The sequence below is a fragment of the Silurus aristotelis genome, assembly GCF_946808225.1.
Source record: "Silurus aristotelis genome assembly, chromosome: 1".
In the NCBI taxonomy this organism is placed as follows: Eukaryota; Metazoa; Chordata; class Actinopteri; order Siluriformes; family Siluridae; genus Silurus; species Silurus aristotelis.
The window spans coordinates 39,713,992-39,786,080 of NC_139574.1; the positions used below are offsets into that span (position 1 = coordinate 39,713,992).

Sequence of the window (72,089 nt, forward strand, 5' to 3'; positions counted from 1 at the left end):
GGCCTTTTATCTCAGTCTCTAATAGAAATGAGGCCAAGAATAGCGTCAGCATTTTTCCGTCCTTTGATTGGTTGGTCAAAAAGAAACTGTTACAGCCAAGTTAAACTAACAAAACATGTGTGTAGCTCTGTGTTTACATGAATACATCTGAGTTAGACTTTTTTATGGCTATGGAGAAAGAAAAATTTATTTAGTTTCGGACATTCTTAAAAATACATTTCAAAGAAAAGCTAGACATCGTGAGGAGGTCGGCTAACCCCAAAGCTAGCTAGCTTATCTTAGCCCATGAAAGGGTTTGTTGACCACTTCCAGACCAGTGAATACAAGCGGTACCACTGGATTACAGGCTCTGAGGAGCACATTATGAGTCTGCATCTCTGCTGAGTAGGTTGTATTTTATTAAAATTTTTATGTTTTGGTCATGTTATTACACAAATATTGGTTCTGAACTGCTCCAGATGATGTAGGTGCACAGTTGCAGTTGTAGTGTAGATTTTTGAAGTCTGGGTTTCTGGCTTTAGTAAAATGGTTTTCACCTTCATATGTGAAATGCCGCTGTCTCTGTAATACCACACGTTGTTATATTGCATTTTTTTTATGGTATTGATGGTTTCTATAATTGCGACGTGATAGTGGTAGTATTAAGAGGTGGATTAAGTTGGGTAAGTACCCACTGAAGGCCCAGGTACCAAATGCACGGCCCTCCACTGATATAATCAATAATGTAAAGGGTGTATGTGGTCATCCACAATGCTGGTGGCTTTGTGAGACCAGATGAGGTTTTCCACAGCTGAACACAAAGATTGTTGAGTCAGCACCAGTCCATTATCCACTGCATTTCCTGTCTGAAAGCGTCTGGTCGTTTTTGCTGATGAGACTCATGATGGTCATGTGACTGCTAAACTTGATGATTGGAGCTGTGCATTGCAGCACAGTCATGTTTCACAGTGTGAACAGCTGGTGACTGAGGATACAGACCTGGGGGATGCAGTGCTCACTATAATAATCACTACAGTATTTTCTTAGAGTTTTGTGACTTGGTCTGATGACAAAGGAAACTGATTTGCGTAATGCATTTGATGACGGCTGGGGGAACGCGCTGTGTGCTGTTTTTCCTCCATGATTCCAAAGTCTTCAGAGCTGCTTCAGGGTTGCTGGGTGCCAGATCATGAATGGCATAAATGACTGAGAGCTGCACTTCCCATGGCATACCTGCACACAACATCCAATACAAAATTAGGATCTGCTGAAGCACAAAACTAAACATCAGAGAATAAAGATAAAGATCAATAAAAACATCTTTATTTGATTCTTTAGAAATTCCTTTTGAGAAGTTTTGCATTCCAAACTGATTTATGCTTTTTGCCAGGTTTTCGAGTGACGTTAGCATGTTCACCTTAAGTCCTAGTTGACCAAGTCGCCCTTTTGAGAAGGACAAAAAACACGAGTGACAAACTGAAGAATCCAGAAATAATCTGAGATGATGCTCTGAAACAGGATTTACAGTAAACTTACCAAGTAGCCTGAAAACTGCTGCTACACAGACATCTCGGAACGGTGTTTGCTCTGTTCTTGCTTGCCTCAGCCAAGTGTCAAGGATCAGCCAAAGATCCTTTCTAGTAAATAAAAAAGAGGAGAAATGGATATGTTGAGGGTCTTTGTGGTGGTTATGGAGCAGCCATTGTGGTTTTATTATCACTTGTGATTTTATGCAACATAAATGTGAACGTCGCAATATTTCAAACGACCTCTAGATTATTGACCGTTAATGAAAAAAATCATCAATAAGAACTAGGTCACAGGTTAAAGGTACTTTTTACTTGTCAAATGTACCTTAAAGCACAGAAAAATTCTTTCTTCACATACCCCAGTGATGATAGAAAGCCGGGGGCAGAGCACTGGGTCAGCCATGACTACAGCACCCCTGGAGCACAGAGAGTTAAGGGTCTTGCTCAAGGGCCTAAAAAGTGGAACTTGGTGATTCTGGGGCTTGAACCCCCGACCTTCCGATCAGTAATCCAGAGCCTTCACCACTGCTGAGCTACCACTTCCTGAAAAAAGACCCTCTCATTGTGAAATACTTACAGCTAAAATTACAGAATTCTCTCTGACTGTCTGAACACTGATCCTGGAAACTTCATTTATAAATGCACAATAAACATTTCCTCACAGAAACATCACTATATCAACAATAACCCAATATTTCCCTGTGAGATCTTATTGTATTAAAGATAAGATATAAAAAAGCTGCCTAAATATTAACTTTGCAGCTGAAATCCTCTCAGCCCTGATGTTATAGAAAAATAATGATCAATTTTTTATCATTCAGATTTGAATATTAAAAAGCTGAGAATTAAATATGTTGAAGATGTTTTGCATTCAGTACCGTATAATATTGGTAATGGTCCAAGTCCAGCCCAGTTGTGCACACAGAAGATCCAGGCTGAAGATGTAGTTCCAGATAGCAGGGCAAAGATCATAACCATACCAGCTGTTCTCCAGGAACCTCAGACTGCTGTCTTCCAGAAAAGACTTCAGGGTGCTGGTGATAGCATTGTGGATGTTTCCTGGAGGCTCCTGGCAAAAAATACATCATTATTTAATACCCAATGCAATAAAACACTGTTTGACTGACAGCATAGTTCAACATAAATGTTTAAAAAATTTGTCCCACTAGATTACACTGATACTTGGAAATTAAAGGGAGATTAAGGAGGCAGTAAAATACTTGATAAAGTCCAGTTTAAAAAATTGACACTGAGAGGAACACTGAGGATCAGCTTCTTACCTCATCCCAGTGCAGATACTTGGTAAGCAAGTGAAATATCTTTCCCTTTGCTTTCAGGTTGCTCACTATGTGAATTGCTCGGCATAAAGAACTTTCATGGGACAAAAAACTTGGCCATGCTGTCACCATGACCATAATCACTTTGGGGGCTTCAAGAAAGTCTGCAAAGCAACAAGACAACAGAAAATAAATACACTGTAAAAAAAAAAAAAAGACATTGGATATAAAAAGTTGACACACCTTATAAAATTGCATCTTATCAAATTGCAGAGAGAAATAACAATAAAGCTAATATGAATATGCAAACACATTTAAATGATGACAAAAGATTAATTCATTCAACTACAACCATGTAGGAAAATGTGTTGGTCCAACAAGACAAAAGATTAAACGTATTTCCCATAAATCTAAAAGGTATGTTTGGTGCAAAGCCAATACAGAGCATCCTCCAAGTAAATAATACAAGAAACAAAACCCCCAAAAGTCCAAAGAAAACACATCTATTTAGTCCGAGCATGCAGCAAAGCAATCCAGGCATAAACACAGAACAAAAATAGCCAAAAAACCGAACAAAACATAGAAAAAAAGCCACAAAAAAAAAGCCGTAAAAACAGGCAGGCAAACCGGTGGAAAAAGGGCAGGAAAACCTCAGCAAGAATCGGGGAAGAAAGCGATATCCCGGCAGAGAGGGAAAGTTTTTAGGGTTCTTAAATACCGGGCAGCGCGGGAAAACCTCAAAATTGCTGCCGACCCGGAAGTGCACGTTGCAGAACCGGACTTGCGTGCCGCGAAACGGAAGGCACAAGCCGAGACGGGTTTGAGACGGGAAACGTGAAAGGATGGGTGGATTCGGAGGACTCTGGGGAGTTTGAGGCAGACCGCAACAGTGTTGATCATTTTAGAAATGGGACAGGGGCAGCCTTGAGAGAGAGGTCTCGGGTGGACAGCCAGACCTTCTGGCCTACCCGGTACCGGGCGCGGGACATCGTTTGCCATGAAACCATGAATGGCACCTTGGCCCCCTCAAGCCAATGACACCACTCCTCTAAGGCCAGCTTGATAGCCAGGAGCTCCCGTTCACCATGAGTGGTAGGAGATAGCGATTCTTAAAAGTAATGGCGTTAAGTCCCTGATAGTCTTTACATGGGCGAAGGGTTTGTCCTTCTTCTCCACAAAGAAGAACCCAGCCCCAGCGGGGGAGGAGGATGGGTGAATACTCCCGGCAGAGAGAGACTCCTGATTATACTGGTGCATGGCCTTCTGCAGTCCAGACAGATTGTACAAACGTCCATGGGGAGAAGAGGTTCCAGGCAACAGGTTGATGGCACAGTCATGTGGCCGGTGTGGTGGAAGGGAGGATGCTTTGACCTTGCTGAGGTTGCCCTAGGTCATGGTAGACTGCCGGGATAGAGCTGAGATCATGTTGAGGCTCCTGACGTGACAGGACAGGTACAGGGCCGATTGAGGCGAGACAGCGGGTCTGGCAGGGCACCCCCCATTCCAAGACTCGTCCACTGTTCTAATCTAGATAGGGGTTGTGTTTCCGGAGCCAGGAAAAATAAAGCATGACACGAGCATAAGACGAGGGGATGATCAGGAACGAGAGCCACTCCTGGGGAAGAAAGAGATCCAGCAGAGAGGGAGAGAACCCAGAAGACTGTGACATTGTCCTCTGTAAAAAAAGCTGTAAATAAAGAGGAGTTTCACATTTCAACATGACAATGACCAAAAGCACATATCCAAATTAGCAAAGGCACGGCTTCAGAAAAGGATCATCACAGTACTGGAATGGTCCAGCCAAAGCCCAGACCTCAACCCAACTGAAAACCTATGGAATGACCTACAAAGAGCTGTACACAGGAGATCACCTCGCAATTGAAAGAAACATTTCTGCAAAGTAGAATAGATAAAAGTGTAGATGTGGGAAGTTAATAGAGATTATTCACAAAGACTTGATGCCATAATAAAGGCAAATTGTGCTTCCACAAAGTATTAGTTATGGGGGATTTTCAGACTTATGCAATCAAGATGTGATAGTTTTTTATTTAAAAAGTTACCAATTATTAAATATTTTTCTCTGGATCTTTGTTTTTTGGAAAATCACATTAAACATGTAACAAGTTTGACGTTTACACTGTTGTTATTTTTATCTTTATATTTAAAAAACCTGCCATTTCATAAGTGTGTAAACTTTTTACATCCACTGTACATCACCAACAACAAGACACAATTGTCCTCTCTGTATCAGTGTCCAGATCATTTTTAGTAGATAAGTAATGAAATATAATCTCACCTTCTTTAAGGAGTCTGTAGGCGAGAGCATGTGCTTTGTGAGTGTCTCCTCTCTGTTGACACACGCCTACATAAACCCTACAGAGAGACTGCAGGAGATCATGTCCCATAAACCCGTTTTCCACCTTGAGCTTCTCCAAAATCACAGACAGAAACGTCTCTGCTAAGGACTAAATAAGACGGAAGAAAACTTTTAGCATCCAACTGAATAAACATGTATTTAAATCATGTTTTTAAAACAAATATTATGAAGTTAAGACTTGACTGTAGACTGGGTTTAGGAAAACTATTAGATATTGTATAAAATGTACAAAATTTGACATAATAAATCATATCTACTGTTCAATTTAAGAACATCAGGACCAGTGAATTATGAATCAACTTTAAAAAAATTTAAACTCAAATCCACAGCTAAAGAATAAAGTATTTAAATCGCATGCACATTAAATAAAACAGAAGATAAGAACTGACCTCGTTTACACAAAACTCAGAAATGACGTGTTTCTCTTCATCTCTCAGAACAGGAAGTTCACTTGTTCCTGTGAGAAGTGCATGAATCCTGTCTGTTGGTAAAACATCAGAACAGGACTTTTGTAGTGTTTCTAATGCACTGGAGATGAGAGATTGTGTTGTGTGTGTTGTGTTTACAGGATCAGCTAAAGCAGCATCAAGTCGAGGCTTTTGAGCTTTCCTGGGTGGTGACATGTCTGATCCAGTTCTCTTTGCTGTGGGCTTTGGGCCTGTATGAATATAAAATAAATTTATATCATTTGTCACACGCCCTTATCCCGAGAGACCTACAATATTTCTTCCTAGATCTTAAAAAATGACTGTTACACATTTAGGTTCATTAAGATGGTGAAGAATTTGCCTTGTCAATACTTTTTCCATTATTGTTCCAATACTTTTGGTGATAATGTACATACTAGGTTTAGCACATGCTAAGATTAAACTGTATATCCACTAAAATTAGATTACAACATGTCACATTTAAATACGTTTATCAGCTTCCTGCTTGCTTAATTTTTTTATTAATTATAATTTTTTATTGTATTATTAATTATTTGTGTTCATTTATTCCATAGTCAATGCAAATACAGAACACATCAAAATGTACAGAAACTTAGTATTAGAGATTTTACTGTTACCTTTGTTCAACTCGTTCTCCACTTTGTAAAGTTTTTCCTGTTGAGGATCAAAAAAAAAAAAAAAACAGATTAAGTTTTATTTAGTCACATTTCTCACTAAAAGTTCAATGATGTTTGCATTTAAAAATGGAAAGAAAGTACCTCCATTAAGCGAAAGCTTTTCTCCATGCTGCTGATTTTGCATTTCAGGCCTCGGATTTCCAGATTTTGTCTGGTGTTCACTTCTGTAAAATAATTTACAAAATGAAATGAAAAGGTGCTCAGATCACATTATCACATTATATGTTTATTTTAATAGAACTGAATCATGCAGTAATAATCAACTTGTACTTTCTTACACACCTTTAAGTGCCAGAAGCTGGTTTTCAACACTGACATTTCTGTGGAAGGGAAAAGAAACATATAGATAAAACATTATATAATATATTATTATATTACATATTATATTGTATCACTGCAATGATTGGAATAAAGTATAAAGAGCAAAAAACATACTTGTGAGTGTTGCTGAGTAGCATAAGGCTCTTAATGGCCTGAAGCTCCTGCTGGCTTATGCTTGTCTTTTCCATTTCTGTAGGCCTTTTCAACATTTTCTTCTAGAGAGTTTATTGAATCTAAAAAAAGTAAGAACTGCTTTAATCACAAATCATTCCATAATGGTCTTTGTTAATTTTTTTATAATGAGTATCTCTGTAGTCTGATCGTTCTTCCTCAGCTGATGGGATGCGTTTACTCAGTGGAGCCTCCTTCTGCTTACAGCCTTTAAATGTACTCGTGAGCGTTAAGTAGTAATGTCATGTTTAGATGATGTTAGGATTTAGGGACTTTATTGAAGCTTAATGTTTTTCATGCTAGCTAGAGCGTACTTCCCGGAAGTTCTGGGTAAGCACGTGACTAACGCGTGACTAGCGATGAACCTGCAAAATTAATGAAACTAAAGACTTGTAAAGTAACTTACCGCTAATGTGTTTCTTCTGAAGTGGATTGAGAATTTTGATGCGCGACGTGTTGAGTTTGTTGGCTGCTTCCAAAATCAGACAAGATCAAGCGTTCTCAGAGTGGTATGGCCGTAAGCTCAGTGTTCTGGCTTTTATGCATGTGGTCGAAAGTGGCGCACTGTGACATCACAGAGATATAAACAGTTACATGAGCATTAGACTATAACACTGAGGATGTACAGTTACATGAACAGTAACTATAACACTGAGGATGTACAGTTACATGAACAGTAACTATAACACTGAGGATGTACAGTTACATAACCTAACATGTGCTTCAGTGCGGGTATTTAACTGAATAAACAGCAGAAACTGCATATAAAACATGAAGAGGACTAATAAAAATTTATTTTATCTTTGTCTTCTTTTCTCAATTATTTGCTTTGAGAATGTTGAAAGAGAAGTATAGAGAAGGTCAGAAGGAGTTGCATTGTGTTTATAGATCTAGAGGAAGCATACAACAGTGTTTAGAGAGGAGTTGTGGTATTGTATAAGGAAGTCTGGTGTGTCAGAGAAGTATGTGAGGACATGCATGAGAACAGTGTGGAGGTGGAACGTTGGAACTGCATCAAGGATCAGCTCTGAGCCCTTTCCTGTTTGCAGTGGTGATGGACAGGTTGACGGCCGAGGTCAGACAGGAGTCTCCGTGGACTATGATGTTTGTGGATGATATTGTTATGAGTGGTGAGAGTAGTAAACAGGTTATGAAGAGCCTGGAGAGGTGGAGGTACACGCTGCAGAGAAGGGAAATGAAAGTCAGTAAAAGTAAGACAGAATACATGTGTGTGAATGAGAGGGAGGGCAGTGGAGGGGTGCGGTTGCAGGGAGAAAAGGTGGAAAAGGTGAAGTTCAGGTATCTGGGGTCAACAGTGCAAAGTAATGGGGAGTGTGTCAGAAAAGTGAAGAAAAGAGTGCAGGCAGGGTGGAGTGGGTGGAGAAGAGTGATAGCAGGAGTGATTTGTGATAGAAGAGTATCTGTGAGATTAAAAGGGAAAGTTTATAGGACTGTGTTGAGACCTGAGATGTTGTAAGGTTTGGAGACAGTGGCATTAAGTAAAAGACAGGAATTGGAGCTGGAGGTAGCAGAGCTGAAGATTTTGAGATGTTCGTTGGGAGTGACGAAGATGGACAGGATTAGAAACAAGTTTATTAGAGAAACAGCACATGTAGGACGTTTTGGGGACAAAATAAGAGAGACATGAATAAGATGGTTTGGACATGTGCAGAGGGGGGACATGGGGTATATCGGTAGGAGAATGCTGAGGATGGAGCCACCAGGAAGGCGGAAAAGAGGAAGACCAAAGAGGAGGTTTATGGATAAGGTGAAGGAAGACATGCAGGTAGTTGGTTCGAAAGAAGAAGAAGATTATCTATTTGATATTATTTTTCTCCCAAAGGATTGATCGCTTGGTTTTTCCTCCTGTAGCTCCTCTGCATTATCAGGGATTAACTCTAGAAAAGACGTCGTGTTCCAGGTGGAGGATGAAGACCCTCTGCCGGGATAAAGGGAACTGTACGTCCCCTAGAACGGTGATTTTCTGAGCTTTATGGATTTAATTCTGTTTAAAACCCAGAGTTTATCATTTATTATAAGTTATGTGTAAAGTAAGTGATTTCGATTCCTACAGCTGTGCTCCTGGATCTATGTGCTGATCCGTCCATCCCTGTCCAAATATAGCATGGTTCCATGCTTAATGACAACAGGTTGTTTCTAGCGGAAAATGGGCGGCAGGAAAAGGTTTCATATAAATAATATATATAATTCATCTTTTCACAAAGACCTTCTTTGGATATAATATAATTCTATTAAATCTCATGCTATAGGTCTGGTATCTGCCCGTATGGTATCTGAGTGTCATAATGCCTGTCATTTTGGATGTTATTATTAAGGTGGGTAGTCGATACATCAGGTTTCCCTTCACTGTGCAAGAACAGGCTGAAATTAAAATGCACTTTGCAGCAATGTTCTGTTTTTCAAATGTAATCAACACAATTGACTGCACTCATATTTCTGTAAAGACTCCGTATGAAAAGGAATTTGTTTTTGTTAATAAACAGCATATGCTTTCTGTTAAAGTGCAAGTCATATGTGACTCTAACACGACCCTCACAAACATTGTGGCACACACACACACACACACACACACACACACACACACACACACACACACACACACACACACACACACACACACACAATGATGTACAAACAATACAATACAAATTATACAAAACATACAATACAAATTATATGATGTTGTTTGCACAAGTGCACTTTAGTCCTGTAGTCCTGTGTAGTCTTAGTTCTTAGTTCTGTGTTGTTTTGTGTAATTCTGTCTTGTTTTAGACAAAAGTATTGGGACACCTGACCTTTTCTGCAATATGTGGTTTTTTCCAAACTGTTAACACAAAGCAGGAGGCACACAGTTGTGTAGTGTGTTTTTGTTAAAACCCAAATCTGTTCCAGCATGGCAATGCCCCTGTGCACAAAACCAGCTCCATGAAGATCTGGATTACATGGTTTGGAGAGGAAGATCTTGAGTGGCCTGCTCTCAACCCTACTGAACACCTTTGGAATGAATGTGAACACTGACTGCACCCCAGACCTCCTCACCTCACCTACATCTCTACCTGACTTTACTAACACTCTAGTGGCTGATGAACACAAATGTCCACAAGCACACTCCAAAATCTAGTGAAACATCTTCCCAGAAGAGTGGAGGAAAATATCAGCACAAATTGGGACTAAATGTGGAATGTAATGCTCAAAAAGCACATACCGTACTTATGACCAGGTGTCCGCAAACTTTTGCCAAAATAATGTATATATACCGTGTACAGATAGATAGATAGATAGATAGATAGATAGATAGATAGATAGATAGATAGATAGATAGATAGATAGATAGATAGATAGATAGAGGACGGTTCTGAAGGCTGAAAGGATTATTGGTGTTTTCCTGCTCACACTACAGGAACTGTACACATCCAGAGTGATAAATTGCTCAGAATATCACTCTGGATTCCTCACATCCAAGCCATATGCTGACTGAACATTTGCCGTCTGTCCAACGGCAAAAATTTTGAATTATTTTTTATTATTATTTATCTTTATTTTTATTCATCATTAAAAAAGTGTGCAAATGGACGCTTTTGTCACCAAAACAAACTAATCGTGAATGCTATTAAACAAGTCATGCAACATACAGAAAGAGAAAAAGGAATATTGTTGCTCTATGTGTAAAAGCATAGCAGCGTCATGGCATAATCTAAGTGATATACAGTTATTATCCTGTTTCATTCACTGCATTAGCTTTTATTATCCTCATAAAGAGATGAGTGATAGAGCTGCATACACGCCTTTATCTTTTATACAGTGTGACACTGGCAGTCAGCTCCATATCAGTGTAGTGTTGGTGGGTGAAGCTCAAGTGGCTCTAAAGCAGATGAAGCATCAGTGGAATTCATGGTGGAGATGGTGAACCTGCTGCTGGACGCTGACACGATTTATTTCATGGTTGAATAAAATTGGTGTAAACTGAATTTAGGAGACTTAGAGAGTTTTTTACAAAGCAGGAGACAGAAGAAAAATAAACAGATTACGGAAGAGGAGGAGAAGCTGGAACACATGCAGAAAGTCGTTACAGATTGGGATGCATTTCTTATTATGATAATAGAGAAGATAACAGAAGAGAAAGAAGAGAAAGCCATTCTGGTAAAGAAGGTGAAAACTCTGGAGGCTACTTTAGCTTCTGAGCGAAAGCAGCGTGAACAGAACATAAATCATAGAAATGACACACACCTCCAGAACATCACCGAGCTCCAGTCTTTCCTGAAACTCCACGAGGAACAGGAGAAATCTGTAAAACATGAGAGAGAACAAAAGCAACTGCTGGAACGTGTTGCTCAGCTCGAGGCCACTTTTGAATTTAAGAGAAATAAATGGGAGGAGAAAAGCAAGAAGGACCAACTAGACATGAAGGAGAGGATCAACTTACCGCTTCTGACCATCAAAAAGGTCCCGGATACTCTGAATCTCTGTAAAGAAGAGAGGAAGACTGCAAAGCATGAGAAAGATAATTTGATGAGATACCAAGAGCGACTGGAGGAACATGTTGCTCAGCTGCAGGCCACTTTGGATTTTGAAAAAAATAAATAGCATGTGAAAATAAAGATAGTCAAACAAGACATGCAGGAAAGGACCATCTTACATCTTCAAACCATCAGAGACCTTCAAGATTCCCTGAATCAGTGTGAGGAAGAGAAGAATTGTGCAGAGCATGAGCGAGATAATTTGATTAGAGAACGAGAACAACAGGAGGAACGTGTTGCTCAGCTGAAGGCCACTTTGGAATTTGAGAGAAATAAGTGGAAGGAGAAAAGAAAGAAGGCCGAACTAGACATAAAGAAGAATTACAACTTACAGCTCCAGTAATTATTCTGAAGAGAAATGAGGATGTAAACCCGAGAGTGACTGGAGGAAGCTGTACAGCTGTTCAGCAATATGACTTCAGCACTAGAGAAAGAAAACCAGAGAAAGAAAAAGAGGAGATCAAGCTGGACATGTCCTACATATAATAAAGTACAAAAATATCAGTGATTATTGTAACTGAATATTTTTTCTTCCTTTAAAATAAATAAATATCTTAAATATAGTGTGTGTTTTGTTTCTATTATTAAATTATTATTGGACATCATTTAAATTTAACTAAGAATTAAAATCCACATGATAAAATGTTGGAAAACGGGACAAAAGTAAATGATAATAAAATAAAGGTTTTGTTTAAACCCAATTTTACATGAACAGAAGTTAAAGTAATAAAATAAACAGTAATTGAACAGTATTCACAGCATCAGTTTAAATATTAAATCACAATAACACAGAGATTAAATCAGTTTAAAATACATGAGTTCTTCATGGGTTCATCTGATGCACACAATACAATAAAGTTTAGTTCCAATGCAGCCTCATAACATCATAGTTCAAATTTTGACAACCGCAGTTAGTAGAAAAACATCAGAAATAACTATTTAATAGATTCATTTTAATAATTCAGTCCATTCAGTTTGGTCAATTCAGTTCAAAAAGATTCGATTAAATGATTTCGACTCCTTAGATTCAGTTCAAGTGACTCGGTTCAAGAGAGTTCGGTTTATCGCTTCTATTCAAAACAATGAGGTTCAGGCGAGTCACTTCACCGGTTCATCTGTACTCGTCTTTTCTAAATAATTGTATTTATTTCATTATTTCATATTAATCAGCTTCATTTAACTTGAATTTAATTTATTTATATTGCACTTATACACAAAAATGTGTATGTGTTGTCGGAACTCAGAGCCCGTCTCCGAGACGACACATCGAGGGTGGATTCTTTGCTCAGAGGATTCCCAATGTTGTTCAGCCAATCCTAAAAAGATCAAATATAATAGACACAAACCGCCAATGAAGGATCCTCAGTCTTGGATGAGTAAAAGCAAAACTTCTTTATTCCATGCACGTTCCAGTGAGCTCAATAGAAGGTGGGTACTTTACATCAAAATGATCAGCGCATCAAAATGATAAAGCACACCAAAATGATGAAGTACACCTGCTGTCTGCTTGTGCTCGTATTTATACCCTGAAGACGCCCTGTGTCTTTTGTTTTTTTTCTAATTTCTTTATCTTGAACAATTCCCCTTATTTTCTGACTTTGCCCTCTTTGTTTCAATTCCCCTTATCTTTGGCCTTGGTCTTCACTCTTCCCATATGGTCCCATATTTGGAGTTCCTGCTCTCCTCCATTCCACTTAGTTTTGGCCTTTATCTGGTTTTATTAAAAAAAAAATGAGTGTGTATAAAGCTTTTATTCTCTCTAAACCCAACCATACATTGCTTCATTCTGTCTAGTGTGAATAACCATTTTGCAGCCTATTTTGTCTTCCTGCATCTGCAATGGGTAAGTGTTATGCTTTTATTCTTTTTTAAATGCTGTTTCGCTATTCTACTTTTATTGAATTTAGCTATATCAGTGTATTAGATTGTCTGTTTACATGTGCTTGACTATATTACTCTAATTTGATTATGCACGTGCCCAGGTTATACTTTATTTGTGCATTCTGAACTGATTGTTACATAGTGTGTAGAATGTGTGTTATTCTTGCATGCACCTAGCACCTTGTGTTTTTGTCACTGTGATTTTACCCTGTTTAACATCTTATCTCTGTTGGTCTCTTTTGCTCAGCTCCATCACGCAGATGTCCTGGAACATCTCCTAAGAGTGGTCTTCGCAAACAATATCCCCAATTCCAGCTCTTCTCACTAGCTACTAAATTTTGCTCGATTTATTAAATATCTCTCTATGCCAACTGTTCCAGAGAATCCCTGTCTGTCTCCTCGCATCCTGCAGTGCACCTTTACGCGTGATATGGGCACACAGACCTCACCTGACCTCTCTGCTGTCTTCAACCAACAGACTCAAACTTATGATGACGACCTTGACAATGGCATCTGCTTTCCTGCAACAAGGCCACAGTTTTCTCCCTATCCCTCACACTGGTCTCCCACTGATTATTCTCCTACCTCTCCGGTCCCTTTGCCCGATTACCTTGCTACTTTGCCTTCGCCTGACTCTGAGCCAAAATACTCCCTTATGTCTTCTGCAGCCGCAGAAGCCCACAAGCTTTTCTATCCCAATAAACATGCTTAAACTCAATGCTGTCTTTTGTTTTTTGTCTATTCCACACACTCATAACATCAGTCAGACTCTATTCTATTCTCACACATAAGTGCCTTATTATTACTATTTTACTTATACTTGGTGTAAATAGGTTACATAAGTTTGATTAACATCTAGGCTAAATAGGTTTTATCAAACTACTTCTATTGTATCTAATAAGTCCTACATTGATTATTAGGTTAATTTTGTTGTATTCATTAGTTTAATTATAACACACACTAGATAAAGTTGATTAAAATATTTTTCCCGACAGGTCAATGCAGATTCCTCGGCTGCACACCTACAAAACAGTAAAGAAAGAGAAGACAGATAAGGCAGTTTAGTACATTTTAAAATACTACCATTCACAGCAGCATCTAAAAAAACATGCATTAATATAATTAAGACATATCCTAGAATCTCATCAGTGAATTGTTCCCACCTCTGCCTCACACAGTAATAACTTATGTCGGGGGACCAGTCATGGAGTCCAAAACTTATGAATGTAAAAATTTAAATATCAACCTTGCGTCTGAACTTGACTCTTTAACGAATATTGGGTCATTGCCAAAAGCCAGTGATTGAACAATGATTCTGATCAGCTGAAAGATGTAATTCACACCTCGGATCACGGTGGACCAGAAAGTTCAACGCACTGCAACTGAAGAAAACATATGCAAATAGAAAAAACACCAGCAAATTAAGAAAACATCTTCATCAGCTAAACAACACAAGCTGCAAATCCTCACAACGCAACTAAATACAGAAACGTCCTGCAAATCCTCACAACACAACCAATTCATTTACACTGCAAACAGCACAGACCACAAAATAAATGTTTCATGGGGACCTGAACAAGTGACGACCCCGGGACTGCTTGTTCAGTGTCTATTCATCAGTGGTGTTGTTGATGATCTGAAAGGTGAGTTTTTTTGTTTATTTTAATTGTATATGTCATCTACAACACCACTGATGAATTGACATTGAACAATAAGCAGTCCCAGACGGGTTTGTCACTTGTTGTGGTCCCCCTGAAACATATATTTCGTGATCTGTACTATTTGGTTCTGTTGTGAGGATTTGCAGTGTGTTTCTGTGTTTGGTTGTGTTGGGAGGATTTGCAGCGTGTTTCTGTGTTTGGTTGTGTTGTGAGGTTTTGCCGCGTGTTTCTGTGTTTGGTTGTGTTGGGAGGATTTGCAGCGTGTTTCTGTGTTTGGTTGTGTTGTGAGGATTTGCAGCGTGTTTCTGTGTTTGGTTGTGTTGTGAGGATTTGCAGCGTGTTTCTGTGTTTGGTTGTGTTGTGAGGATTTGCAGCGTGTTTCTGTGTTTGGTTGTGTTTTGGGGGTTTGCAGCGTGTTTCTGTGTTTGGTTGTGTTGTGAGGATTTGCAGTGTGTTTCTGTACTTGGTTGTGTTTTGGGGGTTTGCAGCACATGTGTTGTCAAACTGATAAAGTTGTTGTGTTTTTTTCTATTTGCATGTTTTTTTCTTAAGTTGTAGCACGTTGAGCTCTCTCAGCCACCGTGTAGATGCCTTGAGGATAAGTAATTTATAAGATATTTTTTCATCTCAGGGTGGAGTATTCCTTTAATTAAACAGAGGCAAAAACAGTGATCGAGATAAAATATTATTAATTGTGCAGCCCCAGCTATAGGTTATATGACTTACACTTCCGGCTGTACTGCCCTCTGATCATGGTCCCACTGGGCTCTCAAAGCACGGTTGCCTTCTGTCTCTTGCATTTGTGAACCATTTACCAAGCGCTTTCTCCAGCTCTTTCTTACTGACAGTTTTCAGAAAACGGTTCTGCTTCAGGCTTTCTGTAAAGCAAAAAATTTATATAAAGTAGAGCATGGTACTGCATCAACCAGGGCACAACCCATTATTTGTATGCATGCAAGTTACATGAGCATAAGACTATCAGTCAAAAAAATAAAAAAGACTAAAAATCACAAGGTTGTAAACACCCTCTAATCCACCATTTGCCCAACTGTTAACTGATCTGACTGACTTTATGAACGGCGCAAAATGACGTTTATTATCTTTAACATAATCATAACGTATCATATTTTTAGTTATGTTTAGAAATTATATAAATATAAACTTTTTTTTATTTTTATCACCTCTACCTATTTCACCTAAATCACATTAAAATAATGTTAAGTATTGTCACCGTTTCCTCAGAGCTTTTCTCTGTGTATTGTATATACACATGTTATAAAGGTAGTGAAAGAGAAAGAGACTCCACAGTGCTTTTACTGTTTCACCCTTCTGTTATCATGAGGACACTTTATGGAGAAAACACGGGTGAAAATGGTTTGAGAAGTCGTTATTTCCACATTTTAGTAGACACTGTCCTAGTTATCTGCTAATCGTTAAAAATGTTCAGTTTTCTACAGGTGTTTATCTCTGAGGTAAACCAGTTCACTCTCCACACTTTTTGTTTCAATCATATAAAACACGCAAAAACATATAAATTGAATTTATCATCAATTGAATAATATAGCTAAATATAGCCCAGATGTGGCCCATACAGGGCCCTCGAATAAACAAAATGGGCAACCTAACTGGGGCCCACAACCCTGACTAAGCTGGGGCCCACTCTGCTCCCATGCCCACACGATGCCCATATAATGTAGATAAATAGTACTAATAAACTACCCACTCTGTGCAATTTGTATAAGGTATTTCAGTGTGTAAACTAATCCTAATGTAATAGTGGAGCAAAAGTGTATTTATATATAAGTAAATCTGTATTATTTAGTTTTTGCAACACTGAGCTGCACACATATTTAAACCTGTAATGTTTGCTTATACTATACATTTAAATAAACCATATTAACTTGGTCAAAAAACACATTGCACCATTTTCTTTATATTTAAGTGGAAATTAGTTGTCTAAAATTTGTATGCACACAATTTTTGTATGCAGCATGTAGTGTAAATATCCATTAGATTTTAGTTATTTTGGTTATTAATTAACTTTTATTTCCATTTGGTGATGAAGCTCGGGTGTTCTTGTATTCAGAGCAGGGAGAACTGCATACAATTCTAGACTGAGACTCCTGAAGTTACTGAGTGTCACAGCTGGACCCTGGAAACACAGATTTTAATGCTCCCACAATGAAGCTGATTGCTTTCCATTTTATTCTTTCTGTATAATAGAATTTTGTTAATAACTGGAATTTAATTTAGTAAATAACAATGATGATTTGTTGATACTTCATAATCATCTATGATATAGAATCAAAACATTGTTTCTATCACCAGCATTTCTATTTTCTTTCTTATAAAAAATGAAAGTATAAGTTAACAAACAAAAGCAAGAGAAAAATAAGTGAACTGTTCATGAAATAATCACAAAAAAATGTTCCTGAAGACATTTTTAATGACACCTAGACTCATACAGTCCATTTTGAATAATCAACTTGGAAGCCGTTGTAGTGTAACTGTAGATGGACCAACTATGTTCTGATGGCTTGGAAAGATGTCCAGTTTGTTAGAGCAAATTAAAATTAACATTACAATTTAAAAGTTCCCCCGATATTTACAGTACAATTTTCCTTTACATCCCTTTAAATAAGAAATTTAAGAAGATGATTTGTTTTATGGTTGTATGTTAGAGCACTTGTGGTTCGTTAATGAGTGTTGATAAACATAGTCAACACTGTCCACAGAGGTACAGCTTCTGTCCTGTATGACTCTGCTGGTGGCTGAGGAGGGCACTCCGAGCACTAAAACTCTTCCCACACTGTTCACAGGGATACGGCTTCACTCCTGTGTGGATACGCTGGTGTATTCTGAAACTACCCTGCTGAGTAAAACTCTTCCCACACTGTTACGGCTTCTCTCCTGTGTGAATACGCTGGTGTCTTTTGAGATTACTCTGATGATTAAAACTCTTCCCACACTGATCACAGTAATACGGCTTCTCTCCTGTGTGGACACGCTGGTGTGATTTGAGATTACTCTGACCATTAAAACTCTTCCCACACTGATCACAGTAATACGGCTTCTCTCCTGTGTGGATACGCTGGTGTGATTTGAGACTACTCGAGTCAGTAAAACTCTTCCCACACTGTTCACAGTAATACGGCTTCTCTCCTGTGTGGATACGCTTGTGTGATTTGAGATAACTCTGATGAGTAAAACTCTTCCCACACTGTTCACAGTGATACGGCTTCTCTACTGTGTGGATACGCTGGTGTGATTTGAGATAACCCGGTTGAGTAAAACTCTTTCCACACTGTTCACAGTGATACGGCTTCACTCCTGTGTGGATACTCTGGTGTGATTTGAGACTACTCGAGTCAGTAAAACTCTTTCCACACTGTTCACAGTGATACGGCTTCTCTCCTGTGTGGATACGCTTGTGTGTATTGAGATTACCCTGTTGAGTAAAACTCTTCCCACACTGTTCACAGTGATACGGCTTCTTTCCTGTGTGGATACTCTGGTGTGATTTGAGATTACTCGAGTCAGTAAAACTCTTCCCACACTGTTCACAGTAATACGGCTTCTCTCCTGTATGGATACGCTGGTGTCTTTTCAGAACAGCAATTTTAGTAAAACTCTTCCCACAATCTGAGCAGTGGTGCATCTGGAAAACAATATAAAATGATTCAATATACTGTAATAATTTTAGATTTGGTCTTGCATGTTATCAGAAATGTCTGCTATAGTAATCCGATATGCTTTGAAACAAGATAAATGAGAGGTATTTTGGAGCCTTTTAGAAAACCTTTAACCTGTTAGGCCTCAACACAGATTTTGGGACTCACAGCTGAAAATGCTCTACCTAACTTTATATGTTCACAGTTCCTGATAAAAGTGGGCTACATACACAATTTAAATATCTTTACAAAAGAAGACACTTTGAGCTTTACTGTCCAATTATTCACAGTTGATATTGCTCAAAAAGATAAGTTATAGATGATTAAATACTGTAAAAAAATATTCAATTTTTTTATTCCTTCATATATAAATACATGAAATCAGTCCTGGAGCAATCCAGAAAAATAATGGGTTGAAGCCACATTTCGCATGAGTTTATATTTTAAATTGAATGAAGATATCATAAAAAATTAGATTCCTACAAACATTTATCTGAGACTATGTCTGATTCGCCCCTCCCCGCCCAAATTTTGGGACTCACAGCTGAAATGCTCTACCTAAATTTCAATGTTCACAGTTCCTGATAAAAATGTGCTACATACACAATTTAAATATCTTTGGAAAGAAGATACTTTGAACTTTACTCTCAAACATCAATGTTGATATTGCTCAAAAAGATATTAGGTTATAGATGATGAAGTCCCATGAATATACATTTCCTGCATTGAAAATAATTTTTATTTTATATATAAATACATGAAATCAGTCCTGGAGCAATCCAGAACCGCACTGGGTTGAAAGCCACATGTCTCATGAGTTTATATTTCAAATTTTATGAAGATTTTCATAACAAATGAGATTCCTACAAACATTTAGCTGAGACTATGTCTGATCTTTTTTCTACCTCCCCCTGTTTGAGAGACACCTGCTAAACTCAGGTGATCATTCATACTCTATTCATACAGTCTGCATATTAATGAACTGCTGACCATTAAAGGCTTTTGTTCTACATGTTTGGGGCTATTGATGTTGATTTGGCGTTCATATTGATGGCCAGGTAGCCAGACAAGCTCTTGTTTTACAGCCATGGCCATTTATATTGATGTCTGGCCATTCAAATCTCAACAATACACACACACACACACACACACACACACACACAAACACACACACACACACACACACACACACACACACACACTTTTCAAGCATTTCTCTTATAAAAACAAACAGGCAATAAAACCAATAAAATCGTATAAAACTATAAAAGATATATATTGTAACTTACAAATGTAAAATCGCATCTCCATGCAGATCTACAAGTCTCTGTTGTTACTCCGCCCCCCAAAATATTTTCCACATCTCTTTTTTTTTTTGCAAATCAAAATATGCGGGTCACGATTAAGAATTTCATACCAGATCGGTCGAGGCCCAGGTTAACAACGACCACCACAGGTATCGTTAGCCAACAGGGTACCAGTGGAAATTGGGTTACCTTTGGCCGAAGGGGGAGAAGGAAAGGAGGAAGACGTCTACAGAGACGGCAGGGAAAGGAGAAGTGTAGGAGAGTGGAGGTTCGGGTTGGTACTTTAAATGTTGGCACTGTGACTGGTAAAGGGAGAGAGTTAGCTGATATGATGGAGAGGAGAAAGGTAGATATGTTGTGTGTTTAGGAGACCAAGTGGAAAGGGAGTAAGACCAGAAACAGTGAAGGTGGGTTTAAACTGTTCTATTATGGTGTGGATGGAAAGAGAAATGGTGTAGGGGTGATTCTGAAGGAAGAGTACAGTAAGAGTGTAGTGGAGGTGAAGAGAGGGCTGTGAGATGGAGGAGAAGGAAAGATTCTGGAGTGAATTAGATGAAGTGGTAGATGGTGTACCTAGAAATTAACGATTGGTGATTGGGGCAGACTTTAATGGACATGTAGGTGAAGGGAACAGAGGTGATGAGGAGGTTATGGGTAGGTATGGCCTAAAGGAGAGGAATGTGAAAGGGCAGATGGTGGTAGATTTTTGCTAAAAGGATGGAAATGGCAGTGGTAAATACGTATTTTAAGAAGAAGGAGGATCATAGGGTGACCTATAAGAGTGGAGGAAGGTGCACACAGGTGGACTATGTTCTATGTAGGAGATGCAACCTGAAGGAGATTGGAGACTGTAATGTGTTGGCAGGGGGCAGTGTAGCTAGACGGCGTCGGATGGTGGTCTGTAGGATGGTTTTGGAGGTGAAGAAGAAGAGGAGGAGAGTGAGGACTGAAAGAAGAATACGATGGTGGAAACTGAAGGAGGAAGACTGTAGTGTGCAGTTCAGGGAAGGCTCGGTGGTGGTGAAGAGGTGCTGGATGATTGGGAAACTACTGCAGGAGTGATGAGGGAGGCAGCTAGAAAGTTACTTGGTGTGACATCTGGAAATAGAAAGGAAGAGAAAGAGATGTGGTGGTGGAATGAGGAAGTGCAGGAGAGCATAAGGGGAAAGAGGTTAACAAAACAGAAGTGGGATCACCCTGCAGGGTGATGAGAAAAGTGGGCAGGAGTACAAGGAGATGCGGCAACAGGTAAAGAGGGATGTGGCGAAAGCCAAGGATAAGGCATACGAAGAGCTGTATGAGAGGTTGAACAAAGACTAGAAGAAAAGAGACTACAACTTAATTAACATGTTATTAACAGTTATTGCTATATATGTAGACTGCTGACAATACACACTCTTGCAGCAATGTGCTATGTTGAATCTCTGTCTTGACCTGCAGTGGATTTTTATAAAGGACATCTCAACCATGTGTGTTTTCATCATGTACATAAGTCCAAACTTTACATTCAAGGACATTAAATAAGGTTTTATTGAAGACATTCCCTAACATTTGCATGATGTTTCTAAGTATTACTTGAACCACAATTTGATTTAAATTAAGTGCCTGCTAAATTGTCTTTATGTGCATTAGCATAAATAATGAATATGTGCTATTAATAATAATATACATTATATAGATAGATAGATAGATAGATAGATAGATAGATAGATAGATAGATAGATAGATAGATAGATAGATAGATAGATAGATAGATAGATAGATAGATAGATAGATAGATAGAGTGAGGAAAATAAGTATTTGAACACCCTGCTATTTTGCAAGTTCTCCCACTTAGAAATCATGGAGGGGTCTGAAATTGTCATCGTAGGTGCATGTCCACTGTGAGAGACATAATCTAAAAAAAAAAATCCAGAAATCACAATGTATGATTTTTTAACTATTTCTTTGTGTGATACAGCTGCAAATAAGTATTTGAACACCTGAGAAAGTCAATGTTAATATTTGGTACAGTAGCCTTTGTTTGCAATTACAGAGGTCAAACGTTTGCTGTAGTTTTTCACCAGGTTTGCCCACTCCTCCACACAGATCTGGCCTGTCGCTGAGAAACACGGAGTTTGAGCTTCCTCCAAAGATTCTCTATTGGGTTTAGGTCTGGAGACTGGCTAGGCCACGCCAGAACCTTGATATGCTTCATACAGAGCCACTCCTTGGTTATCCTGGCTGTGTGCTTTGGGTCATTGTCATGTTGGAAGACCCAGCCTCGACCCATCTTCAATGCTCTAACTGAGGGAAGGAGGTTGTTCCCCAAAATCTCGCAATACATGGCCCCGACCATCCTCTCCTTAATACAGTGCAGTCACCCTGTCCCATGTGCAGAAAAACACCTCCAAAGCATGATGCTACCCCCCCCATGCGTCACAGTAGGGATGGTGTTCTTGGGATGGTACTCATCATTCTTCTTCCTCCAAACACGTTTAGTGGAATTATGACCCAAAAGTTTTATTTTGGTCTCATCTGACCACATGACTTTCTCCCATGACTCCTCTGGATCATCCAAATGGTCATTGGCAAACTTAAGATGTGCCTGGACATGTGCTGGTTTAAGCAGGGGAACCTTCCGTGCCATGCATGATTTCAAACCATGACGTCTTAGTGTATTACCAACAGTAACCTTGGAAACGGTGGTCCCAGCTCTTTTCAGGTCATTGACCAGCTCCTCCCGTGTAGTTCTGGGCTGATTTCTCACCTTTCTTAGGATCATTGAGACCCCACAAGGTGAGATCTTGCATGGAGCCCCAGTCCGAGGGAGATTAACAGTCATGTTTAGCTTCTTCCATTTTCTAATGATTGCTCCAACAGTGAACCTTTTTTCACCAAGCTGCTTGGCAATTTCCCCGTAGCCCTTTTTAAGCCTTGTGGAGATGTACAATTTTGTCTCTAGTGTCTTTGGACAGCTTTTTGGTCTTGGCCATGTTAGTAGTTGGATTCTTACTGATTGTATTGGACATGCACCTACGATGACAATTTCAGACCCCGCCATGATTTCTAAGTGGGAGAACTTGCAAAATAGCAGGGTGTTTAAATACTTATTTTCCTCACTGTAGATAGATAGATAGATAGATAGATAGATAGATAGATAGATAGATAGATAGATAGATAGATAGATAGATAGATAGATAGATAGATAGATAGATAGATAGATAGATAGATAGATAGATAGATAGATAGATAGATAGATAATTATATTTAACTAATTCCTGTGTTCTGCTTCTCCAGCTACACAACGTAATTCGCTTCATAACCATTAATATTTAAATACAAAACATTTCCTTTCAGAATGATGTGGGAAACACACCCCTTGAAAGCCACTTCCAGAAGGTAATAGTGAAAGCACCTCTTGACCGTAATGGGAAAGAAAACAGCTATTACGCCCCAACATTCATTGAAAATTTGACCAGGTACTTCCTTCCACACGCAACTCTGTGGTCTGGCCTATTGCTAGGTAGGTTTTTTGATAGGAGTGTTTTCTAACATTACTACTGATTCAAAAAAACAAAAAAACAAAAACAAACAAACAATGTAATTCTTTAGGTGATATTGGACGTCATGGTACAGGCTCAGCCTACCAACATTTCAGGCAGATTTATAAAAAAGTCAGTCAGTCCAATAATCAGGTAAAAACTCTCTCTATTTTTTTTTTACATAAATGCATAAATGTAATGCCTTAAATAACTACAATTTGTTGTCCATAATACAAAACTTTACACAAGACAATCAGACACAAGGAATAATGGAAAAAAGTCAATGGGACCTAAAAAAAATTAGGTTCCAGAGAAGGAGATTGACAACATTGGATGATTTTGTCCAGATTTATCAGAGCATGCACGATGCACTGCTCCATGAATTTGAAGACACAGAACGAACAAAAAAGAGAGTAATGAAATATTTTTGTACTTTCGCCTTTTAAAAAATATTGGCAATTCAATGTTCCCTAAATATAAACCAAGATGCTGTAATATCTTCTTCTTCTTCTATTGGCTTCTCCCATTAGGGGTCGCCACAGGGGATCATCCTTCTCCATACCTCTCTGTCCTCTACATCTGCCTCTTTCACACCAACTACCTGCATGTCTTCTCTCACCACATACATAAACCTCCTCCTTCTTCTTACTATTTCCTTACTTCCAGATGGCTCCATTCTCAGCATTCTCCTACTGATATACCCCATGTCCCTCCTCTGCACATGTCCAAGCCATCTCAATCTCGCCTCCCTCACCTTGTCTCCAAAACGTCCTACATGCGCTGTCCCTCTAATAAACTCATTTCTAATCCTGTCCATCCTCGTCACTCTAAATGAAAACCTCAACATCTTCAGCTTTGCTACCTCCAGCTCCACGTCCTGTCTTTTACTCAATGCCACTGTCTCTAATCCATACAACATCTCAGGTCTCACCACAGTCCTATAAACCAAGATGCTGTAAGATACACTTCATAAAAAAATTTAAAAGATAAAAAAAAAGGTGTGTGTGTGTGTGTGTGTGTGTGTGTGTGTGTGTGTGTGTGTGTGTGTGTGTGTGTGTGTGTGTGTGTGTGTGTGTGTGTGTGGTTTTTTGTTCGGGGGAAGTCTTCAAAGGCACCCCCAAAAGTGCCAGAGAAAAAGAAAAAGCCAGAAGATGTGATCCAGGTTTAAATATACACACACATATATATATGTATGTATAGTAAAAAAATCTAACTGGTGAGGTACAAATATTGAGAACAATCACTGTAATCTGTAGTCACTTTAAAGTGTTACTGAATGTTAATTGTTATTATGATAGCAGATTCATGGCTTCCAATCTCTTGAATCAACTTTCACAGCTTATTTAGAAGGAGGAATATATTGATTGGAAATTGTATGTTTGTATATCCAGTGTCAATATGGCAGGAGACGAGCATGTTCAATTTCACTATTACAAAACACAGGCAGAGAGGAAAGATGATAGTCCTGAAGTACAACAAATATAAGTGTAGCCCAAAACACCTGAGCAGTCTGAAAGCAAAGGAAAATCAGCTGATTAATTAAAAGAATGGTTTATCATTGCATGATTATGACTGCATTTAATCTCATGGTCCCTCACATTTATCATGTGGTCTTCTAGAAGGTCCCAAAATGTAGAACTGACACTGCTGTCCCTCATTATAAAGATACTTAATAGACTAAGATCACAAACAAGATTGACTTTTTGTCCTCACACTGCATCAAATTTTAATTTGAACTGCCACAAAAAATATCTAAGAAATAAATTGTATCTTCTGTATCTACAGAAAGAACCAGTGAAGAATATCAGGAGAAGACAATAAAAAATTGAAGGGCCAATCTGGAATAAAGCAGGTCCATCAGAAACAATTGCTCCTCGAAGACTATGCAGGCCACCAAAAATACAAATGCTGCAACAAATACTTCACCCTGATTACTGGTTGTCCTGTGATATCATCGACCTGGCCAGCTACCTCATGGCAAAGGAAAATATGCACATTGATGGGTTTCAATCTGTTCTGCCCTTTAGTGCGATTCCAAATGGTGGAATTGTTGGAACCCCACAAAATAAGTTTCTGCAAATATTGAACATTCGGCAATGCCACTGGATCACAGTCAGCAATTGGTTTTGTAATGAAAATCAGCTCTCTGTGTATGACAGCAAGTGCACCCCCTTTGGACCCAGGGACACTACAAACACTGTCCTGGTTGGTGAGGCCGCAGTCAGGCAAGTTTGATGTTTTGCAACCAGCTGTGCAGCAGCAATCAAATAACAGCAATTGTGGGTTATTCGCAATAGCATTTGCATATGCTGTTTGCAAGGGTCACCCACCAGAGGTATGCATATTTAATGAAAGCAGGCTAAGGGCACAACTGTATGCTTCGTTTACAAAAAACAGTATCGCATTTGGCATGAAGAGTCGAGAGAGTGAAGCCGAGGCAAACGTAACCAAAACTGCGATACCTGTTTACTGTGTTTGCAGAACAGCTCATTACTATGAGCTCATGGTCCAGTGCTCTAAATGCCAAGAGTGGTATCATCCTACATGTGTAGATATACCCAGAAGTGTCATTGGTAATGAACAGTTCTGGCAATGTTTCAACTGCCACTGATGATGTACATGATGAACATTTGATTGTAAATAAAACTTGTCTCTGCACAATTGCAACCTTTCATTATTCGCTCTTTTTATTTGTGTTTTAAAATAAAAAAACATAGTAATAGAGTGAAATCCATATCCCAATTTTTATATGTTCGGACAAAACAAGAATGTATTTTTTCTGAAATCTTTCCAAAAAAAAAAGTGATTTTGCCTTTACTTTTCTCAAAAACTCCATAGTACAATAAGTTAATATTTAAGAGAATAATAGACAGGGACACTGTACATAGGAATCATTTGAAAGATTGAGCAAACCTATAAATAAAACTGTTTTATGAGTGTATGAATATGTGACATGATTGAAAATGCAGTGATGCTTGGAGTGATTTTGCCTTTAGTTTTCTTAAAAACTCCGCAGTAAAATGAGTCGAAATTAAAAGGAATAATAGACAGGGACACCCTTAATAAGAATAATTTGAAAGATTGAGCAAACCTATAAAGAAAAATGTTAAATGAATGTTTGAATGTGGAACATGATAAAAATGCACTGAGTCTTTTTTATAACGGAAACGCCTTTCTGAAGCGTCTTTCCATGTATTTGACCGCTCCCAGCACCCATACCGTAAGTGCACGATTAGACGCGCAACACTAAACAAAGTGCGGCTGCTTAACCGTGTATTTCCAAGATGCGGCTGCTGAACCGCAGTGTCTTTATGCACTTTTTCTACTCCAAGGCATGGACTGGTAATAGTTGAAAGATATTTTTTTTTAATTGAAGGAAATTATTATTTTTGGTTGTGTTGTTGCCCTGTAAAAGGTTTACATTAAAATGGAATTAGAAAGTCTATAGAGAGAGAGAGAGAGAGAGAGAGAGAGAGAGAGAGAGAGAGAGAAAGAGAGAGAGAGAGAAAGAGAGAGAGAGAGAAATGTAATAAGAAACTAATACCACTAATGTGTGTTTTATTTCAAATGTATTTTCTCATGTGTTTATAATATTAAACTTTGTTTCAGATTCAATGTTTAAGCAAAACTAAAGTTTGTTTCCATATGAAAAGGTTCAACATTACACATCTGGAGAGACGGAAAACATGCACAATTATGCATGCACATCAAAAACACTTTTCAATAAATACTGAGTTTGGCCCGCGATTTCGTCCCAGTGTTTAATTTTGGCCCACTGTGAATTTGAGTTTGACTCCCCTGGATTAAAGATTTGGGGAGAAATTTCGTGTTTCCTTGTAAAAGGATTTTTTTTTTAAATAAATAAATAAATAAATAAAAACAGTAGTTTATTGTGATACACTTAAAGTTAAGGAATTTTTTTATTAATATTTAATTATAAAATACATTATGATGTATCTTTGCCCTGCAAACCACACTGAAAGTTCAGACATGAATAAATTGTACCTTTGATCCAGCAGCAGCAGCAGCAGGAGTGTGTGGAGGTTCTCCTAAAGATCTCCGTCTGGACTCTGGTTTCATGATCAGAGGTGTAAAGAATCAGGACACTGGAAGAAAAATGCAGAGGTTCATGACTCCAGAATGTCCACTAGCTGTTCCCCGAGCAGCTCAGCTGCTACATTTCACTGTATCTCACCTTTGGGTAAAAATCCGCTAAATCCGGGACAAAAACGGGGTTGAAGCTCGCGCGCGATAGATTTATAACGGCGAAAGGAACGTCGATGTGCACGCGCGGAAAGTGAAGAAAAACTCACGCGCCCAACATTAACTTCCGACCGGAGCGCGTGAAAGAACTGTATAAGTACAAACACAGAGCACAAAGCAGTGGGCGGGGCCAACAGGCTCGAGTTCTAAATCTGCAAACATCATTGGCTCAGACATTGTCAGGGAGTGAAATCTGATTGGTTGTCTGTAATAATATCAAATATATAATATGAAATATTTTATATAATAAAAATTAAAATTTCGATTTGAATTCCAGTGGAAACGCGACTGATCCGAAGCTGCTGCTCTTTAGCTGATACACAGTGTTGTCAAAAGTATTTGGACACATGTCTTTTCCAGCCAGATGTGGTTCATAAATTCACCTAAAATGCTCTTTAATGCACCATACAGCCAATTAACATGCAAACTGTTGAAACACTTCATAGAAACAGAATGTAGAATCACTGAAAGCATTTTAAATGGGATTTAAATCCCCGCTACAGAGGGAAGCATGAGCTTTTCTGAAAAAAACAAACAGGTAACACTAGACATTTCGTCCCCCCACTTTTGAAATGATGGCTATGCCCCTGCACCACACACCTTGATAATCTTACACACATTTTCCGGGTGGTATAGAAATCTGCCAGCTGAGACATCCAGAGATCCACATCTGCATTTCAGGAGGTGATGAGCATCTGAGGGGTGACTCCCTGTGATATTATAGACTACATCAGGACAATGTTTACAATTTCTACATGTTGTTAAACTCAACAAGAAGCCAGTCATCACGTCCTGCAGCTGCCTGTAGCCTGTAGTCTACACTGCTATGTGTCAGGATAAAGGAATCATGTGCTGAAGCATGTCAGCGTGCCACAATGTTTGTGAGGGTCGTGTTAGAGTCACATATGACTTGCACTTTAACAGAAAGCATATGCTGTTTATTAACATAAACAATTTCCTTTTTTATACAGAGTCTTTACAGAAATATGAGTGCAGTCAATTGTGTTGATTACATTTGGAAAACTGAACATTGCTGCAAACTGCATTTTAATTTCAGCCTGTTCTTGCACAGTGAAGGGAAACCTGATGTATAGACTACCCACCTTAATAATAACATCCAAAATGACAGGCATTATGACACTCAGGGGCAGATACCAGACCTATAGCATGAGATTAAATAGAGTTATATTATGTTTAAAGAAGATCTTTGTGAAAAATTTAATTATATATAACATTTATATAAAGTCAACCTGTTGTCATTAACCCCAGAGTGGTGAGGACCTGTATTTGGACGGGGATGGCATGGTTCCGGTGTGTTGCCCTCTGTAGTACTGGACCCAATTCAGCACATAGATCCAGGAGCACAGCTGTAGGAATCTAAATCAGCTTATTAGCCAGTCTTCAAAAAAATCCAAGAAATCATCATGGTTCCTGGAGACTCTATTTCGCATTAATCTTCCATTGGTGTAATCCTCCAGCAGTGCCATCATGCAGCATTACACACGGGAGTCACCACAGCATTTATGTTTTATTCCAGCTCATTATGGAAAGATAAAATAAACTGATATTTGGTCTGGTGCCATGAACATATAAGCAATAATAGCTACAGAAAAGCTCCTGCTTCCCTCTGTAGCGGGAATTTAAATCCCATTTAAAATGCTTTCAGTGATTCTACATTCTGTTTCTATTAAGTGTTTCAACAGTTTGCATGTTAATTGGCTGTATGGTGCATTTGAAAGCATTTTATGTGAATTTATGAACCACATCTGGCTGGAAAAGACATGTGCCCAAATACTTTTGACAACACTGTGTATCAGCTAAAAAGCAGCAGCTTCGGATCAGTCGCGTTTCCACTGGGATTCAACTCTGAAAGATCACTTTTAATTTTTATTATATGAAATATTTCATATTATATATTTGATATTATTACAGACAACTAATCAGATTTCACTCCCTGACAATGTCTGAGCCAATGATGTTTGCAGATTTAGAACTCGAGCCTGTTGGCCCCGCCCACTGCTTTGTGCTCTGTGTTTGTACTTATACAGTTCTTTCACGCGCTCCGGTCTGAAGTTAATGTTGGGCGCGTGAGTTTTTCTCCACTTTCCGCTCGTGCACATCGACGTTCCTTTCGCCGTTATAAATCTATCGCGCGCGAGCTTCAACCCCGTTTTTGTCCCGGATTTAGCGGATTTTTACCCAAAGGTGAGATACAGTGAAATGTAGCAGCTGAGCTGCTCGGGGAACAGCTAGTGGACATTCTGGAGTCATGAACCTCTGCATTTTTCTTCCAGTGTCCTGATTCTTTACACCTCTGATCATGAAACCAGAGTCCAGACGGAGATCTTTAGGAGAACCTCCACACACTCCTGCTGCTGCTGCTGCTGCTGGATCAAAGGTACAATTTATTCATGTCTGAACTTTCAGTGTGGTTTGCAGGGCAAAGATACATCATAATGTATTTTATAATTAAATAATAATAAAAAAATTCCTTAACTTTAAGTGTATCACAATAATCTACTGTTTTTTTTTATTTATTTTTTTATTTAAAAAAAAATCCTTTTACAAGGAAACACGAAATTTCTCCCCAAATCTTTAATCCAGAGGAGTCAATCTCAAATTCACAGTGGGCCAAAATTAAACACTGGGACGAAATCGCGGGCCAAACTCAGTATTTATTGAAAAGTGTTTTTGATGTGCATGCATAATTGTGCATGTTTTCCGTCTCTCCAGATGTGTAATGTTGAACCTTTTCATATGGAAACAAACTTTAGTTTTGCTTAAACACTGAATCTGAAACAAACAAAGTTTAATATTATAAACACATGAGAAAATAAATTTAAAATAAAACACACATCAGTGGTATTAGTTTCTTATTACATTTCTCTCTTTGAGCGGTCAAAATACATGTAAAGACGCTTCAGAAAGGCGTTTCCGTTATAAAAAAGACTCAGTGCATTTTTATCATGTTCCACATTCAAACATTCATTAAACATTTTTCTTTATAGGTTTGCTCAATCTTTCAAATGATTCCTATGTACAGTGTCCCTGTCTATTATTCCTTTTAATTTCGACTCATTTTACTGTGGAGTTTTTTAGAAAACTAAAGGCAAAATCACTCCAAGCATCACTGCATTTTCAATTACTGTCCATATTCAAACACTCATAAATATTTTCTCTTATAGGTTTGCTCAGTCTTTTAAATAATTATTTTTTAGTGTCCCTGTCTATTACTCTCTTAAATATTAACTTATTTTACTGTGGAGTTTTTGAGAAAACTAAAGGCAAAAATCACTCAATACCTCAGGTGCATTTTCAATCATGTTCCATATTCAAACATTCATAAAACAGTTTTCTTTATAGGTTTGCTCAATCTTTCAAATTATTCTTATGTACAGTTATCCTGTCTATTATTCTCTTAAATATTAACTTATTGTACTATGAAGTTTTTGAGAAAAGTAAAGGCAAAATAATTTTTTTTTGGAAAGATTTCAGAAAAAATACATTCTTGTTTTGTCTGAACATATAAAAATTGGGATATGGATTTCACTCCATTACAATGTTTTTTTTATTTTAAAACACAAATAAAAAGAGCGAATAATGAAAGGTTGCAATTGTGCAGAGACAAGTTTTATTTACAATCAAATATTCATCATGTACATCATCAGTGGCAGTTGAAACATTGCCAGAACTGTTCATTACCAATGACACTTCTGGGTATATCTACACATGTAGGATGATACCACTCTTGGCATTTAGAGCACTGGACCATGAGCTCATAGTAATGAGCTGTTCTGCAAACACAGTAAACAGGTATTGCACTCTCTCGACATTTCATGCCAAATGCGATACTGTTTTTTGTAAACGAAGCATACAGTTGTGCCCTTAGCCTGCTTTCATTAAATATGCATACCTCTGGTGGGTGACCCTTGCAAACAGCATATGCAAATGCTATTGCGAATAACCCACAATTGCTGTTATTTGATTGCTGCTGCACAGCTGGTTGCATCAAACTTGCCTGACTGCGTCCTCACCAACCAGGACAGTGTTTGTAGTGTTTGTAGTGTCATACACAGAGAGCTGATTTTCATTACAAAACAAATTGCTGACTGTGATCCAGTGGCATTGCCGAATGTTCAATATTTGCAGAAACTTATTTTGTGGGGTTCCAACAATTCCACCATTTGGAATCGCACTAAAGGGCAGAACAGATTAAAACCCATCAATGTGCATATTGTCCTTTGCCATGAGGTAGCTGGCCAGGTCGATGATATCACAGGTCAACCAGTAATCAGGGTGAAGTATTTGTTGCAGCATTTGTATTTTTGGTGGCCTGCATAGTCTTCGAGGAGCAATTGTTTCTGATGGACCTGCTTTATTCCAGATTGGCCCTTCGATTTTTTATTGTCTTCTCCTGATATTCTTCACTGGTTCTTTCTGAAGAAACAGAAGATACAATTTATTTCTTAGATATTTTTGTGCCAGTTCAGATTTAAATTTGATGCAGTGTGAAGACAAAAAGTCAATCTTGTTTGTGATCTTAGTCTATTAAGTATCTTTATAATGAGGGACAGCAGTGTCAGTTCTACATTTTGGGACCTTCTAGAAGACCACATGATAAATGTGAGGGACCATGAGATTAAATGCAGTCATAATCATGCAATGATTAACCATTCTTTTAATTAATCAGCTGATTTTCCTTTGCCTTCAGACTGCTCAGGTGTTTTGGGCTACACTTATATTTGTTGTACTTCAGGACTATCATCTTTCCTTTCTGCCTGTGTTTTGTAATAGTGAAATTGAACATGCTCGTCTCCTGCCATATTGACACTGGATATACAAACATACAATTTCCAATCAATATATTCCTCCTTCTAAATAAGATGTGAAAGTTGATTCAAGAGATTGGAAGCCATGACTCTGCTATCATAATAACAAGACATCAGTTTACACGTTCAGTAACACTTTAAAGTGATTACAGATTACAGTGATTGTTCCCAATATTTGTACCTCATTAGTTAGATTTTTTTACTATATATATATATATATGTGTGTGTGTGTGTATATTTAAACCTGGATCACATCTTCTGGCTTTTTCTTTTTCTCAGGCACTTTTGGGGGTGCCTTTGAAGACTTCTCCTGACAAACACACACACACACACACACACACACACACACACACACACACACACACACACACACACACACACACACACACCCAAAAACCCATTTTACTTAAAATAAATAAGGATTTAGTTTAAAATCATATGCTTCTGCTCTTTTTTTTTAACAAAAATTGTTTAGTTGTTGTTGTTATTAATAATAATAATAATAATAATAATAATAATAATAATATTATTATTATTTTATTATTATTATACACTCCGAATAATAATACCTTGTTTTTTACATCTTGGAATGGAAGAACCTTGACTAGTGGAGAAACATATAATCCTTTACGCCTCTGACGTCTCTTTTTTCACTGCTCCATTTCCACTCGAATGGACTAGAAGAGACACACATACATCACACAGGTTTCTTTTTTTTTTATCTTTTAGATTTTTTTATGAAGTGTATCTTACAGCATCTTGGTTTATAGGACTGTGGTGAGACCTGAGATGTTGTATGGATTAGAGACAGTGGCATTGAGTAAAAGACAGGACGTGGAGCTGGAGGTAGCAAAGCTGAAGATGTTGAGGTTTTCATTTAGAGTGACGAGGATGGACAGGATTAGAAATGAGTTTATTAGAGGGACAGCGCATGTAGGACGTTTTGGAGACAAGGTGAGGGAGGCGAGATTGAGATGGCTTGGACATGTGCAGAGGAGGGACATGGGGTATATCAGTAGGAGAATGCTGAGAATGGAGCCATCTGGAAGTAAGGAAATAGTAAGAAGAAGGAGGAGGTTTATGTATGTGGTGAGAGAAGACATGCAGGTAGTTGGTGTGAAAGAGGCAGATGTAGAGGACAGAGAGGTATGGAGAAGGATGATCCCCTGTGGCGACCCCTAATGGGAGAAGCCAATAGAAGAAGAAGAAGATATTACAGCATCTTGGTTTATATTTAGGGAACATTAAATTGCCAATAGTTTTTTTTAAAAGGTCAAAGTACAAAAATATTTCATTACTCTCGCTCTTGTTCGTTCTGTGTCTTCAAATTCATGGAGCAGTGCATCGTGCATGCTCTGATAAATCTGGACAAAATCATCCAATGTTGTCAATCTCCTTCTCTGGAACCTAATTTTTTTAGGTCCCATTGACTTTTTTCCATTATTCCTTGTGTCTGATTGTCTTGTGTAAAGTTCTGAATTATGGACAACAAATTGTAGTTATTTAAGGCATTACATTTATGTAAAAAAAAATAAAAATTTTTATCGACAAGCTATTAAAATCAATCAGTTGAGTTTTTACCTGATTATTGGACTGACTGACTTTTTTATAAATCTGCCTGAAATGTTGGTAGGCTGAGCCTGTACCATGACGTCCAATATCACCTAAAGAATTACATTGTTTGTTTGTTTGTTTTTTGTTTTTTTTTAATCAGTAGTAATGTTAGAAAACACTCCTATCAAAAAACCTACCTAGCAATAGGCCAGACCACAGAGTTGCGTGTGGAAGGAAGTACCTGGTCAAATTTTCAATGAATGTTGGGGCGTAATAGCTGTTTTCTTTCCCATTAAGGTCAAGAGGTGCTTTCACTATTACCCTCTGGAAGTGGCTTTCAAGGGGTGTGTTTCCCACATCATTCTGAAAGGAAATGTTTTGTATTTAAACATTAATGTTTATGAAGCAAATTACGTTGTGTAGCTGGAGAAGCAGAACACAGGAATTAGTTATATATAAATATAATTATCTATCTATCTATCTATCTATCTATCTATCTATCTATCTATCTATCTATCTATCTATCTATCTATCTATCTATCTATCTATCTATCTATCTATCTATCTATCTATCTATCTATCTATCTATCTAATGTATATAGCTTTCTTTCGGCTTCTCCCATTAGGGGTCGCCACAGCGGATCCTCCGCACGTTTGATTTGGCACATGTTTTACGCTGGATGCCCTTCCTAACGCAACCCTCCCCAACGCAACCCTCCCCAATTTATCCGGGCTTGGGACCGGCACTGAGAGTGGCTGGGGATGGTTCCCTGACCGGGGATCGAACCCAGGTCGCAGCGGTGAGAGCGCTGCATCTTAACCACTAGACCACCAGGGGACCTATCTATCTAATGTATATAATGTATATTATTATTAATAGCACATATTAATTATTTATGCTAATGCACATAAAGACAATTTAGCAGGCACTTAATTTAAATCAAATTGTGGTTCAAGTAATACTTAGAAACATCATGAAAATTTTACTGAATGTCTTCAAAACCTTCTTTTATGTCCTTGAATGTAAAGTTTGGACTTATGTACATGATGAAAACACACATGGTTGAAATGTCCTTTATAAAAATCCACTGCAGGTCAAGACAGAGATTCAACATAGCACATTGCTGCAAGAGTGTGTATTGTCAGCAGTCTACATATATAGCAATAACTGTTAATAACATGTTAATTACCTTGTAGTCTTCAGCAACAATGTTTTGTTCCTCAACTTTTGTTTCTCAACCAGTTTTTCTATTTGTTGCATCAGTGCTTGCAAGTTGGCACCTTAATGTCATGATGCAAAACATTCTTAAGTTTAGGAACATCACTAAACAGACAGTTAAAGTCAGAAAGTAATTTAACAATGTCTGCTTTCTGGTCAATAGACATATGATGAAGAGAATTTAAATCTCTTAACATCTCAGAATTTGTTAACCTTGCACATTGCTGAGCAGCATTACGCAGTCCTACGCCATCCTCGTTAGCACCGGACACATCTGGGGATGAAATCTGCTCCACGGTTACAGCAATAGAAGAGACGGCTGGTCCTTTAGTCTGTTCCGAAGCTTTTTCTCCTGCATTCTCCCTAGCATAGTAAGCTTTTAACATGTTTATGTGGCAAACACGTGTTTGGCGTTTTCTATCAGATGTGTGGATCATATAGTCGGTTTCGCTTATTTTCCTTTTCACTACATAAGTACCATAAAAACGAGCAGACAAAGAAAATCCGGGAACTGTTAAAAAAAAATACTAGTTCCTGATCCCCAGGCGTAAAAGAACATGCAAATGCTTTACGGTCATACCTGAGCTTCATGCCCTTCTGCGCAATGATTAGATATTCCTTAGCAAGCAGCATGCAAACGATCACGAAAATTACTTACATAATCCAGAACATTCGTTTTCGGACCGGAATCAACTGACATTTGTTCTTTAAGGATTTTGAGCGGCCCTCTTACCTGGTTCGGCTGGACTAAACCCAAGAGATTCTTGTACGGTTTCTCTTACAGCGAATAAAACCAGAGGAACTCCCTCATCCCAGTCTCTAGCTGTCTTCAAACAATATTTTCGTAGCATTGATTTTAATGTCTTATGAAAACGTTCTAAACAACCTTGGGATTCTGGATGGTACGAACTTGAAACACGATGAGTAATCCCCAAAGACTGCAATACTTGTTTGAACAGCTTAGAATTTTTGGTAGGCCGAACGTAGTAAAGAACTTCACTAAGGCCTTAATAATAACAGGACTGGTTATCTTTCTTAATGGTATCGCCTCCTCAAATCTAGTAGCTATACACATTATAGTTAACAAATACTGGTTACCCGATTTTGTTTTTGGCAACGGCCCAACACAGTCTACCACCACATGTTCGAACGGTTCACCGATGGCTGGTATGGGGACCAGTGGAGCAGATGGAATAACTTGATTCGGTTTCCCGGCCAATTGACAATCATGACAAACACGGCAATAACTTGCAACATCCTTTTTTAAACCTCGCCAAAAGAAATGTTTTAAAACTCGATTGTACGTCTTTGTAACTCCAAGATGTCCCGCAAGTGGATGATCATGCGCTAGAAATAAAACATGCTGGCGATAAGGAGAAGGAACAACAATTTGATACACCGCTATCCGGTTTAGAGGACCATTTTCTCATCAACATGCCATTGTCCATAAAATAGCCAACTTTCTGGTCTTTAATCACATCAGAAGAAACAGAATTAAAATTAAGAACAAGTGATTTGTCCTTATTCTGCGCAGCAATAATTTCTTCTCGAGACAAAGACAGCTTTGACAATTCTACATCAGTCACAGCTACTTTAGAACTCTTCATATTCTCTTTTTGTTCTTCAGATACAACAGCTTTTTCAGGGTTCCCGTCAGAAAAAAGTGGAAGAATAAACGAATCAGATAAATCAACTACATCACCCATTTTTCGAGACTGAGCGCGAGTAACCGCACATGCAGGAAAAACATCAGTGTTAGTCAAATCCTCTGACTGACAAAAAACATCAGGTTTATCAACAACCTCTATAACGGGCATTATTTTTCCACCTACCAAGTCATTCCCAAATTTAAAGTCAACACCGGTTACTGGAAGAGAAGGACGAACAGCAACTCGTACAAACTCGTACATAAGTCGCACTGCAGGTGTACTCGGTGCAATGGCACGTTTACGCAACCCATCTCAATACCCTTTACGATGACACTCGAACCACAGGAGGTATCCTCAGAAAAATTGTATTTCTCCGCCACAATAAATGACTGCATCGCACCTGTGTCTCTAAGCATTTTTATTTCTTTCTGATCCTCACTATTACCAGTCAAAGAAACCAGCCCTTTAAGAATAAACGGAATGTAACTGTCATCGATCCTTTCTTCACAAGGCACAGCAACGGCTGAGTTAAGGGATTTTGCAAATCCAACACTTTTAGGTTGGGATTGCGTTTTCTTACGTTTTAAAACCAAACAATCAGCTATTACGACAGGAAGGAGAACCAATAGAGAGAGAGAAAAAAAAAAAAACACACAAACAGACATCTACTGGGACGTAACAGCTATTTTATAACTGGGCCACTAAATGACCCTAATCAGCGTTCAAGCCAAATGAATAAACTGAATCAAAAATGTTAAAGCTCAGTCCTTTTTGCATGCAGGTATGCATTTATACATCTAAAATTTATTTTTGGCAAAACTATGTCGACATTTTAAGCAGTTACATTTGTTTTGCTTTGCTTTGTATTTATTTTTAATTATTCAAGTCCCTGTAGCTTCTTAATTTGCATTTTCCCTGACACTTCAAAAAAAGGTCAAACAATGAAAGTTGACTATGGTTTTTACACAGTGTTCATAAGCTGTGGCAAAATGCTTGCGGGAGCGGGCGGGAGTGGGTCACTGCTCGAATAAGAGTCAAGTCTTATGGGAGTGCCCAGTTGTTGTGTATTCCACTTACTTTTTTACTAAAATAATCTTTGGTACTCCTCTAAGTCTATTTTTAACTTGCCATGGGGGGTCCCTGATACGTTATGGGGGTCCCGGATATCCCCAGCCCCCCCTCAAAAGCACTGGTAACAGTCCCGCACAGGGCTCTACATAAAGGTGATTATATATATATTACCAGCAACCACGCAAATAGTTAGATAAATCGCATTTTTTAACAAATATATATATATAGGTTGTAATAGCGTATTTTTCTTAATTAAATAGCAAATTACCTCGGTAAAAATCAACACATACCTGTGCCTAAGATTACTCATCCTTTATCCTGAATGTTGTCAACCTTTCCATGCAAAGACATGCTAATCGATGCTTTAATGGCTCCACATCGTCATAAAAAAGATTTACAGCATGTGAAAGCCTATCACTGTCTTAGAATAGTGACTAACTGCCCAATGAAAGCGAACTTTTGTCAACTGTGGTTGACTCGATGGTTCCATAAAATACATACGAAGTAAAAGTAACTTAAACACAATACCTAAACAAAAACAGGCTAGAAAAGTACAGAAAAGAAACGACTGCAGTCCACTTATAGACAAAACACAGCAGAATTATTTATACTGTATATATATATATATATATATATATATATATATATATATATATATATATATATATATATATATATATATATATATATATATATATATACAGTGAGGAAAATAAGTATTTGAACACCCTGCTATTTTGCAAGTTCTCCCACTTAGAAATCATGGAGTGGTCTGAAATTGTCATCGTAGGTGCATGTCCACTGTGAGAGACATAATCTAAAAAAAAAAAATCCAGAAATCACAATGTATGATTTTTAAACTATTTATTTGTATGATACAGCTGCAAATAAGTATTTGAACACCTGAGAAAGTCAATGTTAATATTTGGTACAGTAGCATTTGTTTGAGGTCAAACGTTTCCTGTAGTTTTTCACCAGGTTTGCACACACTGCAGGAGGGATTTTGGCCCACTCCTCCACACAGATCTTCTCTAGATCAGTCAGGTTTCTGGCCTGTCGCTGAGAAACCACGGAGTTTGAGCTCCCCCCAAAGATTCTCTATTGGGTTTCGGTCTGGAGACTGGCTAGGCCACGCCAGAACCTTGATATGCTTCTTACAGAGCCACTCCTTGGTTATCCTGGCTGTGTGCTTCGGGTCATTGTCACGTTGGAAGACCCAGCCTTGACCCATCTTCAATACTCTAACTGAGGGAAGGAGCTTGTTCCCCAAAATCTCGCAATACATGGCCCCGGTCATCCTCTCCTTAATACAGTGCAGTCGCCCTGTCCCATGTGCAGAAAAACACCCCCAAAGCATGATGCTACCACCCCCATGCTTCACAGTAGGGATGGTGTTCTTGGGATGGTACTCATCATTCTTCTTCCTCCAAACACGTTTAGTGAAATTATGACCCAAAAGTTCTATTTTGGTCGCATCTGACCACATGACTTTCTCCCATGACTCCTCTAGATCATCCAAATGGTCATTGGCAAACTTAAGACGTGCCTGGACATATGCTGGTTTAAGCAGGGGAACCTTCCATGCCATGCATGATTTTAAACCATGACGTCTTAGTGTATTACCAACAGTAACCTTGGAAACGGTGGTCCCAGCTCTTTTCAGGTCATTGACCAGCTCCTACCGTGTAGTTCTGGGTTGATTTCTCACCTTCCTTAGGATCATTGAGACCCCACGAGGTGATATCTTGCATGGAGCCCCAGTCCGAGGCAGATTGACAGTCATGTTTAGCTTCTTCCATTTCCTAATGATTGCTCCAACAGTGGACCTTTTTTCACCGAGCTGCTTGGCAATTTCCCCGTAGCCCTTTCCAGCCTTGTGGAGGTGTACAATTTTGTCTCTAGTGTCTTTGGACAGCTCTTTGGTCTTGGCCATGTTAGTAGTTGGATTCTTACTGATTGTATGGGGTGTACAGGTGTCTTTATGCAGCTAACGACCTCAAACAGGTGCATCTAATTTAGGATAATAAATGTAGTGGAGGTGGACATTTTAAAGGCAGACTAACAGGTCTTTGAGGGTCAGAATTCTAGCTGATAGACAGGTGTTCAAATACTTATTTGCAGCTGTATCATACAAAGAAATAGTTTAAAAATCATATATTGTGATTTCTGGATTTTTTTTTTTAGATTATGTCTCTCACAGTGGAAATGCACCTACGATGACAATTTCAGACCCTCCATGATTTCTAAGTGGGGGAACTTGCAAAATAGAAGGGTGTTCAAATACTTATTTTCCTCACTGTATATATATATAAAATCTAAATAAGAAAAAGCTTTATTGCCAAGCACGATTGCAATTACAATGAATTTGTGTTGGTGACAGAAGCTTCCAGTTGCTCATTATAAAAATAATTATATTATAAAAATAGTAATGCACATTTTTGTAAAGATAAGTAAATAAATAAATTGTATTACTGCTCAGAAAAGTACAGATAAAAGTGATATTGGACATTATTTATTTTATTGAACAATGGGGAAAGCATTTAATGGTTCATGAGATTAAGAGGTAAATATAATATGTACATTTCAAACAAATGGTAAAAAAGCTAGTAAAATTAAAGAAAAGAGGACAAAAAGAAGTCTGGAAAGTTATATTTGATGACATCTAGAAGAAAATATTGACATGGTTAAACTTATTAATGGCTTGCAGCCTGTTAAATACCGAAATTCAGAACACATAACTTATCTTGTTTGTTAAAAAATACATATTATTTCATAAATAGTAATATAATAATGTTACTATAATAATATTATTATAATAATGTTGTTATTATTATAATAATAATACTAATAACATATAATATTATTATTGTTTCGGTGTGAGTAGTAGAAACATATTTTTGGACAGGGTAAAAAAAACCCTTGTTACGTTTTTTTGTTAAATTTTTTTCGATTTATTTCTATATTTTGTCCAGAAAGCTTGTAATCTATTACAGTCCTCATGCTTCTGCAGAACTCATTGGTGACATTCTGCCACAGACTCTATTGCAGCTTAGTCCAAGCACAGGATTGATTGATTGATTTATTGAATAATTGAATGCAATACAACCAACAATTTGTGACATTGATTATGATAAACAGACATTTAATAAAAATAGAAATATGTAATTTCCAAACAATAAAACAAAAGCCTAATATAATAGGATAATTTTAGGTGTGTGAATCAGTGCGCAGAAGAGAGTCAATAAATGTCCACAGGTGCTGAAGTCAAAGTAGATACTGTTGTGCAGTCTGGCAGATTCTTGATTGAGTTTGCTTAATCTTTAAAATGCCCAAGTTGTAATCTGGGGGAAAAAAGGCAAATTAAAAAAAATATATACACTTATTTTCTGCATTTGAAAAAAGAGTACAGTAGAAAATCTTGAAAATCAATACACTAATTGACAGGGTAAATCTGAATGAGAAACATTTGAAAGATTGAGCAAACCTGTAAAGAAAAATGTTTTATGATCGTTTGAATATGAAATATGATTGATAATGCAGTGATGCTTGGAGTGATTTTGCCTTTACTTTTTTTTTCCCAAGACTCCACAGTAAAATGAGTTGAAATTTAGGAAAATAATAGACAGGGACACTGTAAATAAGAATAATTTGAAAGATTGAGCAAACCTATATAGAAAGTTTTTTTTTTATGAGTGTTTGAATATGGAACGTGATTGAAAATGCAGTGATGCTTGGAGTGATTTTGCCTTTAGTTTTCTTAAAAACTGTACAGTAAAATGAGTTGAAAATGAACTGAGTCATAGACAGGGACACTGTAAATAAGAATAATTTGTAAGATTGAGCAAACCTATATAGAAAGTTTTTTTTTATGAGTGTTTGAATATGAAACATGATAAAAATTGCAGTGATGCTTGGAGTGATATTTGCCTTTACTTTTCTCCAAAACTCCACAGTAAAATGAGTTGAGATAAGAATAAGAATAATTTGAAAGATTGAGCAAACCTATAAAGGAAAATGTTTAATGAATGTTTAAATGTGGAACATGACAAATGCACTGAGTCTTTTTTTATAACGAAAACGCCTTTCTGAAGCGTCTTCACATTTATTTTGACCGCTCCCACCACTGGTACCGTAAGTGCACGATTAGACGCGCAACACTAAACAAAGTGCGGCTGCTTAACCGTGTATTTTCAAGATGCGGCTGGCTTAACCGCAGTTGGGCCCGCGGTGTAATTATAGTTGGTCTGCGAGATCATATCAAATGTGTATTATAGCTGGCCCGCCAGTATATAGCGCATACACCGCTAATACTACAAATCCCAGAATGCTTTGTTAGTGCGTTAGCGCGTCAGTCGAGACCGCTGAAAAACTCAGCGCTGAAGTTACCCGGTGATTTACTGACTTTGAAGCCCAGAAATGCAGATTTGAATTCAATTCAATTCAATTCATTTTTATTTGTATAGCGCTTTTAACAATGAACAATTTTAACCAATCCATCCTTAAAGCTCCCTTTCTTACTCCGAAATTTCATGGAACCACCCAAGGCGTTGATGACAAACCTTCCCCAGCTGCACAGAGTGGCCTCCAGTCAAAGAGAACGCTATCCAGAGGCAGGCCTGGATGAAGTGGGAAGATCCACGGAGGGGAGAGGGGCAGGCACAGTGGTCACTGGAGCCTCAGGAGCATGTTTAACTCGACCGAGAGAGAGAGAGAGAGAGAGAGAGAGAGAGAGAGAGAGAGAGAGAGGAAGAGAAGGATATGGATTATTAAGTGTACCTATTGTTGCATGAGAGTCACTGTGCAGTTTGGACTCCGGCAAGAGTCGCTATGGCAGCATAACTAAAAGGGAGAACCAGAAGGCAACAAAGACATGAGGATCTCTGGGATAAGAGACGACCCACCACACCACCATCAACAAACCTGAGTGAACACGTGAATGTGAGGGGACGACAGCGTACAAATATCCCAGTTCACCAAACACTCTATATCCATGATCCCTCCAGATCTGAGCCTTTACCTGAGAAAATATCTACTGATTTAAGGCTTGACTGAATAAATATGTTTTCAACCTCGACTTAAACACTGAGACTGTGTCTGAGTCCCGAACACTGATAGGAAGGCTGTTCCATAACTGTGGGGCTTTATAAGAGATCTGAACTGCTCAGTAATCCGTTTGAACTGCTCAGTAATCTGTTTGTGGTTGACTTGGAAAGCGCACCAACCAACCTCCAAATGGTGCTGATTGAACTCCAGTGTAGAGACACGATCAAATCAAAGTACGACTCTGTGTGTGTTGCACAGTTTTCATGTTTCCTCCCCGACACACTGCTCCAACTCCGTGCCCAAGCTGCTCAAATGCTCTCTATGTTCGGCAGCACATATCTTTGTGAGCAACTGTTCTCTTTAATGAAGATGAACAAAACCCCACTCAGGAGTCTCACTGATGAACACCTTCACTCAAACCTGAGTATTTTCTCAGCTCAGAGCCTAAACCACAGACATGATGCCAGGTATCTGGCTTCAACCAATCAGAGTAAATCAGAGTGTAAAACTGAGCTTGAATAAATGTTGTCTTTATGCACTTTTTCTACTCCGAGGCATGGACTGTTAATAGATGAAAGATTTTTTTTTTTTAATTGAAGGGAATGATTATTATTTTTGGTTGTGTTGTTGCCCTGTAAAAGGTTTACATTAAAATGGAATTAGAAAGTGGAGAGAGAGAAAGAGAGAGAGAGAGAGAGAGAGAGGGGGAGAGAGAGAGAGAGGGAGAGAGAGAGAGAGAGAGAGAGAGAGAGAGAGAGAGAGAGAGAGATGTAATAAACTAATACCACTGATGTGTGTTTTATTTCAAATTTATTTTCTCATGTGTTTATAATATTAAACTTTGGTTGTTTCAGATTCAATGTTTAAGCAAATCTAAAGTTTGTTTCCATATGAAAAGGTTCAACATTACACATCTGGAGAGACGGAAAACATGCACAATTGCAGTAAACCTTTCAATAAATACTGAGTTTGGCCCGCGATTTCGTCCCAGTGTTTAATTTTGGCCCACTGTGAATTTGAGTTTAACACCCCTGTTCTGGAGTCATGAACCTCTGCATTTTTCTTCCAGTGTCCTGATTCTTTACACCTCTGATCATGAAATCAGAGTCCAGACGGAGATCTTTAGGAGAACCTCCACACACTCCTGCTGCTGCTGCTGGATCAAAGGTACAATTTATTCATGTCTCAACTTTCAGTGTGGTTTGCAGGGCAAAGATACATCATAATGTATTTTAAAATTAAATCATAAAAAAGACCTTAACTTTAAGTGTATCACAATAAACTACTTTTTTTTTATTTATTTAAAAAAATCCTTTTACAAGGAAACACGAAATTTCTCCCCAGATTTTTAATCAATTGTCCTATTTGATCTGTTCTTCAGATTTTTACTCAGTTGATAAAGTAAACAATGTTTGATACCAACAGCTTTTACACATGCAACCAGTTAACAGATCAAATATTCACATGAATATGTTTGCAACAGTAAGGATGCGAAGGTCTTGAGAGAGCTCTTCGCTTTTACCCATTATGAGATGTTTCTTGTGTGACACCTTGGTAATGGGACACCTTTATACAGGCCATCAGTTGGGACTGAAGCAGCTGATATTAATTTACAATGACAACAGGCAGGATTGCTTTCAAATTACTGATTGATATCTACTGCTGTCTTGGCTTTTCATTCCTTTTTGCACCTCCCTGTCTTCATGTGTTCAATACTTTTTCTTGTGTGTGTGTTGTTTCACAACATTACACAACTTCATTTATGGACATGTATGGTTTGATTCCTTTGTATGTGTGGATTGCATGGGTTGTTACCAACATCTGATAAAGATTTCATTATACCTTCACTAGCACCTTTAGAAATATATTTACTGAGAAAAATGTTGACATGTTCAATACTTATTTTACCCGCTGTGTGTGTGTGTGTGTGTGTGTGTGTGTGTGTGTGTGTGTGTGTGTGTGTGTGTGTGTGTGTACACTGGCATGTAGGGAAGATAGATGTTGGAGAATGGAGTGCAGCTGGTGATTGAGAAATAGGTGAATTAACGTTAGCACTAGCAGAGCTGTTCAGCTCCTTGCTACTTGAGATTAATGGCTTCTGATCATGAATTCATGAATAACAATAGTCTGAATTGCTGTACATTAATATGAATGCAGTCTGTATGAATAGCCAAACATGTATAACAATAGTCTAGTGGCCCCCGGAGTCTAGCAGGGGGAGGGAGAAAAGGGCCTGCGTTAAAAATGATGTACAGTAAAACCCAGAGTGACTTATTTTCTTCTTCTTCTTCATTTGGCTTCTTCCATTAGGGGTCGCCACAGCGGATCATCTGTCTCCATACCTCCTGCTTTCTACATCTGCCTCTTTCCATCCTCAGCATTCTCTTACCAATGTACCCCATGCCCATGAAACAATACTGCTGCTCACAGATGGTCACCTCTTCTCTCAGCCTGGCTTCCACTACTCTTTCCCATAACTTCATGGTGTGACTGATCAACTTAATTCCACTGTAGTTACTGCAAGTCTGCACATCTCCCTTATTCTTAAAGATCAGTACCAGCACACTCCTTCTCCATTCCTCAGGCATCTTCTCACCATCCAAAATCCTGTTAAACAATCTTGTTAAAAACTCCACTGCATCTCACCTAAACATCTCCATGCTTCTACTGGTATGTCATCTGGTCCAACCGACTTTCCAATCTTCATCCTCTTAATCGCTGCTCTCACTTCCTCCTTACTAATCCTATCCATTTCCTGCTTCACCATCTCCACACCATCCAACCTTCTCTCTCTCACTTTCCTCGTTTATCAGCTGCTCAAAATACTCCCTCCATCTTCTCAACACACTCTCCTTACTAGTCAACACATTTCCATTTCCATCTCCATCCTTTCTTGCTCTAACTTGCAGCACATCCTTCCCAGCTTGGTCTCTCTGCCTGGCCAATCACTACAAATCCTTTTCAAATTCTTTTGTGTCCAACTTCTCCTACAGCTCCTCATATTGCTTCTCCTTTGTCCTTCACCACATCCCTCTTTACCTGCTGCTGCATCTCCTTGTACTCCTGCCTACTTTTGTCATCACTCTGTCAAACCCAATTCTGTTTCTCCAACCTCTTCCTCCTTCTGCTCTCCTGCACTTCCTCATTCCACCACCACGTCTTCCTTTCTATTTCCAGCTGTCACATCAAGTACCTTTCTAACTGTCTCCCTTATCACTTCTGCAAAAGTTCCACAATCATCCAGCACCTCTTCACCACCACCGAGCCCCTGTCTGACCTCTTTCCTGAATCTTACACTACACTCTTCCTCCTTCAGTTTCCAACATCTTATTCTTCTTTCAGTCCTCAATCTACTCCTCTTCTTCATCTCCAAAACCATCCTACAGACCACCATCCGATGCTGTCTAGCTACACTGTTCCCTGGCAACACCTCATTCTTTGTCTTCTTCTTCTTCTTCCAGCTTCTCCCATTAGGGGTCACCACAGCGGATCATCCTTCTCCATAACCCCCTGTCCTCTACAACTACCTCTTTCACACCAACTACCTGCATGTCTTTCTTCACCACTACCATAACCCTCCTCCTTGGCCTTCCTCTTTTCCTCCTTCCCGACTCCATCCTCAGCATTCTCCTACTAATATACCCCATATCCCTCCTCTGCACATGTCCAAACCATCTCAATCTCGCCTCCCTCACTTTGTCTCCAAAACATGCTACATACTCGCTGTCCATGGCAACACCTTACAGTCGCCTTCAGGTTGCATCTCCTACACAGAACATAGTCCACCTGTGTGCACCTTCCTCCACTCTTATACATCACTCTATGATCCTCCTTCTTCTTAAAATACGTGTTCACCACTGCCATTTTCCTCTTTTTAGCAAAAATCTTCCACCATCTGCCCTTCCACATTCCTCTTCTTAATTCCATACCTACCATCACCTCCTCATCACCTCTGTTCCCTTCACCTACATGCCCTTTAAAGTCTGCACAATCACCAATCTCTTATTCCTAGGATCTACCACTTCATCTAACTCACTCCAGATTTTTTCCTTCTCCTCCATGTCACAGCCCACCTGTGGAGCAGAAGCACTGATGATATTTATCATCTCCCCTTCAACTTCCTGCTTCACGTTCATCACCCTATCAGAAACTCTCTTCACCTCCACTACACTCTTACTGTACACTTCCTTCAGAATAACCCCTACACCATTTCTCTTTCCATCCACACCATGATAGAGCAGTTTAAACACCTCCAATGTTCCTGGTCTTATTCACTTTCCATTTGGTTTCCTAAAAACAAAACATATCTACCTTTCTCCTCTCCATCATATCAGCTCCCTCTCTCCCTTTACCAGTCATAGTACCAACATTTAAAGTACCAACCCGAACCTCCACTCTCCTCTACTTCTTCTTTTGCCGCTGCCTCTGTAGATGTCTCCCTCCTCTCCTTCTCCTCCTTCGGCCAACCGTAGCCCAATTTCCACCGATACCCTGTTGGCTAACGATACCTGTGGTGGTCGTTGGTAACCCAGTCCTCGACCGATCCGGTATGAAATTCTGATTCGTGATCTGCATGTTTGATTTGGCACATGTTTTACACTGGATGTCCTTCATAACGCAACCCTCCACATGTATCCGGGGTTGAGACCTGCACTAAGAGTGCACTGACTTGTGCAACACTAATGGCTGGGTCAGAGTATCTTCCTCCCAAATGTATGTAAATTGTGTATGTAGAACACTTTGGTCAGGAACTGTTCACATTTACATTTAGGTAGGTGATTTTCAGCTGAGAGTCTGAAAGCGGAGGTACATGCTAACAAGTTGATTGAAAATGCACTCATAGGCCATTAGGAGGAAGTAGGTTGCTGCTTTTGACAGCCACAGATAATTACCTGCAGTCGTCATCAATGTATTGTTGTCCCAACCACAGGGATTTTCACTCATCCTTTGGAAGACAGCATGCAGATCAGCTCAGTAGGTACTGATTGTTTGCACCAGTCCAGATTTTGAGCTTTGTCTAATGAGAGCTACTATTAGCAAATGTTCTGAATCAGAAATGTATTTTGCTGAATCCAAAATCACCCAAACATTGCTTGAACATAGTTTCAGGTAGCTTTGTGATCGTGGACTGAATCCTGTTAAGCTCTGATGTTATCACAGAAGCACAACAGGTTCCACAGTCTTTTTCTCTGTCTCCTGGAATTAAAAATAAGAGGATATAATGCTACCTGGTCTGGTACTGGGAAAACTCCTCCACTTGAAGACATAAATATCGGGGATTTTGTACGATTTTTAGTATTAAATAGTTAACCTTTTAGGCCTCGTTGTTGCCTGAGCCCATTGTTCTCAGGTGTTGATATTTAGCAATAGATTAAATAAAAATGGAGAAGAGTAACCATGACTAACTATACATCATTCTAAAGCTTTAAGTCTCAAGCAGCGATTTCAGATCTCTGTTTTTCAATGGAAAACGTATAATGAATGTATTTGCTGAATTTGTGTAAGCAGTACACAATAACAACATGCATAAAAAAACGCACTACTTACATTATTATATTTCCGAATAACTTTCACATAAAAAAACGACATCTTGCTGGTAAAAAAAAAAACAAATAAGGCTGGTAGAAAATAGTGTTTAAAAACGGTTGAGACCACAAAAAAATAAATAAATAAAAATAAACAAGTAAAATAGGCGGAATCTTGGGTGGAGTCTCTACTCTCTCTGCAGGTGTCATGTTTTTTTTTATGCGCTGCCTTTCATTTCAAACCTTATCTTTCCAGCCAGTAGCATTATGGAAACAAAATGATTGATGGAAAATGTAGCCAATAAGTGCAGGATTCTAACGATATATGGGAGGATTTTATTCTCCACGTGTATGAGTCTTAGTTTTATTACAATTTACAAACTCTTACTGCCGGAAGTAACACGTGCGTAGTGACAAACCAGGAAGTGATGCAGCTCTCAGGTCAACACAAACAGCTGTTTATAGCTCGTGCTAACTGGACTTTGTTTACAATAAAACAAAGAAAACAAGGGAAAAAAATGAACAATCAAAGTTGTTTTATCTGAGATTTGCAAAAAAAACAGCGATGTGGAAAATATTTTTGGGGGCGGAGTAACAACAGAGACTTGGAGATCTGCATAGAGATGCAATTTTACATCTGTAAGTTACAATATATCTCCCTTTTTAGTTTTATATACGATTTGATTGGTTTTTTGCCTGTTGTTTTTATAAGAGAAATGCTTGAAAAGTAAGTTTGTGTGTGTTTGTGTGTGTGTGTGTTGTTGAGATTGGAATGGCCAGACATCAATATGAATGGCCATGGCTGTAAAACAAGAGCTTGTCTGGCTACCTGGCCATCAATATGAATGCCAAATCAACATCAATAGCCCCAAACATGTAGAACAAAAGCCTTTAATGGTCAGCAATTCATTTCTATGCAGACTGTATGAAATATGAGCTCATGAGACATGTGGCTTTTAACCCAGTGCTGTTCTGGATTGCTCCAGGACTGATTTCATGTATTTATATATTAAATAAAAATAATGTTCAATGCAGAAAATGTATATTCATGGGACTTCATCATCAAATAATATATTTTTGAGCAATATCAACTTTGATCAAAGCTCAAAGTGTCTTCTTTCCAAAGATATTTAAATTGTGTATGTGGCACATTTTTATCAGAAACTGTGAACATTTAAATTTAGGTAGAGCATTTCAGCATTTCAAAATTTGGGCGGGGAGGGGCGAACCAGACATAGTCTCAGATTAATGTTTGTAGGAATCTCATTTTTTATGATATCTTCATTCAATTTAAAATATAAACTATTGAGAAATGTGGATTTTTCTGGATTGCTCCAGGACTGATTTCATGGATTTATATATGAAGGAATAAAAAATTCATTTAAGGATTTTTTTTACAGTACTTAATCATCTATAACTTATTATCTTTTTGAGCAATATCAATTGTAAATAATGGACAGTAAAGCACAAAGTGTCTTCTTTTTAAAGATATTTAAATTGTGTATTTAGTCCACTTTTATCAGGAACTGTGAACATTTTAATTTAGGTAGAGCATTTTTAGCTGTGAGTCCCAAAATTTGTGTTGAGGCCTAACAGGTTAAAGGTTTTCTAAAAGGCCTCAAAATACATCTCATTTATCTTGTTTCAAAGCATATCAGATTACTATAGCAGACATTTCTGATAACATGCAAGACCAAATCTAAAATTATTACACTATATTGAATCATTTTATATTGTTTTCCAGATGCACCACTGCTCAGATTGTGGGAAGAGTTTTACTAAAATTGCTGTTCTGAAAAGACACCATCGTATCCACACAGGAGAGAAACTGTATCACTGTGAACAGTGTGGGAAGAGTTTTACTCAACAGGGTCAGCTCAGATTACACCAGAGTATCCACACAGGAGAAAAGCCGTATTACTGTGAACAGTGTGGGAAGAGTTTTAATCGTCAGAGTACTCTTAAATCACACCAGCGTATCCACACAGGAGTGAAGCCGTATTACTGTGAACAGTGTGGGAACAGTTTTACTCATAAGAATAGTTTCAAATCACACCAGCGTATCCACACAGGAGAGAAGCCGTATCAGTGTGAACAGTGTGGAAAGAGTTTTACTCATCAGAATAGTTTCAAATCACACCAGCGTATCCACACAGGAGAGAAGCCGTATCAATGTGAACAGTGTGGAAAGAGTTTTACTCATCAGAGTAATTTTAGTATACACCAGCGTATCCACACAGGAGAAAAGCCGTATCAGTGTGAACAGTGTGGAAAGAGTTTTACTCATCAGAATAGTTTCAAATCGCACCAGCGTATCCACACAGGGTTGAAGCCATATTACTGTGAACAGTGTGGGAAGAGTTTTACTCAACAGGGTAATCTCAGATTACACCAGCGTATCCACACAGGAGTAAAGCCGTATCACTGTGAACAGTGTGGGAAGAGTTTTAGGGATCGGAGTGTCCTCCTCCGCCACCAGCGGAGTCATACAGGACAGAAGCTGTACCTCTGTGGACACTGTGGACAGAGCTATGTTCATCAACACTCATTAAGGAAGCACAAGTGCTCTAACATACAACCATAAAACAAATCATCTTCTTTAATTTCTTATTTGAAGGGATGTAAAGGGAAATTGTACTGTAAATATTGGGGAAACTTTAAATTGTAATGTTAATTTTAATTAGCTCTAACAAACTGGACACCTTTCCAAGCCATCAGAACATTGTTGTTCCATCTACAGTTACACTACAACTACACTTTATGGCAACATGTATGAGGCTACCTGAGCATCTCACCCATATGTGCTTTTTGAACATTATCTAATAGAACGGCTTCCAATCCATTGTCCCCTGAGCCCAGTGTTACTGATTTACTGCAAACTTGAGCTTGATCACACGGTTACACAGCAAGATCAGGGAATAGATTTTTGTTGTACATGTCTGGACCAATAAGAATTAAAGTGCAGACAAAGTCTTTTTTAAATCTAAAATGTTAAACGTATAAACCTTTGGGTATTTTGCACCAACGTTCATTTTTTGTGTTTCTCTAACTTTGAATAAGTTTATTAGTCAACTGTAGAGTTTGGTTGAGGAGTGTTGATGGGGCTGTACTTTAGGGGTAAGACTCAGCCCTTGATTTAAAGTGTAGGGAAATGTTCATTACTTTAGCATACCAAATCATTTTGGACAATGCTATGCTTCTAATATTGTGGGAATAGTTTGGAGAAGGCCCTTTATTAATCCAGCATGACCATGCCACAGTGCACAAACTGAGGTTCATAAAGACATGGTTGGATGAGTTTGGTGTGGAAGAACTGAACTGGTCTGCACAGAGCTCTAATCTCGACTTCACTGAACACCTTTGAGATTAAGGTGAATGTTTAAAGTCGATTATTCTAAATGGACTGTATGCGTCTCTGTGTCATTAAAAACGTGTTCAGGAAAAAAATTTGTGATTATTTCATGAGCAGTTCACTTATACTTTAATTTTTTCTAAGGAAGAAAATAGAAATGCTGGTGATAGAAACAATGTTTTGATTCTATATCATAGATGATTATGAAGTATCAACAAATCATCATTGTTATTTACTAAATTAAATTCCAGTTATTAAAAAAATTCTATTATGCAGAAAGAATAAAATGGAAAGCAATCAACTTTATTGTGGGAGCATTAAAATCTGTGTTTCCAGGGTCCAACTGTGACACTCAGTAACTTCAGGAGTCTCGGTCTAGAATTGTATGCAGTTCTCACTGCTCTGAATACAAGAACACCCGAGCTTCATCACCAAATGAAAATAAAAGTTAATTAATAACCAAAATAACTAAAATCTAATGGATATTTACACTACATGCTGCATATGAAAATTACGTTTGCATACAAATTTTAGACAACTAATTTCCACTTAAATATAAAGAAAATGGTGCAATGTGCTTTTTGAACAAGTTAATATGGTTCATTTAAATGTATAGTATAAGCAAAGATTACAGGTTTAAATATGTGTGCAGCTCAGTGTTGCAAAAACTAAATAATACAGATTAACTTGTATATAAATACACTTTTGCCCCACTATTACATTAGGATTAGTTTACACACTGAAATACCTTATACAAATTGCACAGAGTGGGTAGTTTATTAGTACTATTTATCTACATTTTACGGGCATCGTGTGGGCATGGGAGCAGAGTGGGCACTTTGATGGGCTGAATGTGGGCCCCAGTTTAGTCAGGGTTGTGGGCCCCAGTTAGGTTGCCTATTTTGTTTATTCGAGGGCCCTGTATGGGCCACATCTGGGCTATATTTAGCTATATTATTCAATTGATGATAAATTCAATTGATATGTTTTTGCGTGTTTTATATGATCGAAACAAAAATGTTATATATTAACAATAACATAGTACGACCTTTAGTAAAAAAAAACAAAAAAAAAAACAATTCGCTTGTGCAGCTCACAGAGTCTCTCATTGGCTCCTGTGTTCCCGCCTTCTCATTCTGAAGAAACGGTCATCACTCACTACCACTGATCACCTGACCTGGATAACCTGACCTGACCTGACCTGGATAACCTGACATCTCTGTCACGGTAAGAAATTATCTTTTGTTTTAAATTAATCACATTTTACTGTTGTTTTAATTTAATGTATTCTTTTAAAGATTTGTGGTAATTAAAGTTACAGGCACGATATAAAGAAGGTAAGTGTGGAGAGTGAACTGGTTTACCTCAGAGATAAACACCTGTGGAAAACTGAACATTCTTAATAATTAGCAGATAACTAGGACAGTGTCTACTAAAATGTGGAAATAACGACTTCTCAAACCATTTTCACCCGTGTTTTCTCCATAAAGTGTCCTCATGATAACAGGAGGGTGAAACAGTAAAAGCACTGTGGAGTCTCTTTCTCTTTCACTACCTTTATAACATGTGTATATACAATACACAGAGAAAAGCTCTGAGGAGATTGTGACAATACTTAACATTATTTTAATGTGATTTAGGTGAAATAGGTAGAGGTGATAAAAAACGTTTATATTTATATCATTTCTAAACATTACTAAAAATATGATACGTTATGATTATGTTAAAGATAATAAACGTCATTTTGCGCCATTCATAACGTCAGTTAGATCAGTTAACAGTTTGGGCAAATGGTGGATTAGAAGGTGTTTACAACCTTGGGATTTTTTTTATTTTTTTATTTTTTTGACTGATAGTCTTATGCTCATGTAACTTGCATGCATACAAATAATGGGTTGTCCCCTGGTTGATGCAGTAGCATGCTCTACTTTATATAAATTTTTTGCTTAACAGGAAGCCAGAAGCAGAACCGTTTTCTGAAAACTGTCAGTAAGAAAGAGCTGGAGAAAGCGCTTGGTAAATGGTTCACAAATGCAAGAGACAGAAGGCAACCGTGCTTTGAGAGCCCAGTGGGACCATGATCAGAGGGCAGTACAGCCGGAGGTCATATAAGTCATATAACCTATAGCTAGGGCTGCACAATTAATAATATTTTATCTCGATCACTGTTTTTGCCTCTGTTTAATTAAAGGAATACTCCACCCTGAGATAAAAAAATATCTTATAAATTACTTATCCTCAAGGCATCCTATACAGTGGCTGAGAGAGCTCAACGTGCTGCAACTTAAGAAAACACATGCAAATAGAAAAAAACACCAGCAAATAAAAAAACCCCAACCATATCAGTTTGACAACACGTGCTGCAAATCCTCACAACACAACCAAACACAGAAACACGCTGCAAATCCTCACAACACAACCAAACACAGAAACACACTGCAAATCCACACAACACAACCAAATAGCACAGATCACAAAATAAATGTTTCAAGGGGACCACAACAAGTGAGAAACCCGTCTGGAACTGCTTATTGTTTAATTTTTATTCGTCAGTGGTGTTGATGTGTGTCGATGACCTGTAAGGTGAGTTGTTTGTTTATTTTATCATTGGTTATTTATGATTCCTTGGCCTTTTGGATATTATTATCCTAAATAATCTGATGAAATACACAATTAGCTGTAAACCGTTATTATGTTAACTTGCAAAGCCAAGGAATCATGATCACGATGTTAAAATAAACAAAAAACTCACCTTTCAGATCATCAACAACACCACTGATCAATAGACACTGAACAAGCAGTCCCGGGGTCGTCACTTGTTGGGGTCCCCATGAAACATTTATTTTGTGGTCTGTGCTGTTTGCAGTGTAAATGAATTGGTTGTGTTGTGAGGATTTGCAGGACGTTTCTGTATTTAGTTGCGTTGTGAGGATTTGCAGCACGTGTTGTTTAGCTGATGAAGATGTTTTCTTAATTTGCTGGTGTTTTTTCTATTTGCATATGTTTTCTTCAGTTGCAGTGCGTTGAACTTTCTGGGCCACCGTGATCCGAGGTGTGACTTACATCTTTCAGCTGATCAGAATCATTGTTCAATCACTGGATTTTGGCAAAAGCCAAATATTAGTTTAAGAGTCAAGTTCAGACGCAAGGTTGATATTTTAATTGTTACATTCATAAGTTTTGGATTCCATGACTGGTCCCCCGGCATAATTTATTACTGTGTGAGGCAGAGGTGGGAACAATTCACTAATGAGATTCTAGGATATGTCTTAATTATATTGATGCATGTTTTTTTAGATGCTGCTGTGAATGGTAGTATTTTAAAATGTACTAAATTGCCTTTTCTGTCTTCTCTTTCTTTACTGTTTTGTAGGTGTGCAGCTGAGGAATCTGCATAGACCCACCAGTGAACTATTCTACATTAGTAATTCTGTTATTCCTGTTTCCTGTTTTTTTACTTGAATTAATTTAAATTAAATGTGATTTACACATTCTGAGTTGAAGTCATTTATTTTGCACAGTTCAAATACTCAACCATGTAATTTTAAACATAGAGCAGCACATACAATCAACTAATATTAGTTCTTTGTTTGGTCAGGCACAGTTTTACATTGTAACCGAGGTTTGAAATGGTTTGACAGTGGATTTTCCATAGTAAAATTAAGTACACATTAAGTTCACCCACAGAAATCAATCATGAAATTAATAAATGGGATCTAAATCTCACCCACTGTGGTCCCATAACAACCCCATAAAGGGGCCATTTGTGGGTTGACCCATAATTAAGTCATGTGGGCCCCATAAGGGTCCTTTTTGTAGCCCACTTTTGCCCCATTTTTAACACCTATTTGGGATCCAAATGGGCCCATATAAAGAACACCTATATAGGTCCCACTTAGAGCCCACCATGGACCCATCAGTCGCCCCTCTGGGCTAACACACATGGGGCCCATGTGGAGCCGATGGTCAAATTTTTTTAGGGCCCTATTTGGGTTGCCCATGCAGGGCCCAAGTGACGGCCCATTAAAAACCCACATGGGGCCCACATGACAATGTTGGCTGGGTTAGAGGGTCCCGGAATTCAAGCTACTTTACTTGCATATTGTAATAATTACAATTTTGGAATGTATACATTTTACCTTCACATGTTTGGTATAATTTTAAAGGTCTTAGTGTGATTGGAAATATGATCTCAGTCCCATATCAGACCCCAGGTTTGGGGAAATTCTGTCCTACTGACATAAGGGTTGCCCCGGAGAAGATCCTTACCAGGTGTTCTAGGTGACATTTGGTTTATAGGTCACATCCTGTCCCAAGAAAGGGTTTGCAAAGCTTTTATCACTTTGAATTTACAAGTGTTTACGATGGTTTCGGTATTTAAGGAAATTTGGTGAAACAAGCATTCTGTAGTCAGAACTTCTCTGTGTGTCTCTATTGCCAGGTACAGTGATTCTTTAACATTTCTTTAATAAACTGCATTGTTAAAATATTTGGTTTCATGCTGATCATGTCATGCTTCTATTATTTGTTTTAGATGTGACATTTGTTTATTGATTATTGCCTGGCAAATAAATGTAAAATTCTTGATTAACTCTGAAACTTCCTGAAATCATTTATATCTAGTTGATTATGTAGCCTGGTGTTACCACAAATCTACGACCAGGATAGTACAAACTGAAGGCTCATGAACGGATGGAGCATAGAGCACAATGTCTGAGACCTTCTGATTTCTGACTATCACTGATTTAGCAAGTTAGAACTAAGTGGTTAAATACATTATTCGTTATGCATGAGCAAGCATTGAGAGGTCTACTTAAAAAATATTAGTTTACCGTTATATCCTCTGACTAAGATTCGGACTGGCCAATGTGCCTCTTTGAAAAGGTTTTGTTAGCCAAGCACAAGCTTCTAAGCGACTCCGGATCCATAATGAATGATTAATTAAAAAGACGGAATGCAACCAATAAGGTGATCATCTTAAATTAGAGATATTCAAGTAAAATCTTTATTATAAATTGGAGTCAGATTAGAGGTAAAAATTAGATTCATGTAACAAAGTGCAATCCATTTGAGTAATCTTTTACAGCCGCACGAAAGACTAACACGCAGCAGACACCACACACCAGTGGATTCCGTCATTGGGCCATTGGGTGGGCACCTTACATCTTACTTAGATTTTAGTTCTGTGTTGCTTTGTGTCATTTTGTCTTGTATTATGGAGCACTTCGGTCCTTAAGCAATATTGTTATGTTTTACTGTGTACTGCACCAACTGTACAGCATATGATTAAAATGACAATAAAAACCATTTATTTGACTGTAGGAGCTATTTTTAATTTCTTGTACAGATAGATAGATAGATAGATAGATAGATAGATAGATAGATAGATAGATAGATAGATAGATAGATAGATAGATAGATAGATAGATAGATAGATAGATAGATAGATAGATAGATAGTTAGTTAGTTAGTTAGTTAGTTAGTTAGTTGGGACTGGAGGTGACCTAAAAACCAAAAACCTGTGGTAAAAAATACAAAAACAAAAAACTAACACCTGATAAAGATCTTCTCCGGGACAAATCTCGCATCAGTAGGACAGAATTTTCCCCAAACCTGAGATCTTTATTTTTGGTCTGTTCTACTGATATTGTACTGAGATCATATTTCCAATCCCACTGAGACCTTTAAAATGATACCAAACATGTAAAGTTAAAGTTCATACATTCTTAAATTATAATAACTGCAGTATGCAAGTATAGTAGCTTGAATTCCAGGAAATTCTTAATCATCTTACCATGACCCGGTCATATCCCCAGGAGGGAAAGAGGGGGCTCAAGGATGGGTGAGTGGGCAGCTGAACAGATGTCTTACTCTCCTCAAATTAAAGAGATCTCCTCCTCAGATTAGAAAGTTTAATGTTTTGTTGCATGGCAGTTCTCGGGGTCTGACCTCATGGAAAGATCTGACCATCCTTACAACTTCCTCAATAATTCCTGAGGAACAGGAAATGGCAGCACTGGAGAGCAAAAATCTGTAAAGCTCTGGTCAGGTTTAGATTCAGCATGTGAGCACATGTCTTACATATAATAAAGTACAAATCTATAATTATTGTAATGTTTAATAAAAAAATTTATATTTCACATTTTGTTGTGTTTTGTTTCTTTTATTAAAGTGTTGTACTTCATTTAAATCATAACTAAAAATTAAAAGTTTAGTTAGAATGCAGCCTTATAACATCTACTGTTAAAATAAAACTTTTAACAACCTCAGTTATTCAAAAACATCAGAAATAACACTTTGGCATTCAAAACATTACAAAATAATTTAATTTAATAAATTAATTTTAATAACTCAATCCATTCAGTTTTGTTTGGTTCATTAATTTCTACTCTGTAGATTCAGTTCAAGTCACTCGGTTCAAAAGAGTTCGGATCAATAAATTCATTTAAAAATAATAAGGTCCAGAAGAGTCGGTTCACTGGTTTCGGTTTAATTGAGTCTGAATCGAAAGATTCAATGGTAAATGACTTGATTACACAGTTCTAACAAAATCTGTAACATAAAACATTCTGTCTCCTTAAAAATATTTCTTTCAGCAGTCTCACTCAAGAAAAAGAAACTTTTGTTCTGTTTGTGCAAAACCAGCAGCTGGTCAGAAAGTTCCTTCTCTGTTCCTGAGTTAGTTTGAGGGGTTCACCTCACTCAGCTTCGTCTCCGTGGTTTGGCTCGTCATCTTACATCATCGTCTCATTGTAATGAACGGTGTTCCAGCATAAAAAACCCCTGACCTGCATATATACAGACAATAATCAGTTCCCAAACATCTCAACATTCACTGTTTCTAGTTCAATAACAGAACAAATAGCATTCGTACAGTTCAGAGTCTGATTTGAGATTTAATCAAGTTTACATTTTATTCTAACATGTTTGATTGAGTTCTTGCATGTGGATGATACTTTTAATAAATTTAATACTAACTTCATGCAGTTTCTCAACATAAAACCTGGATTTTATAAAAACCTTTTGACAAAATAAATTGTTTAAATGTTATTAAATCTGTACTCGTTATTTCTACAATATTTATTATATTAATTTTAATCAGCTTCATTTAACTTCTGTTTCATTTATTTATATCACAAAAATTCAGCTATAATATAATTATTAATATTAATGATAATATTAATAATAATAATAATAATAATAATAGTAATAATAACTGCAGTTGGTCAGATTTCAGTCTTACACTGCCCTCTAGTGGCTCTGTCAGGACTTTCTTTTTACTTAAATATGTACAAATATTATTAATCGTTTTTGTTGTCTAGTTATATCAAGTTGAGGAGTCTCCCCCGTGTGGATGGAGGAGGAACTGCTACAATTTAGAGCTGATTTGAGGTCAGATCAAGTTGAGTTCTTAGTGTAAGTTTGATTGAGTTCTAACATGTAAATAGTACATTTAATAAATTTAGTACGACCTTCACGCAGGTTCTCAGCATAAATAGTGAATTTTATAAAAACATTTTTGGACAAAATAAATGTTATTAAATCTGTACTCGTCTTTTCTGGATCATTTAGTTTATTACATTAATAATAATCAGCTTTATTTAACTTGAATTTCATTTATTTATATTGCACTTATACACAAAAAACTTCTAGAGCTTCACCACTACATCACTCAAATACTACTGCTGTGTGTAATCTTCTAATAAACCCTAATAGTGACATGGTGTTGTATAAATAATAGTAAATGTGAATATTCCTTTCAGATAAAAGTCATAAAGTGCATTTTAGGTGAATTTATGAACCACATCTGGCTTGAAAAGACCGGTGTCCAAATACTTTTGACCACACACTGTGTATCAGCTGAAAAAGCAGCAGCTTCGGATCAGTCGCGTTTCCACTGGGATTCAATCTGAAATATTACTTTTGATCATATAAAATATTTTATATTATATATTATATATTTGTTTACAGATCATTGGACAAGACACCTGTCAGTCAAGATATACAGGTGAATGACAGGTGTCTCGTCCAATGATCGGTAAGTTTACATTCACAAACGATACCTACCTTTTCCGGTTTGTCTGACTTGTCGTTGTGTTTTTGGATTTGTTAATTTGTTTTTGAATTTGTTGATTTGTTTTCGGATTTGTTATTTTGTCCTCAGATTTGTTCATTTGTTTTTGCATTTATTTTGTTTTTGGATTTGTTTTGTTTTTGCATTTGTTTTGTTTTCGGATTTGTTAATGTGTTTTGCACTTCTCAGCCACCGTACTAATTTGGTAATGTTTGTTTATAACTTGGCTTATTTAAAAAAAGTAACATTTTATGTAAAATTCACTTTAAAATTGTAGTTCAGTGTAATTCATCGTGATACCGCTAGAAGGAGCTAAAGTTTAGTAGAACATTACTGCCATCTACTGGACATTGAACACTTTTTAAAATTAAGTGGAAGATTAAACAGTACTGTATGATAAAGAAGTGTTTAAATAAAGACATTTATGTGCAGGAAGACCAGATGTAATTATTCTTACTGTTTGTGTTTCATTTATAATGTGACCCAGACAGCACCTATATTTTATAGTTTCACTGGAAACAATTTAAAATAAGGTTATAAATGTTTGAACACAATGATTATTGGTGAATGGGCTGTGAGGGAAGTGGCACCAAGTAAAATCTTGCCCAGGGCAGAAAATTGACCAGGGCCGGCCCTGTGCAGGATGGAGGGAGTGTGTTGAACTGTTGGAGCAGCGTTGAGGATGGAGGGAGGGTGGGATTTCAGTGGACAATAAATATGAGGCAGTTCATGTCACACATATTTTTATTTAAATTTTTTTATCTCAATTCAGTGTCATTACAAAATAGGTTTAAATTTGTGGAGATTTTACTTGTACATAGTGTTCTCTCCTTTAAAATAGATTGATTGACAACAATCAAAAACCACTCCACATTGGACGAAGTTCTTATCCTTCATTCTTATTTTAGTCTTGTTTATTTTATTGGTTAAATATGATGCTACTTTTGGAGAGAGAATCAGTAACTTTTTTTAACTGCCGGTAAACACGTGTGTATTATATGTGGAGCGAATGTGGCTGTAATTAAAGAATTGAATCTAAGACGCACTACGAGACAAAACATCAGGAGAAGCTGAAAAACCTGAATGCAGAGTAGAAGATACAGAAAGTAGAAGATTTAAAGAAGAATCTGACATTTCAGCAGACGTTTTTCACCAGAGCAAAATCACAAAGTGAAGCTGGTGTGAAAACAGAGGAGAAATCAGAGGGACATCAGCAGGTTATTTACTGAGGGAGAGTTTCTGAAGAGCTGCATGATGAAGCTGTGAGACGTCTTAAGTTTGACTGGAGATATTTTTATGGAGAGCAAAATATTTTAAGTTATTTAAAGTTTAGTTTTATTTATTCTGGAATAATATTCCTGTCTGTTTTTGTTCATATTTATGTTTAAAAAAAATTAGTTTTAGTGTGTTTGATAAATGTTTATCCTGTTCAGCACGCGACCTAAAGTGTGCTTTGAGTTTTGGCCCCCTGTGCAATTGAGTTTGACACCCCTGTGTTAGAACATTAAACTTACTGTTAGAACTCAACTTGATCTGACCTCAAATCAGGCTCTAAACTGTAGCAGTTCCTCCTCCACCCACACGGGGGAGACTCCTCCATTAAAGTTCTACAGAATTCTGTTCTACAGTGCTACAGAATTCACATCTCAGTGAGAGAAAAAGCTCAGCTTTAGTAACTCATCCTGCTGTTTTAAACAAAAGATTTCAATAAAAAGAGAATCTCAGCATCTCCAACTAGAAATACAATGTGGATTCTGTTCAGGTTCATACAGCAGGTGATGGAACTCGTCATCAGTTTGCATGTTAATGAGCTGGATGAAGCATTTATTCATTAGTTATTTATCCAGTTATCATCTGTTTACCTGTTATTTCAACAAAACCAGATTTTCTCCTGCAAACCAAGTTCAAGAAAATGCTACAGGGAATTGACTCCCATGTCGTGTTTGCTGGACTTTAGAATGTAATACTTTATTGCACTGAGGGGCTTCAGTACATAAAGATCTACATTTACACATATAACTTTTTTTCATAATGATTAATTTTTAATATTATTATTTGCAGATTTACACATATATGAAACCCAAAAAGATAAAATGATTAAATTCCCAATAATTGGTTTCATTAAACAATGTTATTTGAGTGTTATACAATCAGCCCACCCTCATCTTATACATATTATAAAACTGGACTGGACTGATTTTGCTGATCAAAGCACGGAAAATTCATAAACCCCACCAAAACAACAACAACAATTATAATAATTATAAAAATAATAATAATAATGATGATAATATTAATAATATAATAATAATAATAATATTAATAATAATAATAATAATAATAATAATAATAATAACTGCAGTTGCTGGTCAGATGTCAGTCTCACACTGCCCTCTAGTGGCCATGTTAGGACTTAATTTTTACTTAATTCTGTACAAATATTATTAATGGTGTTTTGTTGTCTAGTTATATGTGATGTTGATCTTTAATGAAGCAAGATATTTTTTTGATAATATTAAATTGTCTAAAAGATCATATAATAATCTGTCTAATTCTCTGAAGTCTTCTTCTCTTTCTCACAGTGATTCTGAGTATCCTGGAGCTTCATGGTGGTCCGTTCTAAAGTGACCTAAAGCTCAGCAACATGTTCCTCCGCTTTTTTTTGTTCTCTTGCCCAGCTCTCTCTCTCTCACATTCTACAGTTTTCTCCAGTTCCTTATAGTTTTTGAAGTAAAACTGGAGCTCCATGGTGGTCTGTTTCAAAGTGGCCTCAAGCTGAGCAACATGTTCTTCCACTTTCTTTTGTTCTCTCACCCAGCTGTCTTTCACAAGTTCCACAGTTTTCTGCAGTTCATCATGGATTTTCATGAAAGACTGAAGCTTCATGGTGGTCAGTTCCAAACTGAACTCAAGCTGAGCAACACGTTCCTCCAGTTGTTCTTTTTCTATCAACCAGCTCTGGAGATGTATGGCATTTCTCTCATTTCTTTCATCAACTTCCTCATCCTCCTCTTCAGCAAGCTTTTTATATTTTATTTGTCTACAGCTTTGAAATATTTCTTTAAATCTTCTGAAGAGCTTCATCTTTATGTCTCCTAACTTACAATTAGCAAATTCACAAATGCGAAACAGAGGCGCGTTCTGGCTGATATAGACGTGTCCTGATCCACCGCCTGTGACGTCACACAAGTATATTTTCTCTCTCTCTCACACACACACACATGCGCATGCGCAGATTACAGAGAGAAAGCACAGCTAGAGTATGATGGTGTCTTCACAACTTTTCTGTTGTTCCTGAGAGAAGAGCGATATTACAGTCATAAATAAGATAAAAACGGCTGTAAACTGTGTATAAAGCGAGTGAAGGTCAGCGGGACTCCATGCTCTCTGAGGACGGACCGGGGCTAGCTTCAGTAGATATCTCTGTTACATAATACATAGAGGTTTTTAAAGTCCAAACTGTCTTTTATTCACATTCTGTTGATAATTGTATTTGATTAATAAGTTTAAACTACACTTATTACATAGAGCTCCATAGAGAAAGCAGTTAGTACGCGGTATTTGACAGTAAACTTGGTCTGAGTTGAGAACCGGAAGTTGACCGGAGTGACTCTATGAATGTTGACCAGTAGGTGGCAGTGTGATGTGTATTAGAGCTCACTGTCACAGCAGGTCATTAGAAGTAGTGGAGCTCTGATGACGTCATTAATAGCGAGGACAAGACACACAGCAGTTTGGGATTCTTTTATTGACTTTATTGATTAATTGATTTGGAGTATGATTGTGTTTCTGATCAAAGTAAGTTCATGTGTATGGAGTAAAAACAACCTGTACATTTCTCACTTCCAGACAGTATTATGAGATGTTCATCTGCTGGAAGTTCATGTTTAATGCTGCATGTTTTATAGGATTTATGAGCTGGAAGAAATGTTTTACTTTTAACCAACTGGTACATTTTTATCTATATGCTTCAGATGAGTTTTATAAAAAACACATTTTTACTTATAAAAAATAAAATGTTATTCTGAGTGAAACCAATTGTTTATTAAATGCATTATTCACTAAATAAACATCAATGAAAACTGGATGATTTGGTTTTATTGAATGTAAAAATATTAATTTGAGGATAATTGAACTTAATGAATCGAATAGTTTTGGATTAAATGAAGACTTTACTGAACTAAACAGCACTGAATTCTCCTTTAAATGAACTTAAGTTTACTGAACTAAATACTGTTACTTATATGAAAATAAACCCGGTTTCTTGAACCCTGTTCGGTTTCAGCCCCACTTTTGGGCCTCACAGCTGAAAATGACCTTCCTGACTTTCAATGGTAAAAGTTCCTGACAACAGTTTGCTACATACACAATTTACATCTCTTTTGAAAGAACACACTTTGGGCTTTACATCATCCAAAGATGCTGAAGTTCATTAGAAAAAAATGTGTACGTCATAAAACATATATTTTAAAAAAAATATATAAATACATGAATTCGGTCCTGAAACAATCCAGAATAGTGACGGGTTAAAAGTCACATGTGTAATGAGTTTATATTTCAACTTTGAAGAAAATACAATAAAAACGAGATTCCTATAAACATTATTCTGAGACTGTGTGTAGTCCTTTTCTCCCTCCGTCTGTTTGAGGAAAAGCAGCCTGATAACCAAATGTACTGGGAATAATAACATTCACACAATAAGCATAAGACTGGTATTAGAACATTAGAAAAACAGTAGAAGAAGAAAGTAATGAAAATAAAAGTAGCACAATGCTTCCCTTAGTGCCTCTGTGAATGATGGAGCACATCTGGACCTTCCTTTTATCCTTCCATTCTACAAACAGCACATCCTCTTCTCTCAGCCAGTGATGAGGCCTCGAGGAGCTTTTTTCAGAAGCTTGTTGGTGATGGTTTGAGGGTTTGTGGACTGAATTTTCCCACATGCTCAGATGTTCTTTTTTTAGGAGATCTCTAAACAGTGCTGGACTTGTGTAGAAGTCGTCAACGAACAGTTTGTAGCCCGTTCCCAACATCTTCTCATCAACAAGTGGCATGACAGATGGTCTACAGACTGGCTGGGGTGTAAAATCCTGATTCCACCTCTCTTTAGGTGTGTTGGGGGATACAACCAGTGAAGACTGGGATTTTCTGTCTCTCACTCTTACTGGTAGAGCTGAAACAGGTGCTGAGTTTGGAGACTGCTTGAACCTCTTTTCTGGTTGATGGCTGGTGTGTGGAACCCACTTCTCCTCAGAAGATTCAACTAAATGACTGTTGAAAGACAAAGAAAGAAAAAAATAGCATTGTATATAAAGTACATACTTTTGTAGTAGTATGAAATAAGGAAGGGGGCAAACACTTTTTCACACCACTGTGTATATTTATTTGCATGTTTGTCACACTTTAATGTTTCAGATCATCAAACTAATTTAAATATTAGTAAAAGATACACAAGTGAACACAACATGCAGATTTTAAATGAAGGTTTTTATTATTGAGGGGAAACAAAATCCAAATCTACATGGCCCTGTGTGAAAAAGTGTTTGCCCCCCTGTTAAAACTGTGCTAACTTTATCACACCTGAGTTCAATTTCTCTCACCACACACAGGCCTGATTACTGCCACACCTGTTCACAATTAAGAAATCTCTTAAATAGGACCTGCCTGACAAAGTGAAGTCGACCAAAAGATCCTCAAAAGCTACACATCATGCTGAGATCCAAAGAAATTCAGAAACAAATGAGAAAGAAAGTAATGGAGATCTATCAGTCTGGAAAAGGTTATGAAGCCATTTCTAAAGCTTTGGGACTCCAGTTAACCACAGTGAGAGAAATTATTCACACATGGCAAAAACATAGAACAATGAAGAACCTTCCCAGGAGTGGCCGGCTGACCAAAATTACCTCAAGAGCACAGTGACGACTCATCCAAGAGATCACAAAAGACCCCACAACAACATCCAAAGAACTGCAGCCTCACTTGCCTCAGTTAAGGTCAGTGTTCATGACTCCACCATGAGAAAGAGACCATTTAAAAACTGCATGTTTACTTGTGTTATTGTTACTAATATTTAAATGAGGTTGATGATCTGAAACATTAACGTGTGACAAACATACAAAAAAATACAAAATCAGGAAATTGCAGTTGCTCAGCTGGAGGTCACTTTGGAACAAAACCAGCATGGAGCTCCAGGATTCTCTAAATCAGTGTGAGAAAGAGAAGAAATGTGCAGCGCATCAGAGAAATATGAGAGGAACCCAATGTTGAACCTCTTCATGTCTAATGATTCAAAATCAAAGAAAATGTACAAAATAATGAAATATTAAATTATTCAACATTTTTGTGTTTTTGTTACTATAATAAATATAAAAGTAATCAAACCTGTTCAGGGGGTGTCCCAATACTTTTGGCAATATAGTGTATCACTTCATTTGTGCTTGAACAGTTTTCTCTTTACAGGATCTGTACCTCAGGTATGAGAAAATATGACTATAACACACTGATAACACACTTACCAGGCAAGACTTCAGGAAATTTCCAGACTTTTCCCTCATAAACAAAGGTAGACCTTTAGAGCTCTAGATTTTCTTTAAGCAGCACATCAGAAGCCTAAAAGACAGAAAAAGTTCAAACCTTCAGATTCATGGCTACTGAAAGTTGAAAGGACACTGGTTGTCAGCTCGCAATCTTTAAAAGGAGAATTGATCGTGTCATGACCTCCACAAACGATTTCTGAGATGGTTTCAAAACTGTGGTATTTAAACTCGTACACCTTCACCACTCCACTGCTCTCCCTCTCATCCACACACGTCTACTGACTTTCATTTTCCTTCTCTCCAGGACGCACCTCCACGTCGCCAGACTCTTCTCAACCTGCTCCCTACTCTCACCACGAATCACAATACCGTCGACAAACATCATAGTCCACGGAGAGACTCCTGTCTGACCTCGTCCGTCCTTACGTGCCTCTGCATGCTTTATTACGGATCCTTTGCACTGTGGTTTAGAAGGGGCATTGTAAACATTAATGATCTTTTTCAGGAGAATACATTTGTCACTTTTTCCTACCTGTCAGAAAAATTCAACCTCCCTAAAACTCTTTTTTTCCGATATCACCAAATTCATGATTTGGTATGGAACGCATCCAGTTTAAATCGTTGCATAGAGTGTATTGAAAAAAGACCAAACTATCTAAAATTAACCCTGGTTTGGATCCAACTTGTGATCGTGTCGGCGGCTCCGGCTACTCTTTATCATACTTTTTGTCTTTGCCCAGCCTTGACCTCTTACTGGACATCAATTTTTAAATCAATCTCTGAATACTTCATTTTAGATATTAAACCATGTCCCCTAATAGCATTATTTGGACTCAAGCCCACAAATCCCTCCTTGTCATCCTTACAATCAAACATGCTCGCCTTTTGTTTAATAGTAGCAAAGAGACTTATATTACTGAATTGGAAGAATCCTCACCCACCCAGTTCTTCTCATTAGATACATGACCTGTCTCAGTTTATTCAAATAGAAAAGATCAGATTTACATTACATGGTATTACGGAAAAGTTTTACACCACCTGGCAACCATTCTTATCATATTTAAGAGAAAGAGGAAAATAAAATCCTGTTCTCTTTGTTTAGCATTTTTGAGCTCTTCCCCTTGTCCCTGACTTCTTGGTAGATGTAGAAAGGAGAAAGGAAAACATATATCTTTGAGAGTGTTAATGTACTTAGTATTAAAGTACTAATGTATCTTTTATTTTGTTTTATTTTATTATTTTTTTTTCTTTCTTTCTCCTGTTCTTGATGCTCACATTCATGATTGTGATTGTGTGTATAACTTAGAAAGAGAGAGACCAATTTCTTGTTGTTGGACTAAATTAACCACTGTTCCATTGTCTTTCTCGCCTGAGTGTCTTTCTGTTTGAAGTGCATCAATAAAAAAGAGTTGGATATTAATAATAATAATAATAATAAGAAGAAGAAGAAGACGAAGCCAAGTGATTTTGAAATGTTTTGCCGGTGTCTATGATGACTGGTGGGTCCATCTAATACACAAACGCCAAGTGTTCAAGGGAAGCAAATAGAAGCAGGACTGCTTAGAGGTTGTTACTTTGGCAACTGAACATAATCAGTAAAGGTTTTGCGTGGGCCGGTAATCGAACGCGGGTCAACTGCTTGGAAGGCAGCTATGCTCACCACTATACCACCAACGCCACGCTGGCAGGGGCGAACGTTGCCGAATGAATCCATGCTAGAAGAACAATAGTGTTTTGAACTTCTCAGCAAACCAGTTCATTCTCCTGCTCAACCGCAACTGCGAATGTATGCAAAAGTGCCAACAGTGACCAAGAAGCTTTTCTCTGCAGTAGTGTCTGTAGTGTAGTGGTCATCACGTTCGCCTCACATGCGAAAGGTCCCTGGTTCGAAACCGGGTAGAAACAGTTTTGTTCTTTGAGCTCTGGACACTTTTTACTTTTGGTCCTTTCAACAGTTTGAGTCTGCTGCGCCAGTCAATGTCAGAAAACAAACACAAATTTAGATAATAAAAGTTATTTTAACCCCAGTTTTTGTAGTTTCTGTAGTGTAGTGGTCATCACGTTCGCCTCACACGCGAAAAGTCCCTGGTTCGACACCAGGCACAAACAAGGTTGTGATTTTGAAGCTAGTGTTACATTCTTAGGCCTGTAAACTGTGTTATTCGACAGCATTAGAGAAATGTAATGTAAAGCTGAAATGCTACATCTTCAAACTGCATCATGTAACTGAAAAAAAAAGGAAAACTTTACAGAAGTGTTTGATTTACAAAATGCTAGCTAGTGATGTACATGCAGCCCCTTTTTACATCATTAGAATGCACAATTACTGTAGGAAAATTATAATCTAAGAAACTCCTGGAACTAACAAGCAAAAAAAATGAACAGGTACTTTAACAAATCTTATTTAGTAAAACTCCAAATTGTTAAAAACTTTTCACTGACATTCAGAAGTGTAACAATTGTTTCAACAACAAAAACATCTGTAGAGTCTGTAACACACCTTTATCACATTGTCCACAACAAGAGGGGTCGCACTAGATCCACTCATGGTCAGCAATGTCTGAGATGAGAGTGAGGACTCTGGGATTGACTGAACACTTTTTTCTTCTTGGATTCAACCTCGGTGCCTCTCAGGATTTATGGAAAAGAAACACCTTTATGGAAAAAAAAAGAGTGAGAGAAAGATTGAGAAAATGAACAACCTGAGATGGATATCAAATTGATACGTTTGATAAATCCAAAAAAGGTGTTGATAAAAACAGAATATTAGCGTTGGAGAAACTCCAGTGTTGATCGTAGTTCCACTGGGTAGTGTATGTTAAAGCAGTAATAACTGCCAAACATCAGGCAGATGGAGGAGGTGAAGGTTGTGATGTGGTCGTTGACAATCTTCTTGTCGATGCTCAACATGAATGTCTCAGCAGCGAAGCAGGAGGAACCTGGGAATAATAATAAAAATAATAATTGAAACGTTTAATAACAGGGGCTTCAATGTCAGTTATATATATAATGCAGATACTTGAAACAAATTGGAGGATGAACGCTGCCAATATTGATAGTAAACAAATACAAAATGGCTTGATAAAGTAATTAATGTGCCAAATAAAAATATTACATAAAAATTAAAGTATTTTTAAACAATAAATTGGAAATAAAAGGGAAAATTAAATAATGGTGCTAATTTTAAATTAAAACTGAAAATGATAAATATTGATCTATGTCAATGTAAAATAAAATAAGTTGGTAAAGTTTCTTTTTTGGATGCTGTATTTGGCACAATAATTAATCAAGCCATGTATTTATTTCTTTTTTTATTACCAATGAAGGCAGGATCCATCTTCAATAGTTACATCCATCATAGGATGAATGATCTTACTGGCTGAGCTTCTGAGCTTGTGTTAGCCAGTGTTTCAGTACGTAAGCTAGTGAATGTGTGTGAGAATGAAGAAATGACTGAATGTATTGAAGTCCTCTGGACTACATAAAATCTTATACAAATTGTGGGAAATGATAGAACAAAACTAAACAAGCCACGAGTACAATAACATTGCAGTTACATCAGAAAAACCAGTTGCTCTATTTACTCACCACAAACAATAATGAAGGGTGTTGGTGGCACTTTCTCCATCTGAACATCCTCTGCAAGGCTTGTCGTCTCAACACAGTGGAACAGAAGCTCTTCCTTCTCATCAAAATGAGCCAGTAAAAGAAGCAGCATCTCAATGACTTCTTGGGAGCAACCACTGGACTGACCTCTTTCAGTCTGAAGCTTGAGAAGAGCGTTCTGGACTCGTTTGCTTTTTTGTGCATCAACATATCTCAGGAACTTTAACAGACGTGCCCCTTTTTTGTCTACATTGGCAAAGAATGTTTCCATCAGATTCACACCAGTCAGCTCTTGGAAATGTGCTGGCATACAAACTTCATTGAAGAGAAAGGGCCTTTCCTGGCATAGTTTCTGGATGCTTGCCCCTTTGTTGATGTCTTTACGCTGGGTGTAATAGGTGCACTTGACTAGTTCTTCCACAACATCTGTACTGTAGTTCTTCTTAAACATCTTCATTTCTTCTTTTTTTTCAAGCTGACTCTCCACAGTCTCCGAGAGTGGCAAAAGCTTTGGCTCCCATCTAATGCATCCATAGGTGTCTTGAACACTTGCTTTTTGTTCGGTAGGTAACTCTTTCCTGAAGTTGCTTCACCAGAGAATGATATCCTGGTCCAATAACGTCGCCATCGATCACATCTCGCAGAGACTTGGGATACCTGGCCACCATCCTTTTTGCTCTCTCTGTTATGGTGTGTTTGGTTGGATTCTTGCAAATCTTCATCACTTAAGAGACCACAATCCTTACCATTTCTCTTCATTGTCTTGCACTAGGTCTTTTCTGTCTTTCCAAGATCTGTATTAACTCCTCAGGGAGCCTCTGCCATAAGATTTCAAATCGCTCTAAGCAGTTTGGTATTAACGGTGTACAGATTCCTGAAGATGATGTAGAGGTGGATGACGCTGGTGAAGAAGAAATTGATGGTGCAGAGGGAAAGACAACCACTGGAGATGAATGCACAGATTTTGGTGTTTAAGTCCCGGATACTAAAAAGAAGATATAAAAGTATTAAACACTGAGTAATGCTTTTTCTGTTTTGCTAAATTACACACTGTATAGATGCATTTGGAGACAGAACAGATTGCATTTTAAAAATTATAATTTTTGAAACAGCCCCCTATTGCATAATAACATTTATTTATTTAGGAAATAATGATTATCTCATCATCATTAGACTCATAAAAATTCATATTCTAACCTTAACACCATGGTAACCAGTGTGCCATTGGATGGTGTGGTGACATTGTTCTATACTCACTATTTTGGGTCCAGGCAGCAACCAGTCTTCGGGCTTGTATGGGCTTTAACACTGGCAGCAAATCGTTTTCTGTGATGGACTTTAAATCATCTGTGGTTGCCGCACCAAGTGTTTTTAAAGTATCTTCAACGGACTTAACAAGTTGATCAGGAAGGTCCGGTAGCACTCCTGCTATCGCATCCCCTATGTTCTTTAGCAGCTGTGATTCAGCCATATCTGTGAAGACACACAAACAAAGAGTTTGGTCTCTGGTCCAATGAAATTAAGGCATTCAGTCTGACAAGATGCTGTGCTTCAGTGGAATAATCTGGTAACCATTTTTCACATAAGATGACAATGGCTACAAGTCAATCAGTTCACTGACGAGTCTGCACTCTGTCTTTTTTTACTGAGTACATGTGGTAGTAAGAAATAAATTTAGCATCATAAACTCTCATGAGAAAATGAAGAGCTGAATCATCCTTAACAATAATCAGCAGAAGTTCACCAAACTCCACTGACTCATCTTACTTCATGACAAAAAACTGGCCCTTCCTGTAAACAAGCCTGATGAAAGGGCCAAATTTTAGGAGTAGCCCTGGATAATGTCGTAAGTAATGGTGTTTAGGTTTTAAGTTGGTATTGGGAAACAATGCCTTTCTGGTTTTCTAATATATTTGGATGAGAGCATCCAGATAAGTAACCTGGGTCTTGGAAATTTGCTGAGCACAAATGAAGTCAACGATGTCCTTGAGCTGCAACGTTAACTG

At 37.8% G+C, this 72,089-nt stretch overlaps 3 protein-coding genes and 1 long non-coding RNA gene across 6 annotated transcripts; 1 reads left to right on the forward strand and 3 right to left on the reverse strand.

Moving 5' to 3' along the window:
- Positions 1-1,009: 1,009 nt before the first annotated feature.
- LOC310734014 (little elongation complex subunit 1-like) lies at positions 1,010-5,182 on the reverse strand (the record flags this gene model as incomplete). The annotated part of the gene is made up of 5 exons (XM_083555566.1): positions 5,082-5,182; positions 2,789-2,949; positions 2,387-2,577; positions 1,516-1,616; positions 1,010-1,212 (listed from the first exon to the last, which is right to left on the reverse strand). Exons 2-5 carry the CDS (start codon positions 2,921-2,923, stop codon positions 1,010-1,012), a joined length of 630 nt encoding a protein of 209 aa, XP_083411692.1. The 5' UTR covers positions 2,924-2,949; positions 5,082-5,182.
- Positions 5,183-5,200: 18 nt separating this feature from the next.
- LOC310725230 (uncharacterized protein) lies at positions 5,201-6,800 on the reverse strand. The gene is made up of 7 exons (XM_083540028.1): positions 6,724-6,800; positions 6,571-6,608; positions 6,370-6,452; positions 6,229-6,265; positions 5,729-5,820; positions 5,552-5,643; positions 5,201-5,250 (listed from the first exon to the last, which is right to left on the reverse strand). Exons 1-6 carry the CDS (start codon positions 6,795-6,797, stop codon positions 5,596-5,598), a joined length of 372 nt encoding a protein of 123 aa, XP_083396154.1. The 5' UTR covers positions 6,798-6,800; the 3' UTR covers positions 5,201-5,250; positions 5,552-5,595.
- An 11,657-nt stretch (positions 6,801-18,457) lies between these two features.
- On the reverse strand, positions 18,458-27,724 carry LOC310735187. Its single transcript, XR_014536241.1, has 3 exons — positions 27,558-27,724; positions 27,368-27,468; positions 18,458-18,518 (listed from the first exon to the last, which is right to left on the reverse strand). It is a non-coding gene; the product is annotated as an uncharacterized lncRNA (long non-coding RNA).
- Positions 27,725-29,658: 1,934 nt separating this feature from the next.
- LOC310724518 (uncharacterized protein) lies at positions 29,659-55,361 on the forward strand. Of its 3 annotated transcripts, none has more exons than XM_083538663.1 (3): positions 29,659-29,830; positions 29,920-30,023; positions 50,260-51,452. In XM_083538663.1, the coding sequence occupies exons 2-3, from the start codon at positions 29,946-29,948 to the stop codon at positions 51,097-51,099; spliced, it is 918 nt and encodes a 305-aa protein (XP_083394789.1). In that variant the 5' UTR covers positions 29,659-29,830; positions 29,920-29,945; the 3' UTR covers positions 51,100-51,452. The 3 variants fall into 3 exon arrangements, 2 of the variants coding, with proteins under 2 accessions (XP_083394789.1, XP_083394790.1); XM_083538664.1 differs by lacking the exon at positions 29,920-30,023 and adding an exon at positions 44,060-44,157; XR_014533087.1 differs by lacking the exons at positions 29,659-29,830; positions 29,920-30,023; positions 50,260-51,452 and adding exons at positions 44,106-44,157; positions 52,960-53,094; positions 55,241-55,361.
- The last annotated feature ends 16,728 nt before the right edge of the window (positions 55,362-72,089 follow it).

Bases quoted from the DNA above. Each gene is read 5' to 3' on its own strand.
- LOC310725230 (XM_083540028.1), bottom strand. From the start codon at position 6,797: ATGGAAAAGACAAGCATAAGCCAGCAGGAGCTTCAGGCCATTAAGAGC. The intron at 6,266-6,369 runs GTACTTTCTTTC...GATCCTCAACAG, and splicing joins AAAGCTTTCGCTTAATGGAG to GAAAAACTTTACAAAGTGGA. The intron at 5,644-5,728 runs GTAAACACAACA...TTTTACCAACAG, and splicing joins ATGCTGCTTTAGCTGATCCT to ACAGGATTCATGCACTTCTC.
- LOC310724518 (XM_083538663.1), top strand. From the start codon at position 29,946: ATGAAACCAGAGTCCAGACGGAGATCTTTAGGAGAACCTCCACACACT. The intron at 30,024-50,259 runs GTACAATTTATT...ATTGTTTTCCAG, and splicing joins CTGCTGCTGCTGGATCAAAG to ATGCACCACTGCTCAGATTG.